General features: G+C 40.9%; 2 protein-coding genes across 2 annotated transcripts; both read left to right on the forward strand.

Annotated features, from left to right (window-relative positions):
• Positions 1-8,228: 8,228 nt before the first annotated feature.
• On the forward strand, positions 8,229-35,584 carry LOC118211338 (microtubule-associated protein futsch-like). Its single transcript, XM_035388487.1, has 16 exons — positions 8,229-8,331; positions 17,286-17,431; positions 17,879-17,989; positions 18,391-18,501; positions 19,942-20,052; positions 20,454-20,564; positions 20,850-20,960; positions 22,400-22,510; positions 22,970-23,080; positions 23,482-23,592; positions 25,033-25,143; positions 25,545-25,655; positions 25,941-26,051; positions 27,491-27,601; positions 27,945-28,055; positions 35,488-35,584. Exons 2-16 carry the CDS (start codon positions 17,373-17,375, stop codon positions 35,582-35,584), a joined length of 1,599 nt encoding a protein of 532 aa, XP_035244378.1. The 5' UTR covers positions 8,229-8,331; positions 17,286-17,372.
• Positions 31,093-34,073, forward strand: LOC118210813 (NLR family CARD domain-containing protein 3-like). Its single transcript, XM_035387262.1, has 2 exons — positions 31,093-31,407; positions 32,278-34,073. Exons 1-2 carry the CDS (start codon positions 31,110-31,112, stop codon positions 34,071-34,073), a joined length of 2,094 nt encoding a protein of 697 aa, XP_035243153.1. The 5' UTR covers positions 31,093-31,109.
• Positions 35,585-61,310: the final 25,726 nt, after the last annotated feature.

Raw genomic sequence — 61,310 nt, forward strand, 5'->3', positions numbered from 1 at the left:
TACATTCATGTTTTTCTTAGGGAGAACATTTTTCTTTTTTAAATGACCTCATACATATGATTTTGCATTTAAATTATAGTATTCATGATATTTACCTTGTTTTCCATCCATTTTAAATGGGTTTTCAGGTGTTTTCAATGGTACCAATGGCTTCAAATTAGATTTTAGGGCTCAAATTAGGGTTCAGCTTGCGTTAGGGTTAGGAAAACCGTAAGTCTGAGGGTTGAGGCAAGTATACGGTTGTGTTCAGCAGCTTGAAGAAAGGTTGGGACATGAGTTTTATTGATTTTGAATGAACCAAAAAAATTGTCTAGTAGCATGTGTACCCATTACCATACAAAATGTCTAATACATGCATGTTTTTCTTAGGGAGAACATTTTTGTTTTTTAAATGACCTCATACATATTATTTTGCATTTAAATTATTGTATTCATGATATTTACCTTGTTTTCCATCCATTTTAAATGGGTTTTCAGGTGTTTTCAATGGTACCAATGGCTTCAAATTAGATTTTAGGGCTCAAATTAGGGTTCAGCTAGGGTTAGGGTTTGGAAAACCGTAAGTCTGAGGGTTGAGGCAAGTTCACGGTTGTGTTCAGCAGCTTGAAGAAAGGTTGGGACATGAGTTTTATTGATTTTGAATGAAGAAAAAAAAATTGTCTAGTAGCATGTGTACCCATGACCATACAAAATGTCTAATACATGCAGGTTTTTCTTAGGGAGAACATTTTTCTTTTTTAAATGACCTCATACATATGATTTTGCATTTAAATTATAGTATTCATGCTATTTACCTTGTTTTCCATCCATTTTAAATGGGTTTTCAGGTGTTTTCAATGTTACCAATGGCTTCAAATTAGAGTTTAGGGCTCAAATTAGGGTTCAGCTAGGGTTAGGGTTAGGAAAACGATAAGTCTGAGGGTTGAAGCAAGTTCGCGTTTGTGTTCAGCAGCTTGAAGAAAGGTTGGGGCATGAGTTTTATTGATTTTAATGAAGCAAAAAAAATGTCTTATAGCATGTGTACCCATGACCATACAAAATGTCTAATACATGCATGTTTTTCTTAGGGAGAACATTTTTCTGTTTAAAATGACCTCATACATATGATTTTGCATTTAAATGATAGTATTCTTGAGATTTACCTTTTTTTCCATCCATTTTAAATGGGTTTTCAGGTGTTTTCAATGGTATAAATGACTTCAAATTAGAGTTAAGGGCTCAAATTAGGGTTCAGCTAGGGTTAGGGTTAGGAAAACGGTAAGTCTGAGGGTTGAGGCAAGTATACGGTAGTGTTCAGCAGCTTGAAGAAAGGTTGGTACATGAGTTTTATTGATTTTGAATGAACCAAAAAAAATGTCTAGTAGCATGTGTACCCATGACCATACAAAATGTCTAATACATGCATGTTTTTCTTAGGGAGAACATTTTGGTCTTTTAAATGACCTCATATATATGATTTTGCATTTAAATTATAGTATTCATGATATGTACCTTGTTTTCCATCCATTTTAAATGGGTTTTCAGGTGTTTTCAATGTTACCAATGGCTTCAAATTAGAGTTTAGGGCTCAAATTAGGGTTCAGCTAGGGTTAGGGTTAGGAAAACGATAAGTCTGAGGGTTGAAGCAAGTTCGCGGTTGTGTTCAGCAGCTTGAAGAAAGGTTGGGACATGAGTTTTATTGATTTTAATGAAGCAAAAAAAATGTCTTATAGCATGTGTACCCATGACCATACAAAATGTCTAATACATGCATGTTTTTCTTAGGGAGAACATTTTTCTGTTTAAAATGACCTCATACATATGATTTTGCATTTAAATGATAGTATTCTTGAGATTTACCTTGTTTTCCATCCATTTTAAATGGGTTTTCAGGTGTTTTCAATGGTATAAATGGCTTCAAATTAGAGTTAAGGGCTCAAATTAGGGTTCAGCTAGGGTTAGGGTTAGGAAAACGGTAAGTCTGAGAGTTAAGGCAAGTATACGGTTGTGTTCAGCAGCTTGAAGAAAGGTTGGTACATGAATTTTATTGATTTTGAATGAACCAAAAAAAATGTCTAGTAGCATGTGGACCCATGACCATACAAAATGTCTCATACATGCATGTTTTTCTTAGGGAGAACATTTTTGTCTTTTAAATGACCTCATATATATGATTTTGCATTTAAATTATAGTATTCTTGATATTTACCTTGTTTTCCATCCATTTTAAATGGGTTTTCAGGTGTTTTCAATGGTACCAATGGCTTCAAATGAGACTTTAGGGCTCAAATTAGGATTCAGGTAGGGTTAGGGTTAGGTAAACGGTAAGTCTGAGGGTTGAGGCAAGTTTACGGTTGTGTTCAGCAGCTTGAAGAAAGGTTGGGACATGAGTTTTATTGATTTTGAATGAAGAAAAAAAAAAGTCTAGTAGCATGTGTACCCATGACCATACAAAATGTCTAATACATGCATGTTTTTCTTAGGGAGAACATTTTTGTCTTTTAAATGACCTCATACATATGAGTTTGCATTTGAATTATAGTATTCTTGATATTTACCTTGTTTTCCATAGATTTTAAATGGGTTTTCAGGTGTTTTCAATTGTACCAATGGCTTCAAATTAGAGTTAAGGGCTCAAATTAGGGTTCAGCTAGAGTTAGGGTTAGGAAAACGGTAAGTCTGAGGGTTGAGGCAAGTTCACGGTTGTGTTCAGCAGCTTGAAGAAAGGTTGGTACATGAGTTTTATTGATTTTGAATGAAGCAAAAAAATTGTCTAGTATCATGTGTACCCTTGACCATACAAAATGTCTAATACATGCATCTTTTTCTTAGGGAGAACATTTTTGTTTTATAAATGACCTCATATATATTATTTTGCATTTAAATTATAGTATTCATGCTATTTACCTTGTTTTCCATCCATTTTAAATGGGTTTTCAGGTGTTTTCAATGGTATAAACTGCTTCAAATTAGAGTTAAGGGCTCAAATTAGGGTTCAGCTAGGGTTAGGGTTAGGAAAACGGTAAGTCTGAGGGTTGAGGCAAGTTTACGGTTGTGTTCAGCAGATTGAAGAAAGGTTGGGACATGAGTTTTATTGATTTTGAATGAACCAAAAAAAATGTCTACTAGCATGTGTACCCATGACCACACAAAATGTCTAATACATGCAGGTTTATCTTAGGGAGAACATTTTTCTTTTTTAAATGACCTCATACATATGATTTTGCATTTAAATTATAGTATTCATGCTATTTACCTTGTTTTCCATCCATTTTAAATGGGTTTTCAGGTGTTTTCAATGGTACCAATGGCTTCAAATTAGAGTTAAGGGCTCAAATTAGGGTTCAGCTAGGGTTAGGGTTAGGAAAACGGTAAGTCTGAGGGTTGAGGCAAGTTCACGGTTGTGTTCAGCAGCTTGAAGAAAGGTTGGGACATGAGTTTTATTGATTTTGAATGAAGCAAAAAAAATGTCTAGTAGCATGTGTACCCATGACCATACAAAATGTCTAATTCACGCATGTTTTTCTTAGGGAGAACATTTTTCTTTTTTAAATGACCTCATACATATGATTTTGCATTTGAATTATAGTATTCTTGAGATTTACCTTGTTTTCCATCCATTTTAAATTGCTTTTCAGGTGTTTTCAATGGTACCAATGGCTTCAAATTAGAGTTAAGGGCTCAAATTAGGGTTCAGCTAGGGTTAGGGTTAGGAAAACGGTAAGTCTGAGGGTTGAGGCAAGTTCACGGTTGTGTTCAGCAGCTTGAAGAAAGGTTGGGACATGAGTTTTATTGATTTTGAAAGAAGCAAAAAAAATTGTCTAGTAGCATGTGTACCCATGACCATACAAAATGTCTAATAATGTGTGTATGTGTGTGGGTGTGTGTTTGTGTGTGTGTTTGTGTGCCTGTGTGTGCATGTTATGCATGTGTGTGCGTGTGTGTATTGATGCACTGTGTATGTGCTCTGTGTGTACAATAAGAGCGAGCATCTTCATTGCGTCTACCAGTGCATTTCTTTGAAATTACACCCCCATCCTCATGCTAAGTGGAATTTAATAAAACCATTATGTGCCGTGGCAGGAGCTGGAAATGGTTGGGAGCATTGGAGTATTTATTTTTGCTATCAGACCTGTGGGCTGTACTGGAATACTGGAAACACAAAGTGGATGCATTCCGCCATCCGGTGGTCTTGTGACGCTACTACAAGGAACTGAACTGCTGAGGGTGAGACTCAAGGCAGCAGTTGGGAGTTTCTAAAACGTTGACTGCTTACTCCAATTCACTTTGTCTAATATAACATTTTTTCTAAAGATCTGAAACTGCACTAATATAGGAAATCAGGATGGGGGAAAATATTTTTCATGGCACTGTACATGAGGTAGACAGGTTTCCTTTAACAGGCTTTAATACAAGGGGCACCAGGGAGAGACACACTACACAGCCTGCAGAATAATTCTCAGAAGTTTGCTAATGCCACACACCAGTACGGAGTATATTATCTTAACAAAAACGAGCTCGTCTGAGTAACTTTTTCCCAGTTGTAATTACATCAAACACCCATGTGATAGAGCCAAAGCCATGACATGACCTTATGTTTAATCTCAAGGCTTTGCTTTTTCAATAAAAAAATCAGCTTTAGTACGATATCAAGCCTACACATTAATGGATTATTTTACTCTGCTTGGGAAAGAAAAAGAAACATTTACCACATTTCAGCTTGTGCGCATATATATTTTGAAATGGAGTAGGACAGAAAAGCTGTTTTTCATGCCAGAGGAAAACCTTTCATAAGTGGCTCTGACATGCAGTCATACAAGAGCCCAAGGGGGGCCGCTAGAGAGCAATGAAACACAGATCCCTGTCTGACTGAACCCTCCCGTACCCTGGGCAACACAGGCACCAATCGTGCATCGCCCTGTGGAGCTACCGGCCACAGTCGGCACTGGCACGGTCCGGATTCGACCCGAGGCTGTGAGGCTCATCCATGCACCTCAGCGTGGTGCCTTAACCGAATGAGCCATCCAGCAGCCCCAATCCTACTTTCAATAAAATTACACATTATCAGCATCCATAAGAAATGCTAACTTCCGTACAATATGGCAAATAATCACTGCATTGATAGGAACCACTCAAAGCAGGTACATGAGGCAGACAGGAAATCAGGAGGTCAGGTGACATTTTCCCACTGTAACAGACTTTAGTAGATTATGCACCAGGGAAATACCCACTACGCAGCAAGCAGAGGCATTCTCCAAAGACTCACTAAGTTGTCGCAGTCTTGATAGTAGTTTCTGAGCATCACACCTCAAAAGGTCACATCTAACAAGCATGGAGTCTCTGTCTGTGGTCAAACACGCATGTTACATCAGTAATTAGGCCTCACAGCACACAATAACAGCACAGTATAGTGCCTGGGACGGGGGCAGTATATCCCCATGGTGGGTGCCAGAGCTTTTTGGGTCCTCTCAGGAGTGCACTCGGGACGCCCTGAGCTGCATCCCATCCTCCCCGTAGCTCCCCATCGCTCTTCTCCCTCATCGCCATGGTAACTGGACGGAGTGTAGCACAGTAGGTAAAGAACTGGGCTTGTAACCGAAAGGTCGCAGGTTCGATTCCCGGGTAAGGACACTGCCGTTGTACCCTTGAGCAAGGTACTTATCCGAAATTGCTTCAGTATATATCCAGCTGTATAAATGGATACAATGTAAAATGCTATGTAAAAAGTTGTGTAAGTCGCTCTGGATAAGAGCGTCTGCTAAATGCCTGTAATGTAATGTAATGTAATGTAATGTAACTGGGAATGAGACTGGGACAAGACTGCAGGCCTAGGCAGAAGGGGCCAGGAGTGCATACGGAAATACAGAAACATACACTTCCCTTCACTACCTTAAGCCTCCAAGCAGCTGTACACTGCAGAACACACAGAACAGTCTGAAGTGCATTAATCACTGCAGGTTTCCTACTGAATCTACAGGAACTGAGGCGGTGCAGTGGAAGAATGGGCAGTGATTCACTATGTGCGCTCATAGACATGAAAACTGTTTTTCTGATTGATGAAAATTTAATTATTTGCAAAACATTATAGTTCAAAGTCATATCTGCTGCAATTATTAAGATGTAAGGATATCTGGGGAGTTCTGGAAATGACTGTTGAAAAAAATATTGTAGTTTCTTTATACAGCCACTAGATGGTGTAGAACTTCAGTTTCACACTGAGCTGTTTTGTCATGGGCGCTTCCTTGTTTGAACGGTAATGTAACGTTTTGTCCTTGGCAAAAATAACAGAATCTGCATAATAAGTATATTAAGCAGCAATAATCATTTTGCAGAGTTCTGAGAGCTAGCTTTCTAATAGTTTGTCACTAGATGGATTACAGGAGCTTTCTCTGGTCAGAGTATCACAGGCCTCAGTATGAAGTTTGGGTTTTTGTGTCATCAAATTGTCATTGTTGTATACATAAATGATTCCATGTTTCACTTGTGGGCAAGAACATGGACACTGATGTTTTTTATTCTGAAGGTACCTTTTATGTTGTGTAAAATTAGATTCAGTGTGGGCTTTTATCATATGTAGACATAATTCTATAATTATTTCTTTATTGGGAGTATGTGGTCACAATGACCATGACATTTGTCACTGAAATCAGGTTTCTGCGATCAGATTCAGAATGCAAAAATCACTGACTATTCAGTGGTGTGTAAGGGCATAGTGTAATATTAAATATTATGTATGGGGGTATGCATCTTTTACACCGCGCACTGTAAAATGTGTATCTTTTACGCTACATAGTCATCATCCCCCCCAACATCACAAAGATTTAAGGGCCACTGAATCATAACTGACTTCTCCTTGTATTCTTTCTCATTGAATCTGATCACAGAGGTCTGATTCTACAAGTTTAACTCTGCCCATTTTTACATAAATCAAATAATGGGCACAGATACACACCATGTACGATCATACAGTTACAGGCCAAATATGTACTCTTGGTTACAGCTCACTGATACCATGTCTGCTGATTTTTGTGCTCATTCTGCATCATTTTACCTGGCTGTATTTTAAACACCTTTTTGACAAATCACTGTTTTAATGCTGATGGATTTATCAAGTTGGAAACTGAGTTGATTATCCACTGAGGAAATATTTTATTACAAATGAACTGCAGCTGTTGTCACTCAATTCAGTTTGTATGGAGGTTACTCTGCTCCTGTTGGCTGGCATTGTGCACCAATACCATGGGCCCCTCTGTGGGAGAAAGGAGACTTACTATAGCAGCTGTGGACCAGAGCTCATATCTCAGCCCTGAAAATGTCCCGCCACAGCTCATTTTGGTTAGCTAGGAAGTGAATCTGTAAAGAGCAAATGCCATGGAAAATCAGCTCCTCGATTAAAAAAAATAAAAAATAAAAATAAAAATACTTCACAAACAACCGATATGATGAGAAACATACAAATAACCTTACAAAAACATCCAGACACAATAATTCCAAACCTTGCGCCTAAACTTATAAACAAAAAGAAACATATAAGAATCGGGATAACAAGTAGTGAAAACGGAAATTAATACAGAAACATTAGCACATACGACCATGATCATGAGGCAGTGATCACTGAGGGAGTGCGATGGATTTTTTTAATTTTATTTTTTATTCGCTGTCCCTTGCTCTATCTTGAAATAGGAAGATGTCTTAAGTTTTTACGGACATTCGTTATACTCAAACAGGTTTGTTAGTTTTGCTTACAGATACTATACTGGTATAGCAAGTAATATAATAGGCCTATAATATAATATTGGACTGGTGTACTTAAAGTCCCAAAAGAAAAATAATTCTCGAGTTGTTGCCCCGCTGAAAATTACAGCTTATATTTGTCGAAGCTGGTTTGCTATGTGTTACCCACACTTTTTACCTGTTCGCCAGCTGACCAGCCTATATAGTCAGCTAGTCCACCAGTTTGACCACCAGCTGAATCAACCAGTTTGACCAGCTTTACCCAGCCAGAGACCAGCTATGACCAGCTAAATGTGCTGAACACAGTTTAAACCATCACCAGCTTAGAATTCCAGATATTTACAAGCATGTAATGATTGTTTCTTTTGAATAACCAATTAAATATAATAATTGACGCACGCAGGCAAGACAAAAAGAAAAAATGCTTAATTCAGCCAAATAAAAAGGTCAAACTTTTTTAAAGTCCAAATGTGGAACTGAAAGTGTTCAAACTCAAACGCTATTTTACAGACGGGGAAGAACGAAGAGAGAGTAAAAGAATAAAACTGAAAAAAAAAGAACGGAGTAAGTAGTCCGTAATGGAGTGGGATGGAGAGAATATGAACTAAAGGTGAACAGGTGAGGGGAAGCTATAATCGCAATTAACACGCTTAATTCAGTAAAACGGAAAACTGACAAGAAAATATGCGAGGAGTAGGCTACTAGGCTATTATCAGGTTCCCCATTTGGGAGCAAAAACGAAAGTAATTTAATTTTTTTATTTTAAGTTTTACGTTTGAATAAACGGTTTACTAATGCATTTTTGTATAGCCTATTTCATGACAATATTTACCTCGCTGGACATGACGTACGTATTTGCAATCCCACTCGAACTAGATCGATCAGTGGTTCTTAACCTTGTTGGAGGCACCGAACCCCACCAGTTTCATATGCTCATTCACCGAACCCTTCTTTAGTAAAAAATAAAATATGACTGCAGACTAGACTGAGGGGTGGACCTCTGCGGCGGAGGCTCCACCGAACCCCTGAGACCGACTCACCGAACCCCTAAGGTTCGACCGAACCCAGGTTAAGAACCACTGATCTAGACGTACATCATAATAGCCTAATGATGTACGTCTCTTTAGATTGAAGCGTCTCCCAAATAAACGTAATGTAAAGTAAAATAATGAAATAATAACAAATAATTCTATGGTTTGGTTTGGATCTGCGGCGTCTTTGGATACAAGTAGCCTATGTTTCTCTGGACCTGTGTATATATGTTAAATGTAATTTAAGGGGATAATATGTTGTTTAAAAAACTTGAAACATGCGAAGTGAAGTTTATGTTGCCAAATGTTTTGTTATAATGTATGAAGCACAATGATGGGGATATTACCGGTAGTGTAGCTAGCTACGCCTTCAAACAACAAGAGATTAGCCTACATTCGCAACCAAAACATTGTAATGTAGCAGTCTAGTTCCGTGAAATGAGCGACAGTAAAACCGCAGATTCGTCGGAAATCGTTCAAAATAAAAGTCTGCCTGCGCGAAAGCGAGAAACGCGTATCTCAACGTTTATTTTCTAAACTAGCGACGTTTTGACATGTAAAAATACTCCGTTATAATTATAATGCCAATTACAAAGGCAGTGTATTTTTATAAAGCTTTCTTTATATTTCTGCCATGTTGATTCTTGGAAGTGCAGTAAGTCTAAATATGAAATACCACGATCTTCCTTTTTTTAGGAGAATATAAAACTGATTCCAGCATATTTGTCATAATTAATAGGTCATGTTACCACTGAGCTGTTCTAACAACTCTAGATGATAGCTTCCTGGCTAATTGTTATAGGATAAACTATGTGGCATGGGTTTGTTAGTACACAATAAAATGTCCAGTGCTAATTCAACTCTAAATAGATACCATTTGGACCCACATTCCAGAGTTAGACCAAAAGTTATCTGTCAACACTTGAATTAACAATGCACATTTACTGCATACAGCCTTTCACTAAATTGATATGATGACAAAGATATCAAATAAACATGATGAAAAATTTGATAGAAAATGTTGTAGTTCAACTAAACAGTGTATTCCTCTCTACTGCTAGTATAGGTCAATGGATCGTGTACATCAGGCTCTGCTACCTCCCCTGGACATGTTGTCTCAATGATACGGGGATGTTTTGAATACCTTGGACCCTCCACTCTTCAGATATGGTGTCACTTATATCAAATAAGCGTCATAGAAAATGTGGCTGGGGTTTGGATATGCAGTACATAGGCGAATTTCATTCAATTAAGTTCAAATTGCTTTCTGATACTATAACAGATAACATGCTCTGCTGCCTCCCGTGGACATGTTGTCTCAATGATATGGGGGTGTTTTGAATACCTTGGACCCTCCAATCTTCAGATATGGTGTCACTTATATCAAATGAGCGTCATAGAAAATGTGGCTGGGGTTTGAACATGCAGTACATAGGCGAATTTCATTCAATTACATTACATTACATTACAGGCATTTGGCAGACGCTCTTATCCAGAGCGACTTACAACAAAGTGTATAACCATAACCAGGAACAAGTATGACGAAACCCCTAGAGAGAAGTACCGGTCCAAGTGCAGGGACCAACCGCATAGTTCAACTTGGACCCTGATGGTTAAACTGATTAACACTAACAACGAGAACGGCAACAACGCAATCTATGGAAAAAATACAAGTAGTCGTTAAGACAGTTAATGCACCTAAGTCACCTACGAAACAGCTGCCTAGTTACAACCCTAAGCTTAGTCATTTACAGGGGGGAAGGGAGGGATGGGGAGAGGTGCAGCCTGAAGAGGTGAGTCTTCAGTCGTCGTTTGAAATGGGTCAGTGTCTCAGCTGTTCTGACCTCCACAGGGAGGTCATTCCACCATCGTGGGGCCAGAACAGACAGGAGATGTGTTCTGGAAGTGCAGGTGCGAAGAGGGGGAGGTGCTAGGCGTCCTGAGGTAGCAGAACGGAGGGATCTGGCTGGCATGTAGGGTTCGAATATCTTGTGGAGGTATGCTGGGGCTGATCCCTTGACTGCCTGGTATGCTAGGACCAATGTTCTAAATTTGATGCGAGCTATAACAGGCAGCCAGTGGAGGGTAGTGAGCAGGGGAGTTACGTAGGAGTGTCTGGGGAGGTTGAAGACCAGACGAGCCGCAGCATTCTGAATGAATTAATCAATTAAGTTCAAATTGCTTTCTGATACTATAACAGATAACATGCTCTGCTGCGTCCCCTGGACATGTTGTCTCAATGAAATGGGGGTGTTTTGAAAACCTTGGACCCTCCACTCTTCAGATATGGTGTCACTTATATCAAATAAGCGTCATAGAAAATGTGGCTGGGGTTTGAACATGCAGTACATAGACAAATTTCATTCAATTAAATCCCAATTGCCTTCTGATAGCATAACATATACAATGCACTGCTGCCTCCCCTGCCACCCCCATATCATTGAGACAACATGTCCAGGGGAGGCAGCAGCGCATTGTATATGTTATGCTATCAGAAGGCAATTGGGATTTAATTGAATGAAATTCGCCTACGTACTGCATGTTCAAACCTCAGCTCCATTTTCTATGATGCTTATTTGATATAAGTGACACCATATCTGAAGAGTGGAGGGTCTAAGGTATTCAAAACACCCCCATATCATTGAGACAACATGTCCAGGGGAGGCAGCAGCGCATTATATATGTCATGCGACCAGACTAGCTGTTGACACTGGAAAAGTTCTTTGGTAATAATAGAACAGCTCCGATTGAATCCAGATGGCCTGGCAAAATTGTAGCCGGTTAACTGAACGTGTAGATGGTACGTTATAATGCAGTGTATACATGCGGTGAACGGCGGGTAGATGTGGTGCAAAAGCAATAATTGAGAAGTAATAGACAATTATTAGTGAGGAAAAAGCAGGTTAAAGAAACTCGTTCCAAGCGGGACTTGAACCTATGACCCAATAATGCATAGACTGACATTGACCACTCAGCCACGAACAAACTAGCTGTTGAGACTGGAAATGTTTTAGAGTAAAAAGATATGTCGGATTTGCATGTGTATGTGTATTTTGATTGGCTTGTGTAGGTGAAGGATTGGCTAGTGTCGGTAAAATTTCCAATAGGGAGACATTTTGTTTGTGGGATAGGCGGCAGGAATAAGAAAAAGGAGGAAAAAACGCAAAATCCCCTTCGTTTAGGGCTTTATTGTGTGGACATGTGAAGTTGTTTATGAATTCTGTCTGTTGAAATGGAGTCAGAATGTACCTAAATTAATGTTTTTAAGGGCTGAGTGTCTGTGGCTGTTGTGGTTATTTCTGTGGGGAACCATGAAGAGTGCCAAACTCTTGGTGCTGTATAGGTATAGGGCATGCCCCCGCCAAGGCGTAACTTGGCAGGATGGCATATCTGCCATCCCAAATCATGGGTTTTTGGTGTGGTTCTAGTGTACTTTTACTCTAATCGCAGGCCCCCACATCCAAGAACTGCTTGTTTTCCACCCTCCGTTTACCTGGGAGTCACGTGTGAATGCAGTCTGGCACAAAGTAGCATAAATTGTTCTGTTAATTACCTGGGGAAAAGAAAACTAGGGCTGGATTTAAATTTGTGGTCCAAATTTGAGAATCCATGTTATAGAGTATTTGAGGACCTAATTCAGTTGCTTACCATAGGGGTGTCTGATGCACCCTAATATATATTCAAAGAAATATACATAAATAAATGAGGGAGTGAATGAAAACAATGAAAATGGGGAGGAAAGACAAAAAAAAAACAAATACAATTAATACCTGGTCAGACATAAGCATGATAGCTGGTTCTAATATTCATTTCACTTTAACAAATAGGGGTGTACGAGGAGGGGAACACGAATAAAATAACTAATGAAACACAGACACACACACACACACACATATATATATATATATATATATATATATATATATGCAGTTGCACTCAAAATTATTCAGCCCCTCTAATCCATACGATGTCTTTGTGATGTGAATAAAATTTCATGACAATGTATGAACTAAGGCCTTTGTAAACAGAAATACGTGTTTATTAGAACAAGTTCAAGTGATTTTGAAAACCTACAGCTGAGTTCACTATTTGTTATAAGGAAAAAATTCTCTCCAAAAAAATCAATGACCAAATTATTCAACCCCCAAATTCAGTACTTTCTGGAACATACTTTAGCTTTTACAACTTCCAATAAACGCTTCCTATAAGTGCTCACAAGCCTCTGACACCTCTCTTTTGGAATCTTGGCCCATTCTTTCTGTGCAAATGCTTCAAGTTCACCAATATTCTTTGGTTTTCGTGATGCCACTGCTTTCTTCAAATCCCACCAAAGATTTTCAATGGGATTTAAATCTGGGGACTGAGAAGGCCAGTCAAGGACATTCCAAGATCGTTCCCTGAACCAAGCTTTGGTTGACTTGGATGTATGCTTGGGATCATTGTCTTGCTGGAAAGTCCAATGATCACCAAGCTTCAGCTTATGCACTGAGGGCATCACATTCTTCTCCAGAATGGCCTGGTATTTCAAGGAATCCATGGTGCCAGTCACACGCTGAAAATTGCCAGTACCAGAAGCAGCAAGACACCCCCACAGAAGGACTGACCCACCTCCATACTTGACTGTGGGGATGGTGTTCTTCTTGTCATAAGCTGCACCTTTCTTGCGCCAGACATACCGCTTATCCATGGGTCTAAAAAATTTCCAGTTGTCTCGTCACTCCGTAAAATATTCTCCCAAAACTCCATAGACTTATCCAAATGATGTCTTGCATATTCAAGTCGATTCTTCATATGCTTACTGGTTAAGAGTGGAGTGCGGCGAGGTGTCCGGCCATGAAGGCCTTTCTTGTTCAATATCCTTCTTATCGTCTGTACTTATACTTTTGTTCCAGCTTTCAAAAGGTCATTCTGTAATCCTTTGGCAGTAATATGAGGTGTTTTCTCAGCAGTTCTTACGATGCGCCTGATACCAGTTGATGTAACTTTACTCTTCCTTCCACGTCCAGGTAGGTTTACTGCTATTCCATGACTTTTAAACTTCCTTATGATGCTGCCAATTGTGTCTCTTTGAACTTTCAATATCTTGGAGATCTTTTTGTATCCATTGCCTTTTTTATGCAGTGAAATAATTTCTTCTCTTAACTTTTGAGAGAGCTCCTTTGTCTTTGTCATGTTTGCTAGTCAGCTTCAAATTGATGTGAAGAAGTGCATCGGTGGGATTTATATGTTTATCACAGGGGAAGCAAACAGTATCTTTATGGGTTTCCTAAGGGCTTAAGTGTGTTTCCACAAAATTTAGTCACTCTACGGACCAGCAGATATTTTAAAAATATTGAATGGGGGTTGAATATTTATGATATGGCTGAAATACTAAATCTACATGCTACTTGGAAATATTAAAAAATACATTTTTATTTTGAATTTTAACAGAACACACAAGTGACATACATGTTGTTTTTTTAGTTTCAAGTCTCTCGAAAAGCATGCATTGAAAAATATTTACAGTTTCCACAGGGGTTGAATAATTTTGATTGCAACTGTATATATATATATTTGACATGAAGCTGATCTACACCAGAATGTATATAAGACATTAAGCTGATCTCAGACCTGAGGAACAGTGTCTTGCTCTTCCATGACTTGCTACTTCTCTGGAGTATAAAACTGAGGCAACACACACATAAAATCCATTTTTCATCAAAAGCAACAAACTCACAAATGAAGAAAAAAATGGTTGTTGACATTCAAAAATAAGGCAATGTGTCAAAAACTAACAAAGAAGGAAATATATGACTTAATACTGTGAGACCAAATATTAATAATTTTAAAACCACTGGAGTAGAGTTAAACCTGTCCAGTAGAGGGTGCTAGTGTATCTTGGCCCCGTGCACAGTGAGGTAGATGGTTCAGGGAGCAAAGAACAATCCAGTGGCCACAGTTGGAGAATTACAGAACTTGGTTGCATCAGGGGGTCACCAAGTTTCCAAATCTACAATTAATTGCTACATTAGATGCTCCAAAATTAGATGCTACCTCCATGTCTAAAGGCTATTTGGAGTGGTTTCAAGAAAAATGGTTTTACTGGGAGTAATCAACAGTTTCAAGAATCTAAATCGTCTCCTTCGTTTCATCTACTGTGGTCCGGAGAGATGACATTAGAGCTCTTTGGCCAAGCATAGCTGTTATTTCATTTGTGGCCTTGTTAGCTTGAACTAGTCTGCCCGTTCTCCTCTGATCTCTCTTTAGCAAGGTGTTTTTTGTTTATCACACCATTCTCTGTAAACTCTAGAGACTGTACTGCATGAAAATCCCAGGAGGGCGGCTGTTTCTGTGATGCTGGAACCAGCACATCTGGCACCATCCATCTGGCACAGTCAAAGTCGCTTAGATCACACATCTTGCCCATTCTAATAGGTATGGAGCTGGTCTTGTAACCTATAGGTCGCAGGTTCGATTCCCAGGTAGGACACTGCCGTTGTACCCTTGAGCTAGGTACCTAACCTGTATTGCTTCAGTATATATCCAGCTGCATGGATGCAATGTAAAATACTATGTAAATTAAAAACTTGTTTAAGTCGCCCTGGATAAGAGCGTCTGCTAAACGCCTGCGATGCAAAGTAAATGTTTTACTGGGAGTAATCAGTCAAACCCAAAAACTAGCATTTTCAAAATGACATTGTCTCATCTACTGTTAAATGAGATGACATCATTATGTAACCCTATTTTACTGTGTCCTTATGCTTTTCGTCCCTTCCACGAATAACCCTGACCGTAAAGTCTGCGTTGTGTTGTTTTATGTGTGGGTCTTGGTGGAAGAAAAGGAGTATAGGGAGAGATTGTATAAAACAAGTAGTTAAAGTCTAATAAACATATGGCAAGAAATAAAAGAATATAGCTAGTAAAACACTAAGTAGTAGCAAATACAATCAACATTTAATCCACAACAAAATTAGTTGTGCGCTTTATTCATTTTCAATAGCGAAATAAATAGCTACTAGTCACGCCAGTGCCATAAATAAAGATGAACACTGCATGCTTTATGTAAATCATTGACCGCAAATAATAACATGTAATGAACATTAAACATATTATCTTACATATTTCATGAACAAATTACATGGATGGGTAACATTAATCAAGGTATAAAACTGTTTTGAGCGCCCCCTGGTGGCAGCCCTATTTTAGTCCTCCACCATACAATTACATTACATTACAGTCATTTAGCAGACACTCTTATCCAGAGTGACTTACACAACTTTTACATTGCATCCATTTATACAGTCAGATATATACTGAAGCAATGCTGGTTAGGTACCTTGCTCAAGGATACAATTTTTTGTCAGTTTTTTGGCAGTTTTGTACCCTAGCATCAAACCTGTGATCATTAGGCTATAAGACTAGTTCCTTACCCATATACTACATTGTTCATTGCACCATTCTCTGTAAACTCTAGAGACTGAATTGCACGAAGATCCCAGGAGGGCAGCTGTTTCTGTGGTGGTGGAACCACTACGTCTGGTACTGACAGTCATGCCACAGTCAAAGTCACTTAGATCACACATCTTGTCCATTACAATATTTGCTCAAACAAAAAACTAAACATCTTCACTATGTCTGCATACTTTATATATTGAGTTGCAGCAACATGATTTGCTGTTTGGTGGAGTAGGCTATTTGCATTAATGAGCGGGTGTACATAATAAAGTGGCCGGTATATAATACAAAGGATATGGGTCTGGTGTTGATTTAGGGGTGTGTATACAGAAACAGGCCTCATGTATACTGGTAAATACAGCGGTGGATCTTTAATGTTACGGGGCTGTTCTGCTTCCACTGATCCTTGGGCCCTTGTTAAAAACAACAGCATCATGAACTCTACCCAGGTACCAGGACATTTTAGCCAGAAACCTGGTTGCCTCTGCCAGCAGACTGAAAGCCACTAGTGGATCTTCCAGCGAAACAGTGACCTCAAGCACACGTTACTATTCACAAATAAATGATTAATTAACCACATAAGCCACATTTTGCAATGGGTACAGTCTCCAGACTTGAACTCCTTTGGAAACCTGCAGTTTTAATTGAACAGGACAGTTCTTTAGCAAAGATGAAAAGAAATTAAGAATCTGGATGGAGATCCTTCCCAATGTGTTCTCCAGTCTTATAAGATGTTATTCATAAAGACTCAGTGCCATTATCCTTGCAAGGGGAGGGTGAACAAAGTTCTGAATAAGGGGTGGAGGGGGCAATAATTGTGACACTTATTTTCTGGAAATAAATGTATAATTTGAGAAATGTGCAATTTTGACCGATTCCATTGAATTCCATTGAATCGTTAACAAAAAATATTTATCAAGTTGTACAATCAATATAGAGCTAACCATTTACATTTATGTAATACAGTTGCTGTATAGAACATGTTTAGGGCCTATTTAAATTCTTGATTGCTTCCTGTGAACACTGTGGCGTGTTGTATATGCGTCTCTCTGTATATTAGTGTGTCTATATGTGTGTTCAGTGTGTTCTCATTTTGTGTGTTTACAGGTTGGCTAGTTTGGGATAGAACCCACATGTGGTGTAAACTGGTCTGATGTGTTCCAGTCTCCTGAGATAGGGGGCGCTGTTTCTAAAATGAGTCACTCAGGAGAGCCAGACACCAAAGGAGGAACCCTCAGCACTAAAAGAAAGAGGTATGAATGCACAAATCAGATATTTAATGTGATGTGAGTTAGAGCTGCAGTAAGAGGATGAGTTTAACTGGAAGCTCTGTCTCTATGTGCTGTGAGTTAGAGCTGCAATAAGTGGATGAGTTTAACTGGAAGCTCTGTCTCCATGTGCTGTGAGTTAGAGCTGCAGTAAGAGGATGAGTTTAACTGAAAGCTCTGTCTCCATGTTCGGTGAGTTAGCGCTGCAGTAAGTGGATGAGTTTAACTGTAAGCTCTGTCTCCATGTGCTGCGAGTTAGAGCTGCAGTAAGAGAATGAGTTTAACTGGAAGCTCTGTCTCCATGTTCTGTGAGTTAGTGCTGCAGTAAGCGGATGAGTTTAACTGAAAGCTCTGTCTCCATGTTCGGTGAGTTACAGCTGCAGTAAGTGGATGAGTTTAACTGTAAGCTCTGTCTCCATGATTTGATCACAGGGTCCAGGAGGAAAGAGCAGGGTCACCTGTACCCAGCTGTCTGTCTGTGAAGAGTGATGATTCAATGAGGAGGATAATCAACTTCAGAGAAGAGTTTCCAGCTGATTCAAGGTAATTACACAGGTTCATACTGACACTACTGTTTAATTCTACTTCAATCTGGCTGGTATCGTTCACGTGTAGGTGGGGGTATTATGTCACTTTCAGACGTGCAGTGAGTTAGAGCTGCAGTAAGAGGATGAGTTTAACTGAAAGCTCTGTCTCCATGTGCTGTGAGTTAGAGCTGCAGTAAGAGGATGAGTTTAACTGGAAGCTCTGTCTCCGTGTTCTGTGAGTTAGCGCTGCAGTAAGCGGATGAGTTTAACTGAAAGCTCTGTCTCCATGTTCGGTGAGTTAGAGCTGCAGTAAGTGGATGAGTTTAACTGTAAGCTCTGTCTCCATGTGCTGTGAGTTAGAGCTGCAGTAAGAGGATGAGTTTACCTGGAAGCTCTGTCTCCATGTTCTATTCACAGGGTTCAGGTTGAAAGAGCAGGGTCACCTGTACCCAGCTGTGTGTCTCTGAAGAGTGATGATTCAATGAGGAGGATAATCAACTTCAGAGAAGAGTTTCCAGGTGATTCAAGGTGAATAAACAGGTTCATATTGATACTACTGTTTAATTAAACCTAAATCCGACTGGCTAATTTTTGGTGTACGTTGGGTGCTCCATGTCATATTCATGTGTATGTGGGTGTGTCATGTCACATTCAGGTGTAGATAGTATGGTACACTATGTGCAGGTGTACGTTGGTGTATTATGTCACATTCAGGTGCAGGTTTGGTTTATGATGTCGTTTTCAGGTGCTGGTGTGTGTATTTTGTCATATTCACGTATTGATAGTGTATGATATCACTTTCAGGTGCAGATGGGTATATTATGTCACATTTCAATGTAGGTGGGTGTATTATGTCACATTCCGGTGTAGGTGGGTGTATTATGTCACATTTCGATGTAGGTAGGTGTATTATGTCACATTCAAGTGTCAGTGAGTGTAATATGTCACATTCTGATGTAGGTGGGTGTATTATGTCACATTCAGGTGTAGGTGTTGTATACCGTGTTGGCTCACTGATGTTTAGATGGTGTTTTTTCTTGTTAAATTTCTGCAATAATTGACCCTGGATCCATTACCTGCATTATCAGAGTTAAACTTCCCCTCCCTCCATTCCTCACTCTGTCCCTATATTCTAGCTGTTAACACAGCTCAGACAGGAGTGGCTTCATATTTTATGTGAATTAATCAACAAGGAGCGAACTGCAACCACATTTTATGCAATTAAGGACAACACACGCATATTAAAATACTTACATGGATATGTAAATACATATTTTTGGTTTGGCGGTGAATGGATCTGCTTTAGATATTAGTGCACGCACTAACTTTGTCTAACAGGGAGTACTATACATCTCCCCTACTAAACAGGAAGAATACCAGTAAACCCCCCAGTATGTAAAAGCAGATCCAAACAACAGGTGATGATGGGGTGGTGGAGGGTGAGTGCAGTTGTGAGCAGCAGCAGTGATGCAGGCAATAGCATCGCAGGCAAGCAGCAGCACTGAGTGGTCTGACTGGTGGTTTAAAAAGGCACTCCATTGGTGATGCGTGCCTGCGATTGGATGTGTAAGAGAAGAGTGTTCTTTGTTTGCAATTGGATGATTGTTGAAACGCGTGAGTATGTGGTTAATGGAGCCGACCGATTGGTCAGCTGCAATTTTTGAGTTTCCTGACAGAACTTGCTTTGCGCATTCTGTGCGCAACGTTAATTCGTTTCTAACTCTAATGTGTGTTCAAGAGAGAAACTTTGCAAATGGTACAATACATAATGTGTAAAACACTTCCTTCTGGATAGAGCTGCTGTAAGAGGATGAGTTTAACTGGATGCCCTGTCTCTATGTGCTGTGAGTTAGAGCTGCAGTAAGAGGATGAGTTTAACTGGAAGTTCTGTCTCCATGTACTGTGAGTTAGTGCTTCAGTAAGAGAATGAGTTTAACTGGAAGCTCTGTCTCCATGATTTGATCACAGGGTCCAGGAGGAAAGAGCAGGGTCACCTGTACCCAGCTGTCTGTCTATGAAGAGTGATGATTCAATGAGGAGGATAATCAACTTCAGAGAAGAGTTTCCAGCTGATTCAAGGTAATTACACAGGTTCATACTGACACTACTGTTTAATTCTACTTCAATCTGGCTGGTATCGTTCACGTGTAGGTGGGGGTATTATGTCGCTTTCAGACGTGCAGTGAGTTAGAGCTGCAGTAAGAGGATGAGTTTAACTGAAAGCTCTGTCTCCATGTTCGGTGAGTTAGAGCTGCAGTAAGTGGATGAGTTTAACTGTAAGCTCTGTCTCCATGTGCTGTGAGTTAGAGCTGCTGTAAGAGGATGAGTTTAACTGGATGCCCTGTTTCTATGTGCTGTGAGTTAGAGCTGCAGTAAGAGGATGAGTTTAACTGGAAGTTCTGTCTCCATGTACTGTGAGTTAGAGCTTCAGTAAGAGAATGAGTTTAACTGGAAGCTCTGTCTCCATGATTTGATCACAGGGTCCAGGAGGAAAGAGCAGGGTCACCTGTACCCAGCTGTCTGTCTATGAAGAGTGATGATTCAATGAGGAGGATAATCAACTTCAGAGAAGAGTTTCCAGCTGATTCAAGGTAATTACACAGGTTCATACTGACACTACTGTTTAATTTTACTTCAATCTGGCTGGTATCGTTCACGTGTAGGTGGGGGTATTATGTCACTTTCAGATGTGCAGTGAGTTAGAGCTGCAGTAAGAGGATGAGTTTAACTGTAAGCTCTGTCTCTATGTGCTGTGAGTTAGAGCTGCAGTAAGAGGATGAGTTTAACTGGAAGTTCTGTCTCCATGTACTGTGAGTTAGAGCTTCAGTAAGAGAATGAGTTTAACTGGAAGCTCTGTCTCCATGATTTGATCACAGGGTCCAGGAGGAAAGAGCAGGGTCACCTGTACCCAGCTGTCTGTCTATGAAGAGTGATGATTCAATGAGGAGGATAATCAACTTCAGAGAAGAGTTTCCAGGTGATTCAAGGTGAATAAACAGATTCAGATTGATACTACTGTTTAATTAAACCTAAATCTGACTGGCTAATTTTTGGTGTACGTTGGGTGCTCCATGTCATATTCATGTGTATGTGGGTGTGTCATGTCACATTCAGGTGTAGATAGTATGGTACACTATGTGCAGGTGTACGTTGGTGTATTATGTCGCATTCAGGTGCAGGTTTGGTTTATGATGTCGTTTTCCGGTGCTGGTGGGTGTATTTTGTCATATTCAGGTATTGATAGTGTATGATATCACTTTCAGGTGCAGATAGGTATATCATGTCACATTTCGATGTAGGTGGGTGTATTATGTCACATTCCAGTGTAGGTGGGTGTATTATGTCACATTCCGGTGTAGGTGGGTGTATTATGTCACATTCCGATGTAGGTGGGTGTATTATGTCACATTCCGGTGTAGGTAGGTGTATTATGCCACATTCAAGTGTCAGTGAGTGTATTATGTCACATTCCGATGTAGGTGGGTGTATTATGTCACATTCAGGTGTAGGTGTTGTATACCGTGTTGGCTCACTGATGTTTTGATGGTGTTTTTTCTTGTTAAATTTCTGCAATAAATGACCCTGGATCCATTTCCTGCAGTATCAGAGTTAAACTTCCCCTCCCTCCATTCCTCACTCTGTCCCTATATTCTAGCTGTTAACACAGCTCAGACAGGAGTGGCTTCATATTTTCTGTGAATTAATCAACAAGGAGCAAACTGCAACCACGTTCTATGCTGTTAAGGACAACACAGGTATTAAAATACTTAGATGGATATGTAAATACATATTTTTGGTTTGGCGATGAATGGATATGCTTCAGATATTAGTGCACGCACTAACTTTGTCTAACAGGGAGTACTATACATCTCCCCTACTAAACAGGAAGAATACCAGTAAACCCCCCAGTATGTAGAAGCAGATCCAAACAACAGGTGATGATGGGGTGGTGGAGGGTGAGTGCAGTTCTGAGCAGCAGCAGTGAAGCAGGCAAAAGCAGCGCAGGCAAGCAGCAGCACTGAGAGGTCTGACTGGTGGTTTAAAAAGGCGCTCCATTGGTGATGCGTGCCTGTGATTGGATGTGTAAGAGAAGAGTGTTGTGTGTATGCAATTGGATGATTGTTGAAACGCGTGAGTATGTGGTTAATGGAGCCGACCGATTGGTCAGCTGCAATTTTTGAGTTTCCTGACAGAACTTGCTTTGCGCATTCTGTGCGCAACGTTCATTCGTTTCTAACTCTGATGTGTGTTCAAGAGAGAATCTTTGCAAATGGTTCAGTACACAATGTGTAAACAGATTCTTCTGGAGAGAGCTGCTGTAAGAGGATGAGTTTAACTGGAAGTTCTGTCTCCATGTGCTGTGAGTTAGAGCTTCAGTAAGAGAATGAGTTTAACTGGAAGCTCTGTCTCCATGATTTGATCACAGGGTCCAGGAGGAAAGAGCAGGGTCACCTGTACCCAGCTGTCTGTCTATGAAGAGTGATGATTCAATGAGGAGGATAATCAATTTCAGAGAAGAGTTTCCAGCTGATTCAAGGTAATTACACAGGTTCATACTGACACTACTGTTTAATTCTACTTCAATCTGGCTGGTATCGTTCACGTGTAGGTGGGGGTATTATGTCACTTTCAGACGTGCAGTGAGTTAGAGCTTCAGTAAGAGGATGAGTTTAACTGGAAGCTCTGTCTCCATGTTCTGTGAGTTAGTGCTGCAGTAAGAGGATGAGTTTAACTGGAAGCTCTGTCTCCATGTTCGGTGAGTTAGAGCTGCAGTAAGTGGATGAGTTTAACTGTAAGCTCTGTCTCCATGTGCTGTGAGTTAGAGCTGCTGTAAGAGGATGAGTTTAACTGGATGCCCTGTTTCTATGTGCTGTGAGTTAGAGCTGCAGTAAGAGGATGAGTTTAACTGGAAGTTCTGTCTCCATGTACTGTGAGTTAGAGCTTCAGTAAGAGAATGAGTTTAACTGGAAGCTCTGTCTCCATGATTTGATCACAGGGTCCAGGAGGAAAGAGCAGGGTCACCTGTACCCAGCTGTCTGTCTATGAAGAGTGATGATTCAATGAGGAGGATAATCAACTTCAGAGAAGAGTTTCCAGCTGATTCAAGGTAATTACACAGGTTCATACTGACACTACTGTTTAATTCTACTTCAATCTGGCTGGTATCGTTCACGTGTAGGTGGGGGTATTATGTCACTTTCAGACGTGCAGTGAGTTAGAGCTGCAGTAAGAGGATGAGTTTAACTGAAAGCTCTGTCTCCATGTGCTGTGAGTTAGAGCTGCAGTAAGAGGATGAGTTTAACTGGAAGCTCTGTCTCCGTGTTCTGTGAGTTAGCGCTGCAGTAAGCGGATGAGTTTAACTGAAAGCTCTGTCTCCATGTTCGGTGAGTTAGAGCTGCAGTAAGTGGATGAGTTTAACTGTAAGCTCTGTCTCCATGTGCTGTGAGTTAGAGCTGCAGTAAGAGGATGAGTTTACCTGGAAGCTCTGTCTCCATGTTCTATTCACAGGGTTCAGGTTGAAAGAGCAGGGTCACCTGTACCCAGCTGTGTGTCTCTGAAGAGTGATGATTCAATGAGGAGGATAATCAACTTCAGAGAAGAGTTTCCAGGTGATTCAAGGTGAATAAACAGGTTCATATTGATACTACTGTTTAATTAAACCTAAATCCGACTGGCTAATTTTTGGTGTACGTTGGGTGCTCCATGTCATATTCATGTGTATGTGGGTGTGTCATGTCACATTCAGGTGTAGATAGTATGGTACACTATGTGCAGGTGTACGTTGGTGTATTATGTCGCATTCAGGTGCAGGTTTGGTTTATGATGTCGTTTTCAGGTGCTGGTGTGTGTATTTTGTCATATTCACGTATTGATAGTGTATGATATCACTTTCAGGTGCAGATGGGTATATTATGTCACATTTCAATGTAGGTGGGTGTATTATGTCACATTCCGGTGTAGGTGGGTGTATTATGTCACATTTCGATGTAGGTAGGTGTATTATGTCACATTCAAGTGTCAGTGAGTGTAATATGTCACATTCTGATGTAGGTGGGTGTATTATGTCACATTCAGGTGTAGGTGTTGTATACCGTGTTGGCTCACTGATGTTTAGATGGTGTTTTTTCTTGTTAAATTTCTGCAATAATTGACCCTGGATCCATTACCTGCATTATCAGAGTTAAACTTCCCCTCCCTCCATTCCTCACTCTGTCCCTATATTCTAGCTGTTAACACAGCTCAGACAGGAGTGGCTTCATATTTTATGTGAATTAATCAACAAGGAGCGAACTGCAACCACATTTTATGCAATTAAGGACAACACACGCATATTAAAATACTTACATGGATATGTAAATACATATTTTTGGTTTGGCGGTGAATGGATCTGCTTTAGATATTAGTGCACGCACTAACTTTGTCTAACAGGGAGTACTATACATCTCCCCTACTAAACAGGAAGAATACCAGTAAACCCCCCAGTATGTAAAAGCAGATCCAAACAACAGGTGATGATGGGGTGGTGGAGGGTGAGTGCAGTTGTGAGCAGCAGCAGTGATGCAGGCAATAGCATCGCAGGCAAGCAGCAGCACTGAGTGGTCTGACTGGTGGTTTAAAAAGGCACTCCATTGGTGATGCGTGCCTGCGATTGGATGTGTAAGAGAAGAGTGTTCTTTGTTTGCAATTGGATGATTGTTGAAACGCGTGAGTATGTGGTTAATGGAGCCGACCGATTGGTCAGCTGCAATTTTTGAGTTTCCTGACAGAACTTGCTTTGCGCATTCTGTGCGCAACGTTAATTCGTTTCTAACTCTAATGTGTGTTCAAGAGAGAAACTTTGCAAATGGTACAATACATAATGTGTAAAACACTTCCTTCTGGATAGAGCTGCTGTAAGAGGATGAGTTTAACTGGATGCCCTGTCTCTATGTGCTGTGAGTTAGAGCTGCAGTAAGAGGATGAGTTTAACTGGAAGTTCTGTCTCCATGTACTGTGAGTTAGTGCTTCAGTAAGAGAATGAGTTTAACTGGAAGCTCTGTCTCCATGATTTGATCACAGGGTCCAGGAGGAAAGAGCAGGGTCACCTGTACCCAGCTGTCTGTCTATGAAGAGTGATGATTCAATGAGGAGGATAATCAACTTCAGAGAAGAGTTTCCAGCTGATTCAAGGTAATTACACAGGTTCATACTGACACTACTGTTTAATTCTACTTCAATCTGGCTGGTATCGTTCACGTGTAGGTGGGGGTATTATGTCGCTTTCAGACGTGCAGTGAGTTAGAGCTGCAGTAAGAGGATGAGTTTAACTGAAAGCTCTGTCTCCATGTTCGGTGAGTTAGAGCTGCAGTAAGTGGATGAGTTTAACTGTAAGCTCTGTCTCCATGTGCTGTGAGTTAGAGCTGCTGTAAGAGGATGAGTTTAACTGGATGCCCTGTTTCTATGTGCTGTGAGTTAGAGCTGCAGTAAGAGGATGAGTTTAACTGGAAGTTCTGTCTCCATGTACTGTGAGTTAGAGCTTCAGTAAGAGAATGAGTTTAACTGGAAGCTCTGTCTCCATGATTTGATCACAGGGTCCAGGAGGAAAGAGCAGGGTCACCTGTACCCAGCTGTCTGTCTATGAAGAGTGATGATTCAATGAGGAGGATAATCAACTTCAGAGAAGAGTTTCCAGCTGATTCAAGGTAATTACACAGGTTCATACTGACACTACTGTTTAATTTTACTTCAATCTGGCTGGTATCGTTCACGTGTAGGTGGGGGTATTATGTCACTTTCAGATGTGCAGTGAGTTAGAGCTGCAGTAAGAGGATGAGTTTAACTGTAAGCTCTGTCTCTATGTGCTGTGAGTTAGAGCTGCAGTAAGAGGATGAGTTTAACTGGAAGTTCTGTCTCCATGTACTGTGAGTTAGAGCTTCAGTAAGAGAATGAGTTTAACTGGAAGCTCTGTCTCCATGATTTGATCACAGGGTCCAGGAGGAAAGAGCAGGGTCACCTGTACCCAGCTGTCTGTCTATGAAGAGTGATGATTCAATGAGGAGGATAATCAACTTCAGAGAAGAGTTTCCAGGTGATTCAAGGTGAATAAACAGATTCAGATTGATACTACTGTTTAATTAAACCTAAATCTGACTGGCTAATTTTTGGTGTACGTTGGGTGCTCCATGTCATATTCATGTGTATGTGGGTGTGTCATGTCACATTCAGGTGTAGATAGTATGGTACACTATGTGCAGGTGTACGTTGGTGTATTATGTCGCATTCAGGTGCAGGTTTGGTTTATGATGTCGTTTTCCGGTGCTGGTGGGTGTATTTTGTCATATTCAGGTATTGATAGTGTATGATATCACTTTCAGGTGCAGATAGGTATATCATGTCACATTTCGATGTAGGTGGGTGTATTATGTCACATTCCAGTGTAGGTGGGTGTATTATGTCACATTCCGGTGTAGGTGGGTGTATTATGTCACATTCCGATGTAGGTGGGTGTATTATGTCACATTCCGGTGTAGGTAGGTGTATTATGCCACATTCAAGTGTCAGTGAGTGTATTATGTCACATTCCGATGTAGGTGGGTGTATTATGTCACATTCAGGTGTAGGTGTTGTATACCGTGTTGGCTCACTGATGTTTTGATGGTGTTTTTTCTTGTTAAATTTCTGCAATAAATGACCCTGGATCCATTTCCTGCAGTATCAGAGTTAAACTTCCCCTCCCTCCATTCCTCACTCTGTCCCTATATTCTAGCTGTTAACACAGCTCAGACAGGAGTGGCTTCATATTTTCTGTGAATTAATCAACAAGGAGCAAACTGCAACCACGTTCTATGCTGTTAAGGACAACACAGGTATTAAAATACTTAGATGGATATGTAAATACATATTTTTGGTTTGGCGATGAATGGATATGCTTCAGATATTAGTGCACGCACTAACTTTGTCTAACAGGGAGTACTATACATCTCCCCTACTAAACAGGAAGAATACCAGTAAACCCCCCAGTATGTAGAAGCAGATCCAAACAACAGGTGATGATGGGGTGGTGGAGGGTGAGTGCAGTTCTGAGCAGCAGCAGTGAAGCAGGCAAAAGCAGCGCAGGCAAGCAGCAGCACTGAGAGGTCTGACTGGTGGTTTAAAAAGGCGCTCCATTGGTGATGCGTGCCTGTGATTGGATGTGTAAGAGAAGAGTGTTGTGTGTATGCAATTGGATGATTGTTGAAACGCGTGAGTATGTGGTTAATGGAGCCGACCGATTGGTCAGCTGCAATTTTTGAGTTTCCTGACAGAACTTGCTTTGCGCATTCTGTGCGCAACGTTCATTCGTTTCTAACTCTGATGTGTGTTCAAGAGAGAATCTTTGCAAATGGTTCAGTACACAATGTGTAAACAGATTCTTCTGGAGAGAGCTGCTGTAAGAGGATGAGTTTAACTGGAAGTTCTGTCTCCATGTGCTGTGAGTTAGAGCTTCAGTAAGAGAATGAGTTTAACTGGAAGCTCTGTCTCCATGATTTGATCACAGGGTCCAGGAGGAAAGAGCAGGGTCACCTGTACCCAGCTGTCTGTCTATGAAGAGTGATGATTCAATGAGGAGGATAATCAATTTCAGAGAAGAGTTTCCAGCTGATTCAAGGTAATTACACAGGTTCATACTGACACTACTGTTTAATTCTACTTCAATCTGGCTGGTATCGTTCACGTGTAGGTGGGGGTATTATGTCACTTTCAGACGTGCAGTGAGTTAGAGCTTCAGTAAGAGGATGAGTTTAACTGGAAGCTCTGTCTCCATGTTCTGTGAGTTAGTGCTGCAGTAAGAGGATGAGTTTAACTGGAAGCTCTGTCTCCATGTTCGGTGAGTTAGCGCTGCAGTAAGTGGATGAGTTTAACTGTAAGCTCTGTCTCCATGTTCTGTGAGTTAGAGCTTCAGTAAGATGATTAGTTTAACTGGAAGCTCTGTCTCCATGTTCTGTTCACAGGATTCAGGTAGAAAGAGCAGGGTCACCTGTACCCAGCTGTGTGTCTATGAAGAGTGATGATTCAATGAGGAGGATACTTAACTTCAGAGAAGAGTTTCCAGGTGATTCAAGGTAAATGAACAGGTTCATTTTGATACTACTGTTTAATTAAACCTAAATCTGACTGGCTAATTTTTGGTGTACGTTTTGTGCTCCATGTCATATTCATGTGTACGTTGGTGTATTGTCACATTCAGGTGCAGGTTTGGTTTTTGATGTCGTTTTCAGGTGCTGGTGGGTGTATTTTGTCATATTCATGTATTGATAGTGTATGATATCGCTTTCAGGTGCAGATGGGTATATTATGTCACATTTCGGTGTAGGTGGGTGTATTATGTCACATTCCGGTGTAGGTAGGTGTATTATGTCACATTCCGATGTAGGTTGGTGTATTATGTCACATTCCGGTGTAGGTAGGTGTATTATGTCACATTCAAGTGTCAGTGAGTGTATTATGTCACATTCCGATGTAGGTGGGTGTATTATGTCACATTCAGGTGTAGGTGTGGTATACCGTGTTGGCTCACTGATGTTTAGATGGTGTTTTTTCTTGTTAAATTTCTGCAATAAATGACCCTGGATCCATTTCCTGCAGTATCAGAGTTAAACTTCCCCTCCCTCCATTCCTCGCTCTGTCCCTATATTCTAGCTGTTAAGACTGCTCAGACAGGAGTGGCTTCATATTTCATGTGAATTAATCAACAAGGAGTGAACTGCAACCACATTTTATGCTATTAAGGACAACACGGGTATTAAAATACTTACATGGATATGTAAATGCATTTTTGGTTTGGCGATGAATGGATCTGCTTTAGATATTAGTGCACGCACTAACTTTGTCTAACAGGGAGTACTATACATCTCCCCTACTAAACAGGAAGAATACCAGTAAACCCCCCAGTATGTAGAAGCAGATCCAAACAACAGGTGATGATGGGGTGGTGGAGGGTGAGTGCAGTTGTGAGCAGCAGCAGTGAAGCAGGCAAAAGCAGCGCAGGCAAGCAGCAGCACTGAGAGGTCTGATTGGTGGTTTAAAAAGGTGCTCCATTGGTGATGTGTGCCTGTGATTGGATGTGTAAGAGAAGAATGTCGTGTGTATGCAATTGGATGATTGTGGAAACGCGTGAGTATGAGGTTAATGGAGCCGTCCGATTGGTCAGCTGCAATTTTTGAGTTTCCTGACAGAACTTGCTTTGTGCATTCTGTGCGCAACGTTCATTAGTTTCTAACTCTGATGTGTGTTCAAGAGAGAAACTGCGCAAATGGTTCAGTAGACAATGTGTAAACAGATTCTTCTGGATAGAGCTGCTGTAAGAGGATGAGTTTAACTGGAAGTTCTGTCTCCATGCGCTGTGAGTTAGAGCTGCAGAGAGGTGATGGGTTTAAACTGAAGCTCTGTCTCCATGTGGTGTGAGTTAGAGCTGCAGTAAGAGGATGAGTTTAACTGGAAGCTCTGTCTCCATGTGCTGTGCGTTCGAGCTGCAGTAAGAGGATGAGTTTAACTGGATGCTCTGTCTCTCTGTGCTGTGAGGTAGAGCTGCAGTAAGCGGATGAGTTTAACTGGAAGCTCTGTCTCTCTGTGCTGTGAGTTAGAGCTGCAGTAAGCGGATGAGTTTAACTAGAAGCTCTGTCTCCATGATTTGATCACAGGGTCCAGCTGTCACTGGAGTACGGCTCTTTTGAAGAGAATGGTTCAGATAAATTATCTTCCGCAAAAAAGGTATGAGATCTTTTTTTCTAGTTTTTAATGGCTTATGTCTTTCTTTGTGCAGTACATTTATATGAGTATGTATAATGCCTATTTTATATGGTGCAAGGGTAATGTTTACAAGTGCCTAACATTGCCCTTAACATTAATAACATATTGCACCTTTTTTGTATTATTCATGACCATTCAAAGTGGAATATCATATGAACACAATAAACCAGCTTTTACTTAAACATTTAAGAAATGTAATAAAAAATGCTCTATTTTAATGATCTTAGCGCATAGTAAAGCACGTGGCACACATATATTTAGGTTGTGTCCAAACCCACTGATACTGGTTTAACAGTGGATTATTTGAGCGCAATGTAAGGCACAGGGTTCTAATGGGCTGAACTGACTGCCTTAATTTCTAGGTGTGTCTTGGGCATAAACATGTTATAAACCAGTCAGCATATCATCTGCCATTCCCTCTAATAGCCACATGCACTTGCACCTTGGTGGATTGATAATATAATGGTGGATTTAAAAAGACAGATTTTCCTCTGTCATAAAAGACCTGTTTCTATGCGAGTCCATTAAAATTCGGAGATCTAAATAAAACAACCATCATGCACAGTGAATCCCGCAGACCATATTTGAAAATAAATCATAAAAAGGTGATTTAAAATGTCGAAATAAATGCAGTATTCGCTGGGCAATGTTGTGGATTTTTTCAATCAATTAAATCATTCTGTCTGCTTGGCTGGCTATAGATGAAACTGCTCTTCTGCCAGCTGATTCCTCCTCGCCCGTGCTGCTGGGGTATCTCGGTTCATTAATATGCATCAGCACGTTCAGTTCACCATCACCCCTTCTAAAGTCCTGTAATGTGTCCTTGTTTATGTCTGACACATCCATGACTTTGGCAATGTTATGCAACACACAACACGCCACAAAGAATATTCAGGCCTTCTGAGGGCTGTACTGTAATGTTCCACCTGACTTATGCTAACATCTGAAGTGTATTTTCAGCATTCCAAACGTTCTCTCTATTGGGCTACAGTACATGTTTTTGTGAGTTTTCGACTGAATGACTATTCACACACACTATTATATTATCTTCAGCTGTGTCTTTATCGGACAGCCATTGTCCCCTAACAGCCACCCCTCCAGGAGGGGGATTCCCCTAGAAGACTGCAGGAATGACAGAGTTGGCCAATATAGAGGAGTCATGTCTTTATCCAGGATAATTTACAGATGCATGTGTAACCTTACATGTAGCATCGTAAAAATTCAATGTTATGGTTCATGAATTATGGCCCATTTTGTTTGTCGTGTTAATTTATTATTATGATACAGCACACCTCTTCATGTATTTATTTCACACTGATACAGCACACCTCTTCATGTGTTCATTTCAGTCTCTCCTGCTCACTCTGATGAAGCTGAAGAAGGATGAGAAGTTGAAACTGTTTCAGAGCCATCTGAGTCAGGATTGCCCGGAATGCTGTCTTGACGATCAGTTTATGAAGTTCATTAATGAATTGTTTGACAGTCATGAAGTTGATGATTACCCAGAATGCATTGAGAGAGAGCAGGAGGATCCTGAGGCTGTGTGCATAGTTGAGAAGTTGCTGGAGACCTGTGGCAGTGAGGGGTTTCTGAAGATCACACTCCACATCCTGAGGAACATGAAGCAGAAGGATCTCGCTGATTCACTGGAAAGAGGTGAGCACAGTAAGAGCTTTCTCTCATTGCTACTGTGTGTCAACTAGAATTTTGATATGAGTTTAGATAGCAAATCTAACAGTGATCAATGTTCTGATTTACAGCATCTACACTTTCATAATACTGTTTTACATTGACAATATTTCATACTGTAAATAAAAGGCCAAAAATAACATTTATTCATTTTACATTTAAATTTATTAACATATTGCCTCAAGCAGTTATTACAGGCACAAGGAAATGAACAAGATTAAATATCCCTGAGGGGGGTTTAAAGGCAGAATCTTATGCTCAAAAACCAATAACTAGACCACTGTCCCATCAGACGTACTGCCCTGAGTTTTGTATCCCGGAATCAAACTCAGCAATCAGTATAAAAGTATCACATTATAAGGGCCTCTTGGTGTCTCACGCTGTAAAGAAGCTCGTTCCAAAAGCAAAAGCATGACCCTGCAACAGGGTTTCCTTGTCAGAGGCAGTTGGTTGGGAACTCGGAATCGAAAAAGCGCTCCTTTTCATCATAATGAAAAAAATACCCATTAGTGTTAATTCGGTCGAAAACGATTATAGCGAGAGTGACAGTGACACTGATGCTGCTGTCAGCAAGAAATTCTATTTCAATGATGGAAGGTATGTAATACTGTGAGAGAGGTGTGTAATGCTGTGTGAGGTGTGTAACACACTGTGAGAGAGGTGTGTAATGCTGTGTTAGGTGTGTAACATACTGTTATAAGCATATAACACTGATGTGTGTGAAATATTGTGGAGACAGAATGCATTAATACTTTTTTTTGGCCGTTTTTTCTTAAACATTTCCCACTCAATAACAGATTTTATCACATTTTTTAAATTATTATTTCTCGTATTTCCTCTCTTCAGATGAGTCCATAAAAAGAGCCCAGCAGGCACTGAAAACTCATCTGAAGAAGAAGTTTGAATGCATATTTGACGTTTTAGCAAAGCAGAGCCAGCCAACCGTCCTCAATGAGATCCACACAGAGCTCTACATCACAGAGGGGGGAAGTGGAGAGGTCAATAATGAACATGAAGTCAGACAGATTGAGACAGCATCCAAGAGACAAACCACAAAGGAGACTGCAATCCTCTGCAAGGATATCTTTAAGTCTTTACCTGGACAAGGGAAACCTATCAGAACTGTGCTTACAAAGGGCATCGCTGGCATTGGGAAAACTGTCTCTGTGCAGAAGTTCATTCTGGACTGGGCAGAAGGAAAAGCCAATCAGGACATTGATTTCATCTTCACTCTTCCTTTCCGAGATCTGAACTTGAAGAAGGACAGAGAATTCAGTCTGATGCAGCTTCTGCAGCACTACTTTCCACAGCTGAAAGAGATCAAAAGTTTTGAAGGTGATGAAGTCAAAGTTGTATTTATCTTTGATGGACTGGATGAGTGTCGACTTCCTCTAAATTTCCAAAGTAATAAGTACTGCTCCAATATAACAGAGTCATCATCAGTGGATGTGCTGCTGAGCAACCTCATTAAGGGGAATCTGCTTCCCTCTGCTCTCCTCTGGATTACCTCCCGACCAGCAGCAGCCAATCAGATCCCTCCTGAGTGCGTCCACCAGGTGACAGAGGTACGAGGGTTCAATGACCCGCAGAAAGAGGAGTACTTTAGGAAGAAAATCAGAGATGAGAACCAGGCCAGCAGAATTATCTCACACATTAAGTCATCCAGGAGCCTCTACATCATGTGTCACATACCAGTCTTCTGCTGGATTTCTGCTACTGTTCTGGAGACAGTGTTGGGTAAAACAGAGAGTGGAGATCTGCCCAAAACTCTGACTGAAATGTACACACACTTTCTGCTCATTCAGACTAATGTGAAGAATCAGAAATATCATGGCACTGATGAGACAGACACAAAGAAGATGTCAGCATTAGATACAGAAATCATCCTGAAACTGGGGAAGCTGGCTTTTCTACAGCTGGAAAAGGGCAATCTGATATTCTATGAAGAGGACCTGAAAGAGAGTGGCATTGATGTCAGTGAAGCTTCAGTGTACTCTGAGGTGTGCACAGAGATCTTTAAGGAGGAGTGTGGGTTGCACCAGGAGAAGGTCTACTGCTTTGTGCATCTGAGCATTCAGGAGTATCTGGCTGCCTTGTTTGTATTGCAGTCATGTGTAAATGAGAACAGAAATGTACTCAGAGCAGAAGAATCAAAACCTCACAGTGACAGAGTGCAGCTGTCTGAGTTACACAGGAGCGCAGTGGATCAGGCCTTAGAGAGTAAGAATGGACACCTGGACCTTTTCCTCCGATTCCTTCTCGGCCTCTCTCTGCAGTCCATTCAGTCTCTCTTAGGAGGACTACTGACAGAGACAGAAAGCAGATCAGAGAGCATTAAGAAAACAGTCCAGTACATTAAGGAGAGGATCAGAGAGGAATCTTCAGCAGAGAGGATCACCTATCTGTTCCGCTGTCTCAATGAACTGAATGACAACTCTCTCGTGCAGGAAATCCAGAATTCCCTGAGATCAGGAAAACTTTCTGATAAAGAGCTGGAACCAGACCAATGTTCAGCTCTGGCCTTTGTGTTACTGATGTCGGAGGAGATCCTGGATGAGTTTAACTTGAAGACATACAACACATCAGCAGCAGGTCATCAGAGACTGCTACCAGTAGTCAGGCACTGCAGGAAGGCCATGTGAGTATTATGTCATTAATAATGTAGATGATTGACCACATATTTTCCCACTTTTTAAATCTGGTCAGAATAAAGTGCAATAAAATTGCCAGGCAACAGAAAATTTGGTTAAAAAACGATTTATGAATCAAGATGTTTTAACTCGTGCCCTCATTTAATGTCTTTTTTCCAGAACATAAGCAGCATCAAATGCAAAACCTCAGCACTTACCATATATTTTATTTAGTTTACTATTACTATTTACTGATTTGATACATTTACAAATTATTTGCAAAGACAGCAGTTGTGAAATAAATAAGGAGTTTATTGATATCAGAGTAATCTGATGGATCAACCTTTGTCAGAACATACAATTCATGCAGATTAAAATGAAGAGAAGCTATAATAAGTTACAGTATTAAGAAAGGTGCCCTATTTTGGTGATAGCACAGGCACAAACACACCTGGAATTGCTTGTCATATTTTTCACTTTCACCAGGGTTGTTAGTTTTATGGTCTGCGGTTAATCTGCTTGTGTCAACGTGGGTTTGTTGGTGCAATCGGGGATGTGCCAATAGAAACATTCGGCACTGTGTTAGTTTGGTGTTGAATAATGCGTTTGCAGTTAAACCAACCCATACCAGGTTTTAACTCTATAGTTATAATGGCTATTTTGCCATTATAACTGTACCACACATGTGAATCCATAAACACATAACACAGATACAAGAAATATTTTGTTTATTTCAATTAACTATTTTAAAGAAAAGTTATTCAGTCCAATGCTGGCTATTTAGGCAGTGGAGTTAATTGTGTAAGCTACTTGAATGAGACAGGTGGGAGACCGGCTTTACACCCCTCAGATAGTGTTTACAGTGAGCCCAGAATGCACTGTAAACTTGCTTTTAATCACGTGTTTGGCTAGGCTAGGTCAATGACTAAGTGAACTTTTAGAATGTTTAAAATGCATTTTAGAATTTTGGATTGATTGGGTGGTACATCACTGTACAGCCCTCAGAAAGTCAGTGCATTCTTTGTGGTGTGCTGTGTTCTACACTACATAGCCATATGCCATGGATGTGACATAGACCTCATAGAGGACACATTACAGGACTTTCATACAGAGAGAAGCAAAGTCGCATGTGACGATCGCTACAGAGATTACAGAGCACAGAGTGCACAAGAGAGCAGGGACTGGTTGGCTGTGGAGTTTCACTCCTACCACACCTACCTATGATTTGCACAGTTCTATTTCTTATTGATGCATGGCTAATACATAAGCATATAGTAAGACTAAACAAAGTAAATGATTGGCTGTGTCTAGTAATATAGCATGAATACTGAATAAGCACATGGTGACCTTTTAGTCTTAAGTGTTACATAAACAAGCTTTAAATCAGATATAATAGTTTGGTATTTTATCGATCGGTTGCTTTCAGAGTCCTGGGCATCATGGCATCACAGCCGGTTCCTCCCTGGCAGGATGGCAGGGGGAGGATAAGGAGGAAAGCCAAGCTCACCAGTTTTAACTTCTAGAAGTGTATAAGACCGAGAGAAAGAAAACGCATACACACAGACACACACACAAACGCATGTACATGCATTGTTTTTAACTTCAGGTGTAGGTGGGTGTATTATGGCATGTTCCAATGTAGGTGGGTGTATTATGTCACATTCCGGTGTAGGTGGGTGTGTTATGTCACATTCAGGTGTAGGTAGGAGTTTTATGTCACATTCAGGTGTAGGTGAGTATATTATGGTGTGTTCAGGTGTAGGTGTGGCATACCATGTTGGCTCACAGCTGTTATGATGGTGTTTTTTCTTGTTAAATTTCTGCAATAAATGACCCTGGATCCATTACCTGCAGTATCAGAGTTAAACTTCCCCTCCCTCCATTCCTCACTCTGTCTGTATATTCTAGCTGTTAACAGACAGGAGTGGCTTCATATTTCATGTGAATTAATCAACAAGGAGCGAACTGCAACCACATTTTATGCAGTTAAGGACAACACACGTATGAAAATACTTACATGGATATGTAAATACATATTTTTGGTTTGGCAGTGTCATAAGGTTGATAGAACTTAGTTGAGTTATTAAATTTAAGTTGGTTTATTTTATTATTTCAAATTTAATTATTAGGGGGTCACCATCAGCTACCCTCTTAATGGCACAGCACTCTGAATACTGAACCCAGAATAACTGGAGATCACCCTTTATCAACCTCAACACTTAAAATTGTTTAGAGGGAATTTACCCTCTGCACTTATTAATTCAAATGTCTCTATTTGGCTTCGTTGGTGGATCATTCCATCAGCATGAGAAAGGAACCACAAACACACATATACAAAAATATAAGCTTTAATGACAAATAATTGTTATTGTAAGTTAAGCAGTTTGTTGTAATATGGGATAGGATACTGGCACAGTATAGCACGATACAATTCAGTACATATAATGTAGAATGTAGTGACGAGTCAGACGTTGCAGTATTAATAATATGGTTCATAAGTGAAACGCTCTCTCAACAAGGTTCCTGGGTACCTCTAAACAGAAACTCACTATGAACTAATACCATTTTACGCACGTAGCCTATGATTAGTGTGAGACAGACAACAATTGGGATGGCAGGTGTGCCATCCCGCCAAGTTACGCCTTGGCGGGGGCATGCCCCATACCTATACAGCACTGAGAGTTTGGCACTTTTCAGGGTTCCCCACAGAAATAACCACAACAGCCACAGACATTCAGCCCTTAAAAACATTCAATTCTGTACATTCTGACCCCATTTCAACAGACAGATTTCATAAACAAATTCACATGTCCACACAATAAAGTCCCAAACTAAGGAAATTTTGTGTTTTCTCCTTCTTCTCTTTCTTCTTCTTCTTCTCATTCTTATTTTTCCTGCCGCCTGTCCCACTAACAACATGTCTCCCCATTGGACATTTTACCGACACTAGCCAAATCTTCACCTACACGACCCAATCAAAAACTCGCATACACACGCAAAATACCCATACCTTTTTACTCTGAAACATTTCCAGGTTAAACAGCTAGCCTGCCTGTGGCCTAGTGGGCAAGGTTACAGTCTTGGGAACATGGGGTCTGTAAACACCTCACAGCTAGACCAATGAGGGTTTGTAGCTGGAGGGGAAGCTATCGCGTGTTCTCCCTTGGCTGGTGTGATTCAAAACCGGAGATGTTAGTTATTTTCCTCTGTTCGTAAGAACAGGGCACAATTATAATTAAGAATGCAATGGTTCCGTTGCCACGGGTTAGATATGAAGGCGCTGCTTCATATCCCGCTTAAAACTGGCCTGAAACGGATCAGTAGCATTCAGGTTACTCTCCGTTCGTAAACGGGGCTATGCTGTCATCAGAGATATATCCGATCTGTCACCGGACTGTCAATATCCTAATGGGAGCATCAGAAAATTCACAAATGCACAACAGATATATCCATGACCACAGCAAGAAAGCGTAACAGTTACTATGTTTTACTCTCGTGTTAATCTGACTCCATTTTACATGATAATTTAAAATGTGGCTTTAACTATACGTGGAACTTGGGAGTGATTACACTCGACTCTATCTTGTGCCATCATTCCTCAATATATGCTCCCGGGTTTAGCATTATTGTTAAATCTCAGTTCGGTGAAGAATCCAGAGGGTAGGAGGCTGACCACCATAATACATGCCTTCCATGCCTGGCTTACATGGATAGTGCATAGACAGTTATGAGCCCAGGACGGTGCGTATCTATCGGGCTCCTTCAGGCGAATTTGACAAGAACCGGCGTACTACGCCCATGGGTTCTCTTAAGCCAAAACACCAGAACCAATACCACCAATCCCTTAACAGGCAGATCGTGGTCACCTATCTAACTTGAAGACCCCACTAAAGACGTTTACTGTACTAGACCCCTGATCAGTAGGTCCTAGTCATAATTGCCCCCCTGAGTATTTAAAAGGAATTTCGGCTGAAAAGAAGATCAAATGGATTAGAGTCATGAAGACCACGCAAGTTAAAATCAGAAGAATTTATTTAACAGGCAGGTAGGTTATTATCTTCAATTCCAAATCAATTATAAGTGTTAAAAACATAAATACAGAGTAAAAGAGTTCTTACCCAGCCTGTTTAGCTACACACAGAACACAGAGTATGCGCAGTGCGGGAAGTCGATTGCGATCTTTCCTGTCTGTCTACACACAGCGCACATAGTATGTGCACGGTGGGAAGTCGATTACGATCTTTCCCGATTGCTTTGTCTCCCTTCCTTTTAAGCCAAATCCCGCGTTTGGTCTAGGCATTACCATAAATTAACCTGGCCGAATCATAAATCTCGAATTCCGGCCCCCACCATTTGGAGGCGGTTGTTAAAACAATTGGTGGGGAAATGGGGAAAAGGAGATGATTACCAGAGAGGACATTCCATTGTGTTAGTTTTTTCCTGATTGAAACTATGTTTTTTCAAATTCTATTTGGTATCAAACATATTTCATTCAATGGGTTGAATTATGGAGAACATGTACATATCAAACATGCCAAGTGGATGTAATATTATGGTGCAGTTGTCATGAAAATACCATTTTGTTTAACCATTGTACATGCAATCCATGTTATTATTACATAAGGCATAATACAATAATACAATGAAAACATGTGCATGGTTTATAAGGTTTTCCGGGATTTGTAAATAAGATATACAGATGGTTTATAGTCCAGATCCAGAAAAGAAATACAAAGTGTAATATCCGAGGGGCCCAAATGAGGGCACTGTGGTACTGTCCCGCGCAGTTGCCCCCACCAGGTGCCGGTCGTTTCACCCTTTACGACCCCAAAACACCCACACCCACAACCACAGACATAAGCCGCGTTTCCACCGCAGGAACTATACCCCGGAACTAGGAACCTTTTGAGGAACTCAGTGCGTTTCCACCGCAGGAACTAGGGTCTAAATTTAGTTCTGGGGGCTTTGTTTTACCCCCCAAAACGTTCCTGCTCGGGGGGTAGTACTTTCCGAAAGTACAGGAACCTTTTGGGTGGAGCTTGCAGCGCTGAACATTTCTGATTGGTCGAGTACTCGTAGCATTTGTGTTGTATTTATTTTCCGCCATTACCCGCCATGTTTGAAAATATGCAGCGGCAAACCAATTTATTTTCATAATAACTTCAAATCAAACTTGTATGTTATGCGGCGCAGTAGCCTACTTCTTGGTTATAACGTCTTGGAATTATAACGTGTGCTCTTCTGTTCTTTTCTTGCTTTAGTATTCGTTTTATAAAATGCCTGGGACAGCATATTACGTAGGCTACCAAAACATTCAAACGGATTAATTCGGTTGCTGAATATTTTCTTCCGGATTTTCTTTGTTAGCCCGTTGTAATTGACTCAAAACGTTTGATACAGTTATGTGAGGTATGCGGTAGTTCTGCATAATTAACATTGGTGATACAGTACAAGCAAACTGGAAATCACCTTCCGCACTTTTTATCCGGGTAAAATAACAGGTTAATTCTAGTAATCTTACCTTTAGCTTTTTCAGACTGCCGTAATTTTACTCAATTTTACTGCCATTTTTCAATTCCACGAAAAGACCAGGAAGACTATGGACTCATTTATGGTGCATGGTTCGCATCTGGAGGGCACACTTCGCTGCTCGGCTAGCAGTAACTTCGAAGGAAAGCAAACGGTGGCTGTACCACTACTAATTTACATTTTCACGCAAGTCCGAGTTTTCGTTCTATTCTTGTCATTTTGCGATTAGCCTATATGGAATTGACGACGAGAAAGTAATAAAACAGCAAATTGTTTACAACGTGTGCATGTTTTCTGCTGTTAATGAATGTGAGAGGATATATGAAAATCAATAAATACAAAAGTAACCATATATAGTCATTGTTGGTAACCCGTTGTATATAAGTGGAATAAACCCCTCCGGGCTGTCCCGGTTATTAGAAAATAATGTAGGCTACTTCGGTGGTAGTATGGGGTTACAGAAGAAATCATATGACAGATGGACCGACGACAACGTCAGTGGGCTAATTTGCCTAATCTTCGCGGTACTTTAGACCCCGGTGGAAACACAGACAACCATTGGCTGAAGGAACCTTTTAGTTCCTGGTAAAGTAGTTCCTGGGACTGAAAGTTCCGGGTAATTTTGGTGGAAACGCGGCTAAAGAGACTAGTTCCCCTTATCTTGGTTGTGTCCAGGTGGTAACATTCCAGAGAGCCAAATGGCCTGCCCATTCAGAGGAAGTCCGAGTGACTTATTGTTTTACCACAAGGCTCTCGGGTCCTTTGAAGTACACGCTGCGTCCCAGCATGCTGGCTCGTTCAAATGTCAGCCTTTTCTGGGTCCCAGTTTGACTTCCCTCTTACAGGTCGTAGGTTCAAGCCCAGCTAGGAACACGTTTCTTTAACCTGCTTTTACCCTCACTAATAATTGTCTACTATTTCTCAATTATTGCTTTTGCACCATATCTACCCGCCGTTCACCGAACGTATACCGAACTGAACTGCATTATGACGTACTGTCTGCACATTCAGTTATTAACCGGCTACAATATTGCAAAGCCATATGGATTCAACGGGAGCTCTTCTGTGCCTACTGGCCTGTGTTCTTCTTTAAAACCACGGACAGGTTTGCTAATGATATTTCACGCATTGCATAGCTATGTCACGATGCTGCACTAACAAAGTCACAGACTGGTAAACCTCCGGTTGAAGGACTGAATCCCGCCTCGCCCTCAGGCAGATAGTTTCCTCTTTTACACTAACGTTTTCTTAACCTTATATTTGCTTTACCAAAACTCACTCACGGCCACCCATATGCATTTCATGGCGGCAAATGTATTCCTTTTATTAACCACTGTGCCATTTCTACTAACTATTTCTTCACTTGGCTACCGTACAAAACCTTCTTATCAGCAAACGCCACGTTTCTACATTCATGTTACCTCACTCTGTTCTCTATCTAGCCACATACAAACAATTACTACGTACGTACGTTCTGCAACTCCACATTAAAACATTACATTTAAAATCATGGCTCACTCTTAATTATAACTACTACTGAACATGAAAAAAAGCACATCAGTGCAATAGTTTACACATGTTACTTAACCCTCCACTTCAACGACTAATGTCTTATACAGACTGTTAAATATACCATTCGATAAGGAAACTAAGCGCGTTCATGGCCACTTAATTTACTTCGCACTATAGTCTGTGATCATGTCAACCTTCACCTACATGCCCATTCTGCTAAAAACATATTGTTTTAGGAGAAAAATTTCATAATTTCTCCTAATTTATCTCACACTGTTGTTATTTTCTCATATGCAAATCCTGCTGGGACATATGCGTCTGCTCCTATTCTCCACTATCAAGTTTTCCGGTTCTAGCTTAGCAAAACAGCGAAGAGGATTCCTGCCTGCAGATAAGCCTATCAAAATGCCTTATAAACCTTACAAACACTAAAAGTTCATCTCCACGAAATAACAGACAACGGAGCAGGACAGAAGGCTACACAAGTTGCGACCTAGGGAGCTCTAATTTTACGAGCTTGCTGATTCTTTTGTCAATCAAGGCTCGTTGGATGGCCGTGAGTACATACACTGGCCATATTTCACCTGCGTTTCTCATGCGTTTATGCTTACGCCACCGCACCCTTTGTCACAGCCACTGTTTTACATATATAGCAAACCGAAACTGCTAAAGTGTACACGCTCATCAGACTGTACAACTTCACACAAGGATAGCCATAATCCACAACCGTTTCTTACAGGGTCACTTCGCATTTCTCACTCTCATAATAAAATGCTTTGCAAAAAGAAATGATATCTACAAACAATATAGGCTATCTTGCCTCACCGAAATTAAATAAGATGTATTCCAAAGCAATGCTACCCAATATTTCCTCAATTCTTTCAAATCACTTGGCCCTATGTGTATAAGCATGGAGTACATGGACAGGCCAAACATGTGTGTGGATGGCTTTCTCAAAGTCAAGATTGATTGAACTTCGATTTATGGCGTTACTTACGAGTTGGAGTGTGGAGAGGAGAGGAAGAGAGGAAAGAGGGAGGAGGGAGGAGGAAGTGATCCCCGAGACTCAGCTGAGGCAGCACGCGCTAAGTTCAAAGCCGGAAAATGCAGCTTGGGACAGGCCAGCTTGATCGGCGACACCGGACTCCCAACACGAGCCCGTCAGTACTTCAAGGCGTAGACACACGGTTCCAAAGCGGTGCGAACACTCTTAAGTCCAAAGGTACAGCGATCCAGGGTTATTCGGACACCAAGGCCAGGATAGCTTCCTAAAAATCAACATGAACCACGGCTCGGGTACGGAGGAAAAAAGGAAAAATTAGAAAAAGATAAAAAGAGGAGAGGCAGCCTTGGTGGTCATTGACTTAAAAACCTGGTCGGGATAGAGCGGTCTGAGCTGTCATTGGCTGTTTGGAGGGCACACCTTCGTATCACGTCCGCCTTTCCCATTGTGGGCGGGTTTCAATAACTTTGGTAAATGAAATTCAATTTTGATCTAGTTGGATAATTATTTAGCAATGCAAGAAAGGTGGATATACTTTGTACCCCAACCTTCGTTGTGAGTATTAAAATATACCCATACCAAACATGATTGCTTTTGGTTCAGGTTACAAGAAGATGAATAATTATTTCTAAGTCGTGCAGGCTAACGAACTCAGAAACGCGATATTGTAATATTCTAATAGCCTGCACTCACTTTGAGTTTTTCAGACCTGTTGGGTATTGTAATTGTATTTGTTAATTCTTCAACTAGACTTTCCTCCATTCGCTGGTGTGAATGAAGCGGCCTTGAAATACTGACGGTGCCCGCTAGTCGCCGGTGGTGGTGTATAGGGATACGCAGTAGTTATGTAGGCGCTGAGTTGACACAGTCCAGAGATATCACACCGTGGGGGTTCATACCACGAGCGTGGTTAACAGCGAATGAACATTCCTTACTATGCCTCCACTACGTGCAAGGAGGTTGTTAATCCCCCCCAGTGTCATCTATAGCTTTGATCTTAGAATTATGGGTATCTGGCATGAGGGGTCTGGCGATCCTGAAGGGAAGTGGAAGATAGTGTTGGAATGTTGAAAGTAACAGACGCAGGCTCATTTGGGAGCTTATGCAGAAATAAAGCATTTGAGCCCTCAGAGAGAGGACTGCAGTGAAACAATTTACAACTGTCCTACAGCGGTGAATGGATCTGCTTTAGACATTAGTGCGCGCACTAACTTAGTCTAAAAGGGAGTACTATACATCTCCCCTACTAAACAGGAACATTACCAGTAAACCCCCCAGTATGTAGAAGCAAATCCAAACAACAGGTGATGATGGGGAGGTGGAGGGTGAGTGCAGTTCTGAGCAGCAGCAGTGAAGCAGGCAAAAGCAGCGCAGGCAAGCAGCAGCACTGTGAGGTCTGATTTGTGGGTTAAAAAGGCGCTCCATTGGTGATGTGTGCCTGTGATTGGATGGGTAAGAGAAAAGTGTTGTATGTATGCAATTGGATGATTGTGGAAACGCGTGAGTATGAGTTTAATGGAGCCGACCGATTGGTCAGCTGCAATTTTTGAGTTTCCTGACAGAACTTGCTTTGCGCATTCTGTTAGTTTCTAACTCTGATGTGTGTACAAGAGAGAAACTGCGCAAATGGTTCAGTACACAATGTGTAAACAGATTCTTCTGGATAGAGCTGCTGTAAGAGGATGAGTTTAACTGGAAGCTCAGTCTCCATGTGCCGTGAGTTAGAGCTGCAGTGAGAGTATGAATTTAACTGGAAGCTCAGTCTCCATGTGCTGTGAGTTAGAGCTGCAGTAAGATGATTAGTTTAACTGGAAGCTCTGTCTCTATGTGCTGTAGGTTAGAGCTGCAGTGAGAGAATGAGTTTAACTGGAAGCTCAGTCTCCATGTGCCGTGAGTTAGAGCTGCAGTGAGAATATGAGTTTAACTGGAAGCTCAGTCTCCATGTGCTGTGAGTTAGAGCTGCAGTAAGATGATTAGTTTAACTGGAAGCTCAGTCTCCATGTGCCGTGAGTTAGAGCTGCAGTGAGAATATGAGTTTAACTGGAAGCTCAGTCTCCATGTGCCGTGAGTTAGAGCTGCAGTGAGAATATGAGTTTAACTGGAAGCTCTGTCTCCATGCGCTATGAGTTACAGCTGTAGTGTGTGGAAGTATGGGTTTTCTTCATTCTTTTAATGTTTTTACATTTCTTCTTATTAAAGATTGTACTGATCAAGAATATATTTAAATGTATGTGATTATGGGATGATCTCTGAAGAACAATAGGTAGGCTATTCTGTGTTATGTCTATTTGTAACTATGGAAAGACAGTGGTCTCCTTGTACACTGATGCATACTATCTAGAGAATCTTTGAACCCCAGTTGCAGGAGGGAAAATTGTAAACATTTACTTAGTGGAATTTTGTAAGTAACTTCTGGTGGGAAACAGTCTTGTGCAGAAGACCTTTGAGTTGTAAGAGAAGAGAAAGGATACTGATCTAGAAAGAACTGATTTGCTATATCTAGTAAATGTATAGATTATATTCTATTAAAATGAATGAATGAAAATCAAAGTAATCACGGCAACAGTAATGATATAAACATAGTTTGTTAGAACATGGTGGTGTGTATATGAGTCAATATTTCAGTTGGATTACAGCATGTAGTGAATGCATGTAAAGTGCATGTACTTTGAAACTGGAAGATGGAACAATTGTTAACCATGAGGACAAATACTTGTTATTCAAGTCATGCATATACATTTCTTTGTAAGTGTGTGCAGTGAAATATCTGTCATTGATTAAAATGGAAGATTATATAATAGTTATTGTTAAACTAACTTATGAAACATATGTTTGACCTAGGCTGGGATTGGTTATTTTAAAGGGAAGATGCATCAGGGTAGGAGGAGATCTGGTTGTATAAAAAGGATGTAAAAACATAATGCGAAGAAGCTCTCTATGTATCTTTATGGTACTAGAGACCTCCCGTAAGCCTACGTACATGAAAAGGATTATTGATTAAAGAGAATAAAAAGGTTATTAGAAGAAATCATAAGTTCTAGTGTTTATTCTTGCATCACCGACTCACCCACCGAACCTAAGAAGGGGTTTTCCTCCACAAGTGAGAGGATGAGTTTAACTGGAAGCTCTGTCTCCATGTGCTGTGAGTTAGAGCTGCAGTGAGAGTATGAGTTTAACTGGAAGCTCAGTCTCCATGTGCCGTGAGTTAGAGCTGCAGTAAGATGATTAGTTTAACTGGAAGCTCTGTCTCCATGTGCCGTGAGTTAGAGCTTCAGTGAGAGTATGAGTTTAACTGGAAGCTCTGTCTCGATGTTTTGGTCACAGGTTCCAGCAGTCACTGGAGTACAGCTCTTTTGATGAGAAGAGTTCAGATAAATTATCTTCTGCGATAAAGGTATGAGATCTTTTTTTCTAGTTTGTAATGGGTTATGTGTTTTCTTTGTGCAGTAAATTTATTTGGTATATATAATGCCTTTATAATACAGTGCAAGGGTAATGTTTAGAAGTTCCTAACATTGCCCTTAACATTAATAACATATTGCACCTTTTTTATATTATTCATGATCATCAAAAGTGGAATATCATATGAACACAATAAACCAGCTTTTTACTTAAACATTTAAAAAATGTAATCTAAAATGATCTATTTTAATGATCTTAGCGCATAGTAAAGCACGTGGCACACATATATTTAGGTTGTGTCCAAACCCACTTATACTGGTTTAACAGTGGATTATTTGAGCGCAACGTAAGGCACAGGGTTCCAATGGGCTGAACTTACCGCCTTAATTTAAAGGTGTGTCTTGGGCATAAACAAGTTATAAACCGGTCAGCATATCATCTCCCATTCCCTCTAATAGCCACCTGCACTTGCACCTTTGTGGATTGATAATATAATGGTGGATTTAAAAATACTTAGAAAAGACAGATTTACCTCTGTCATAAAAGACCTGTTTCTGCGCGAGTCCATAAGAATTTGGAGATCTAAAAAAAACAACCATCATGCGCAGTGAACCACGCAGACCATATTTGAAAATAAATCATAAATAGGTGATTTAAAATGCTGAAATAAATGCAGTATTCGCTGGGCAATGTTGTGGATTTTTTCAATCAAATAAACCATTATGTCTGCTTATGGGGCGACATAGCTCAGGAGGTAAGAGCGATTGTCTGGCAGTCGGAGGGTTGCCGGTTCAAACCCCGCCCTGGGCATGTCGAAGTGTCCTTGAGCAAGACACCTAACCCCCAACTGCTAACTGCTCTGGCGAATGAGAGGCATCAATTGTAAAGCGCTTTGGATAAAAGCGCTATATAAATGCAGTCCATTTACCATTTACCATGCTTGGCTGGCTATAGATGAAGCTGCTCTTCTGCCAGCTGATTCCTCCTCGCCCGTGCTGCTGGGGTATCTCGGCACCATCACGCCTTCTAAGTTCCTGTAATGTGTCCTTGTTTATGTCTGACATATCCATGACTTTGGCAACGTTATGCAACACACAACACGCCACAAAGAATATTCAGGCCTTCTGAGGGCTGTATTGTAATGGTCCACCTGACATATGCTAACATCTGGAGTGTATTTTCAGCATTCCAAACGTCCTCTCTATTGGGCTACAGTACATGTTTTTGTGAGTTTTCGACTGAATGACTGTTCACACACTATTATATTATCTTCAGCCGTGTCTTTAAAGGATAGCCATTGTCCCCTAACAGCCACCCCTCCAGGAGGGCGATTCCCCTAGAAGACTGCAGGAATGAGAGTTGGCCAATATAAATGAGTCATGTCTTTGTCCAGGATAATTCTCGGATGCATGTGTAACCTTACACATAGCATCGTAAAAATTCTCTGTTATGGTTCTTGAATTATGGCCTTTTTTATTTGTTGTGTTAATTTATTATTGTGATACAGCACACCTCTTCATGTATTTATTTCACACTGATACAGCACACCTCTTCCTGTGTTTATTTCAGTCTCTCCTGCTCACTCTGATGAAGCTGAAGAAGGATGAGAAGTTGAAACTGTTTCAGAGCCATCTGAGTCAGGATTGCCCGGAATGCTGTCTTGACGATCAGTTTATGAAGTTTATTAATGAATTGTTCAACAGTCGTGAAGTTGATGATTACCCAGAATGCATTGAGAGGGAGCAGGAGGATCCTGAGGCTGTGTGCATAGCTGAGAAGTTGCTGGAGACCTGTGGCAGTGAGGGGTTTCTGAAGATCACACTCCACATCTTGAGGAAGATGAAGCAGAAGGAGCTCGCTGAGCACAGTAAGAGCTTTCTCTCATTGCTACTGTGTGTCGATTAGAATTTTGATATGAGGTTAGATAGCAAATCTAACAGTGATCAATGTTCTGATTTACAGCATCTACACTTTCATAATACTGTTTTACATTGACAATATTTCATACTGTAAATAAAAGGCCAAAAATAACATTTATTCATTTTACATTTAAATTTATTAACATATTGCCTCAAGCAGTTATTACTGGGACAAGGAAATGAACAAGATTAAATGTCCCTGAGGGGGGTTTAAAGGCAGAATCTTGTGCTCAAAAACCAGTAACTAGACCACTGTCCCATCAGACACACTGCCCTGAGTTTGTATCCCAGAATCAATCTCAGCAATCAGTATAAAAGTATTACATTATAAGGGCCTCTTGGTGTCTCACGCTGTAAAGAAGCTCGTTCCAAAAGCAAAAGCATGACCCTGCAACGGGGTTTCCTTGTTGGAGGCAGTTGGTTGGGAACTCGGAATCGATAAAGCGCTCCTTTTCATCATAATGAAAAAAATACCCATTAGTGTTATTTCGGTCGAAAACGATTATAGCGAGAGTTACAGTGACACTGATGCTGCTGTCAGCAAGAAATTCTATTTCAATGATGGAAGGTATGTAATACTGTGAGAGAGGTGTGTTACACACTGTGAGAGAGGTGTGTAATGCTGTGTTAGGTGTGTAACATACTGTAATAAACACTGATATGTGTGAAATATTGTGAAGACAGAATGCATTAATACTTTTATTGGCTGTTTTTTCTTAAAATCTGTTATTGAATGAAAAATGTTTATCACATTTTTAAAAATATTATTTCTCATATTTCCCCTCTTCAGATGAATCCATAAAAAGAGCCCAGCAGGCACTGAAAACTCATCTGAAGAGGAAGTTTGAATGCCTATTTGAAGGTTTAGCAAAGCAGATGCACCCAACCCTCCTCAATGAGATCTATACAGAGCTCTACATCACAGAGGGGGGAAGTGGGGAGGTCAATGATGAACACGAAGTCAGACCGATTGAGACAGCATCCAAGAGACAAACCACACAGGAGACTGCAATCCTCTGCAATGACATCTTTAAGCCTTTGCCTGGACAAGAGAAACCTATCAAAACTGTGCTTACAAAGGGCATTGCTGGCACTGGGAAAACTGTCTCTGTGCAGAAGTTCATTCTGGACTGGGCAGAAGGAAAAGCCAATCAGGACATTGATTTCATCTTCACTCTTCCTTTCCGAGATCTGAACTTGAAGAAGGACAGAGAATTCAGTCTGATGCAGCTTCTGCAGCACTACTTTCCACAGCTGAAAGAGATCAAAAGTGTTGATGGTGAAGTCAACACCTTCAAAGTCAAAGTTGTATTTATCTTTGATGGACTGGATGAGTGTCGACTTCCTCTAAATTTCCAAAGTGATAAGTACTGCTCCGATATAACAGAGTCATCATCAGTGGATGTGCTGCTGACCAACCTCATTAAGGGGAATCTGCTTCCCTCTGCTCTCCTCTGGATCACCTCTCGACCAGCAGCAGCCAATCAGATCCCTCCTGAGTGCGTCCACCAGGTGACAGAGGTACGAGGGTTCAGTGACCCTCAGAAAGAGGAGTACTTCAGGAAGAAAATCAGAGATGAAAACCAGGCCAGCAGAATTATCTCACACATAAAGTCATCCAGGAGCCTCTACGTCATGTGTCACATACCAGTCTTCTGCTGGATTTCTGCTACTGTTCTGGAGACAATGTTGGGAAATACAGAGAGTGGAGATCTGCCCAAAACTCTGACTGAAATGTACACACACTTTCTGCTCATTCAGACTAAGGTGAAGAATCAGAAATATCATGGCACTGATGAGACAGACACAAAGAAGATGTCAGCATCAGATACAGAAATCATCCTGAAACTGGGGCAGCTGGCTTTTGTACAGATGGAAAAGGGCAATCTGATATTCTATGAAGAGGACCTGAGAGAGAGTGGCATTGATGTCAGTGAAGCTTCAGTGTACTCTGGGGTGTGCACAGAGATCTTTAAGGAGGAGTGTGGGTTGGGTCAGGAGAAGGTCTACTGCTTTGTGCATCTGAGCATTCAGGAGTATCTGGCTGCCTTGTTTGTATTGCAGTCATGTGTAAATGAGAACAGAAATGTACTCAGAGCAGAAGAATCAAAACCTCACAGTGACAGAGTGCAGCTGTCTGAGTTACACAGGAGTGCAGTGGATCAGGCCTTAGAGAGTAAGAATGGACACCTGGACCTTTTCCTCCGATTCCTTCTCGGCCTCTCTCTGCACTCCATTCAGACTCTCTTAGGAGGACTACTGACAGAGACAGAAAGCAGATCAGAGAACATTAAGAAAACAGTCCAGTACATTAAGGAGAGAATCAGAGAGGAATCTTCAGCAGAGAGGATCACCTATCTGTTCCGCTGTCTCAATGAACTGAATGACAACTCTCTAGTGCAGGAAATCCAGAATTCCCTGAGATCAGGAGAACTTTCTGATAAAGAGCTGGAACCAGACCAATGTTCAGCTCTGGCCTTTGTGTTACTGATGTCGGAGGAGATCCTGGATGAGTTTAACTTGAAGACATACAACACATCAGCAGCAGGTCATCAGAGACTGCTACCAGTAGTCAGGCACTGCAGGAAGGCCATGTGAGTATTATGTCATTAATAATGTAGATGATTGACCACATATTTTCCCACTTTTTAATTCTGGTCAGAATAAAGTGCAATAAAATTGCCGGGCAACAGAAAATTTGGTTAAAAAACGATTTATGAATCAAGATGTTTTAACTTGTGCCCTCATTTAATGTCTTATTTCCAGAACATAAGCAGCATCAAATGCAAAACCTCAGCACTTACCATATATTTTATTTAATTTACTATTACTATTTACTGATTTGATACATTTACTAATTATTTGCAAAGATAGCAATTGTGAAATAAATAAGGAGTTTATTGATATCAGAGTAATCTGATGGATCAACCTTTGTCAGAACATACAATTCATGCAGATTAAAATGAAGAGAAGCTATATTAAGTTACAGTATTAAGAAAAGGTGCCCTATTTTGGTGATTGCACAGGCACAAACACACCTGGAATTGCTTGTCATATTTTTCACTTTCACCAGGGTTGTTAGTTTTATGGTCTGTGGTTAATCTGCTTGTGTCAACATGGGTTTGTTGGTGCAATCGGGGACGTGCCAATAGAAACATTCGGCACTGTGTTAGTTTGGTGTTGAATAATGCGTCTGCAGTTAAACCAACCCATACCAGGTTTTAACTCGTGCTATTTTGCCATTATAACTGTGCCACACATGTAAATCCATAAACACATAACACAGATACATGAAATATTTTGTTTATTTCAATTAACTATTTTAAAGAAAAGTTATTCAGTCCAATGCTGGCTATTTAGGCAGTGGAGTTAATTGTGTAAGCTACTTGAATGATACAGGTGGGAGACCGGCTTTACACCCCTCAGATAGTGTTTACAGTGAGCCCAGAATGCACTGTAAACTTGCTTTTAATCATGTGTTTGGCTAGGCTAGGTCAATGACTGAGTGGGCTTTTGGAATGTTTAAAATGCATGGCAGGGGGAGGATAAGGAGGAAAGCCAAGCTCACCAGTTTGGTCTTCTAGAAGTGTATAAGACAGAGAGAAAGAAAACGCATACACAGACACACACACACAAACGCACGTACATGCATTGTTTTTAACTTCAGGTGTAGGTGGGTGTATTATGTCACATTCCAATGTAGGTGGGTGTATTATGTCACATTCCGGTGTAGGTGGGTGTGTTATGTCACATTCAGGTTTAGGTGAGTATATTATGGTGTGTTCAGGTGTAGGTGTGGCATACCATGTTGGCTCACAGCTGTTATGATGGTGTTTTTTCTTGTTAAATTTCTGCAATAAATGACCCTGGATCCATTACCTGCAGTATCAGAGTTAAAGTTCCCCTCCCTCCATTCCTCACTCTGTCTGTATATTCTAGCTGTTAAAACAGCTCAGACAGGAGTGGCTTCATATTTCATGTGAATTAATCAACAAGGAGCGAACTGCAACCACATTTTATGCAGTTAAGGACAACACACGTATGAAAATACTTACATGGATATGTAAATACATATTTTTGGTTTGGCGGTGTCATAAGGTTAATAGAACTTAGTTGAGTTATTACATTTAAGTTGATTTATTTTATTATTTCAAATTTAATTATTAGGGGGTCACCCTCAGCTACCCTGTTAATGGCACAGCACTCTGAATACTGAACCCAGAATAACTGGAGATCACCCTTTATCAACCTCAACACTTAAAATTATTTAGAGGGAATTTACCCTCTGCACTTATTAATTCAAATGTCACTATTTGGCTTCGTTGGTGGATCATTCCATCAGCATGAGAGAGGAACCACAAACACACATATACAAAAATATAAGCTTTAATGACAAATAATTGTTATTGTAAGTTAAGCAGTTTGTTGTAATATGGGATAGGATACTGGCACAGTATAGCACAATACAATTCAGTACATATAATGTAGAATGTAGTGACGAGTCAGACGTTGCAGTATTAATAATATGGTTCATAAGTGAAACGCTCTCTCAACAAGGTTACTGGGTACCGCTAAACAGAAACTCACTATGAACTAATACCATTTTACGCACGTAGCCTATGATTAGTGTGAGACAGACAACAATTGGAATGGCAGGTATGCCATCCCGCCAAGTTACGCCTTGGCGGGGGCATGCCCCATACCTATACAGCACTGAGAGTTTGGCACTTTTCAGGGTTCCCCACAGAAATAACCACAACAGCCACAGACATTCAGCCCTTAAATACATTCAATTCTGTACATTCTGACCCCATTTCAACAGACAGATTTCATAAACAACTTCACATGTCCACGCAATAAAGTCCCACACTAAGGGGATTTCGCGTTTTCTCCTTCTTCTTCTCATTCTTATTTTTCCTGCCGCCTATCCCACTAACAACATGTCTCCCCATTGGACATTTTACCGACACCAGCCAAATCTTCACCTACACGACCCAATCAAAAACTTGCATACACACGCAAAATACCCATACCTTTTTACTCTGAAACATTTCCAGGTTAAACAGCTAGCCTGCCTGTGGCCTAGTGGGCAAGGTTACAGTCTTGGGAACATGGGGTCGTAGGTTCAAGCCCAGCTAGGAACACGTTTCTTTAACCTGCTTTTACCCTCACTAATAATTGTCTACTACTTCTCAATTATTGCTTTTGCACCATATCTACCCGCCATTCACCGAACGTATACCGAACTGAACTGCATTATGACGTACCGTCTGCACGTTCCGTTATTAACCAGCTACAATATTGCAAAGCCATATGGATTCAACGGGAGCTCTTCTGTGCTTACTGGCCTGTGTTCTTTAAAACCACGGACAGGTTTGCTAATGATATTTAACACATTGCATAGCTATGTCACGGTGCTGCACTAACAAAGTCACAGAAACAGACTGGTAAACTTCCGGTTGAAGGATTGAATCCCGCCTCGCCCTCAGGCAGATAGTTTCCTCTTTTACACTAATGTTTTCTTACGCTTATATTTGCTTTACCAAAACTCACTCACGGCCACCCATATGCATTTCATGGCGGCAAATGTATTCCTTTTATTAAAAAGTTACACCAGTTCAGCACTGTGCCATTTCTGCTAACTTGTTCTTCACTTGGCTACCGTACAAAACTTTCTTATCAGCAAACGCCACGTTTCTACATTCATGTTACCTCGCCCTATTCTCTATCTAGCCACATACAAACAATTACTACGTACGTACGTTCTGCAACTCCGCATTAAAACATTACATTTAAAATCATGACTCACTCATAATTATAACTACTACTGAACATGACAAAAGCACATCAGTGCAATAGATTACACATGTTACTTAACCCTCCACTTCAACGATGAATGTGTTATACAGACTGTTATATATGCCGTTCGATAAGGAAACTAAGCGCGTTCATGGTCACTTCATTTACTTGGCACTATAGTTTGTGATCATGTCAACCTTCACCTACATGCCCATTCTGCTAAAAACATATTGTTTCAACTACGCAATTTCATAATTTCTCCTAATTTATCTCACACTGTTGTTATTTTCTCATATGCAAAGCCTGCTGGGACATATGCGTCTGCTCCTATTCTCCACTATCTTTTTTCCGGTTCTAGCTTAGCAAAACAGCGAAGAGGATTCCTACCTGCAGATAAGCCTATCAAAATGCCTTATAAACCTTACAAACACTAAAACTGCATCTCCACGAAATAACAGACAACGGAGCAGGACAGAAGGCTACACAAGTTGCGACCTAGGGAGCTCTAATTTTACGAGCTTGCTGATTCTTTTGTCAATCAAGGCTTGTTGGATGGCCGTGAGTACATACACTGGCCATATTTCACCTGCGTTTCTCATCCGTTTATGCTTACGCCACCGCACCCTTTGTCACAGCCACTGTTTTACATATATAGCAAACCGAAACTGCTAAACTGTATACGCTCATCAGACTGTACAACTTCACACAAGGATAGCCATAATCCACAACCTTTTCTTACAGGGTCACTTCGCATTTCTCACTCTCATAATAAATCGCTTTGCAAAAAGAAATGATATCTACAAACAATATAGACTATCTTGCCTCACCGAAATTAAATAAGATGTATTCCAAAGCAATGCTACCCAATATTTCCTCAATTCTTTCAAGTCACTTGGCCCTGTGTGTATAAGCATGCAGTACATGGACAGGCCAAACATGTGTGTGGATGGCTTTCTCAAAGTCAAGATTGATTGAACTTTGATTTATGGCGTTACTTACGAGTTGGAGTGTGGAGAGGAGAGAAAGAGAGGAAAGAGGGAGGAGGAAGTGATCCCGAGACTCAGCTGAGGCAGCACGCGCTAAGTTCAAAGCTGGAAAATGCAGCTTGGGACAGGCCAGCTTGATCGGCGACACCGGACTCCCAACACGAGCCCGTCAGTACTTCAAGGCGTAGACACACGGTTCCAAAGCGGTGCGAACACTCTTAAGTCCAAAGGTACAGCGATCCAGGGTTATTCGGCGGGGACACCGAGGCTAGGATAGCTTCCTAAAAATCAACATGAACCACGGCTCGGGTACGGAGGAAAAAAGGAAAAATTAGAAAAAGATAAAAAGAGGAGAGGAGAGGTGGCCTCGGTGGTCATTGACTTAAAAACCTGGTCGGGATAGAGCGGTCTGAGCTGTCATTGGCTGTTTGGAGGGCACACCACACGTCCGCCTTTCCCATTGTGGGTCGGGTTTCAATAACTTTGGTAATTGAAATTCAATTTTGATCTAGTTGGATAATTATTTAGCAATGCAAGAAAGGTGGATATACTTTGTACCCCGACCTTCGTTGTGAGTATTAAAATATACCCATACCAAACATGATTGCTTTTGGTTCAGGTTACGAGAAGATGAAGAATTATTTCTAAGTCGTGCAGGCTAGCGAACTCAGAAACGCGATACTGTAATATTCTAATAGCCTGCACTCACTTTGGGTTTTTCAGACCTGTTGGGTATTGTAATTGTATTTGTTAATTCTTCAACTAGACTTTCCTCCATTCGCTGGTGTGAATGAAGCGGCCTTGAAATACTGACGATGCCCGCTAGTCGCCGGTGGTGCTGTATAGGGATACGCAGCAGTTATGTAGGCGCTGAGTTGACGCAGTCCAGAGATATCACACCGTGGGGGTTCATACCACGAGCGTGGTTAACAGCGAATGAACATTCCTTACTATGCCTCCACTACGTGCAAGGAGGTTGTTAATCCCCCCCAGTGTCATCTATAGCTTTGATCTTAGAATCATGGGTATCTGCCATGAGGGGTCTGGCGATCCTGAAGGGAAGTGGAAGATAGTGTTGGAATGTTGAAAGTAACAGACGCAGGCTCATTTGGGAGCTTATGCAGAAATAAAGCATTTGAGCCCTCAGAGAGAGGACTGCAGTGAAACAACTTACAACTGTCCTACAGCGGTGAATGGATCTGCTTTAGACATTAGTGCACGCACTAACTTTGTCTAACAGGGAGTACTATACATCTCCCCTACTAAACAGGAACATTACCAGTAAACCCCTCAGTATGTAGAAGCAAATCCAAACAACAGGTGATGATGGGGTGGTGGAGGGTGAGTGCAGTTCTGAGCAGCAGCAGTGAAGCAGGCAAAAGCAGCGCAGGCAAGCAGCAGCACTGAGAGGTCTGATTGGTGGTTTAAAAAGGTGCTCCATTGGTGATGTGTGCCTGTGATTGGATGGGTAAGAGAAGAGTGTTGCGTGTATGCAATTGGATGATTGTGGAAACGTGTGAGTATGAGGTTAATGGAGCCGACTGATTGGTCAGCTGCAATTTTTGTGTTTCCTGACAGAACTTGCTTTGCGCATTCTGTTCGTTTCTAACTCTGATGTGTGTACAAGAGAGAAACTGCGCAAATGGTTCAGTACACAATGTGTGAACTGATTCTTCTGGATAGAGCTGCTGTAAGAGGATGAGTTTAACTGGAAGCCCTGTCTCCATGTGCTGTGAGTTAGAGCTGCAGTAAGATGATTAGTTTAACTGGAAGCTCTGTCTCGATGTTTTGTTCACAGGATCCAGCAGTCACTGGGGTACAGCTCTTTTGATGAGAAGAATTCAGATAAATTATCTTCCGCAATAAAGGTATGAGATCTTTTTTTCTAGTTTTTAATGGGTTATGTGTTTTCTTTGTGCAGTAAATTTATTTGGTATATATAATGCCTTTATAATACAGTGCAAGGGTAATGTTTACAAGTTTCTAACATTAAACTTGACATTAATAACTTATTGCCCCTTTTTTATATTGATGATTTATATTCATGATCATCAAAAGTGGAATATCATATGAACACAATAAACCAGCTTTTTACTTAAACATTTAAAAAATGTAATTAAAAAAGCTCTATTTTAATGATCCTAGCGCATAGTACAGCACGTGGCACACATATATTTAGGTTGTGTCCAAACCCTCTTATACTGGTTTAACAGTGGATTATTTGAGCGCAATGTAAGGCACAGGGTTCCAATGGGCTGAATTTACTGCCTTAATTTATAGGTGTGTCTTGGGCATAAACATGTTATAAACCAGTCAGCATATCATCTCCCATTCCCTCTAATAGCCACCTGCACTTGCACCTTGGTGGATTGATAATATAATGGTGGATTTAAAAAGACTTAGAAAAGACAGATTTACCTCTGTCATAAAAGACCTTTTTCTGTGCGAGTCCATTAAAATTTGGAGATCTAAAAAAAACAACCGTCATGCACAGTGAATCCCGCAGACCATATTTGAAAATAAATCATAAAAAGGTGATTTAAAATGTCGAAATAAATGCAGTATTCGCTGGGCAATGTTGTGGATTTTTTCAATCAAATAAACCATTCTGTCTGCTTGGCTGGCTATAGATGAAGCTGCTCTTCTGCCAGCTGATTCCTCCTCGCTCGTGCTGCTGGGGTATCTCGGTTCATTAATATGCATCAGCACATTCAGTTCACCATCACGCCTTCTAAAGTCCTGTAATGTGTCCTTGTTTATGTCTGACACATCCATGACTTTGGAAACGTTATGCAACACACAACACGCCACAAAGAATATTCAGGCCTTCTGAGGGCTGTATTGTAATGTTCCACCTGACTTATGCTAACATCTGAAGTGTATTTTCAGCATTCCAAACGTCCTTTCTATTGGGCTACAGTACATGTTTATGTGAGTTTTCGACTGAATGACTATTCACACACACACTATTATATTATCTTCAGCTGTGTCTTTATCGGACAGCCATTGTCCCCTAACAGCCACCCCTCCAGGAGGGGGATTCTCCTAGAAGACTGCAGGAATGACGGAGTTGGCCATTATAGAGGAGTCATGTCTTTATCCAGGATAATTTACGGATGCATGTGTAACCTTACATGTAGCATCGTAAAAATTCAATGTTATGGTTCATGAATTATGGCCCATTTTATTTGTTGTGTTAATTTATTATTGTGATACAGCACACCTCTTCATGTATTTATTTCACACTGATACAGCACACCTCTTCCTGTGTTTATTTCAGCCTCTCCTGCTCACTCTGATGAAGCTGAAGAAGGATGAGAAGTTGAAACTGTTTCAGAGCCATCTGAGTCAGGATTGCCCGGAATGCTGTCTTGACGATCAGTTTATGAAGTTTATTAATGAATTGTTCGACAGTCGTGAAGTTGATGATTACCCTGAATGCATTGAGAGAGAGCAGGAGGATCCTGAGGGTGTGTGCATAGTTAAGAAGTTGCTGGAGACCTGTGGCAGTGAGGGGTTTCTGAAGATCACACTCCACATCCTGAGGAAGATGAAGCAGAAGGAGCTCGCTGAGCACAGTAAGAGCTTTCTCTCATTGCTACTGTGTGTCAATTAGAATTTTGATATGAGTTTAGATAGCAAATCTAACAGTGATCAATGTTCTGATTTACAGCATCTACACTTTCATAATACTGTTTTACATTGACAATATTTCATACTGTAAATAAAAGGCCAAAAATAACATTTATTCATTTTACATTTAAATTTATTAACATATTGCCTCAAGCAGTTATTACAGGCACAAGGAAATGGACAAGATTAAATGTCCCTAAGGGGGGTTTAAAGGCAGAATCTTGTGCTCAAAAACCAGTAACTAGACCACTGTCCCATCAGACACACTGCCCTGAGTTTGTATCCCCGAATCAAACTCAGCAATCAGTATAAAAGTATCACATTATAAGGGCCTCTTGGTGTCTCATGCTGTAAAGAAGCTCATTCCAAAAGCAAAAGCATGACCCTGCAACGGGGTGTCCTTGTCGGAGGCAATTGGTTGGGAACTCGGAATCGAAAAAGCGCTCCTTTTCATCATAATGAAAAAAATACCCATTGGTGTTAATTTGGTCGAAAACGATTATAGCGAGAGTGACAGTGACACTGATGCTGCTGTCAGCAAGAAATTCTATTTCAATGATGGAAGGTATGTAATACTGTGAGGGAGGTGTGTAATGCTGTGTGAGAGGTGTGTAACACACTGAGAGAGGTGTGTAATGCTGTGTTAGGTGTGTAACATACTGTTATAAGCATATAACACTGATATGTGTGAAATATTGTGAAGACAGAATCCATTAATACTTTTATTGGCTGTTTTTTCTTAAAATCTGTTATTGAGTGGGAAATGTGTATCACATTTTTTAAATTATTTTTTCTCATATTTCCTCTCTTCAGATGAGTCCATAAAAAGAGCCCAGCAGACACTGAAAACTCATCTGAAGAAGCAGTTTGAATGCATATTTGAAGGTTTAGCAAAGCAAACAACCCTCCTCAATGAGATCTATACAGAGCTCTACATCACAGAGGGAGGAAGTGGGGAGGTCAATAGTGAACACGAAGTCCGACAGATTCAGACAGCATCCAAGAGACAAACCACACAGGAGACTGCAATCCTCTGCAATGACATCTTTAGGCCTTCACCTGGACAAGGGAAACCTATCAGAACTGTGCTTACAAAGGGCATCGCTGGCATTGGGAAAACTGTCTCTGTGCAGAAGTTCATTCTGGACTGGGCAGAAGGAAAAGCCAATCAGGACATTGATTTCATCTTCACTCTTCCTTTCCGAGATCTGAACTTGAAGAAGGACAGAGAATTCAGTCTGATGCAGCTTCTGCAGCACTACTTTCCACAGCTGAAAGAGATCAAAAGTGTTGATGGTGAAGTCAACACCTTCAAAGTCAGTTATAATAAAGTTGTATTTATCTTTGATGGACTGGATGAGTGTCGACTTCCTCTAAATTTTCAAGGTCGTACGTACTGCTCCGATATAACAGAGTCATCATCAGTGGATGTGCTGCTGACCAACCTCATTAAGGGGAATCTGCTTCCCTCTGCTCTCCTCTGGATCACCTCCCGACCAGCAGCAGCCAATCAGATCCCTCCTGAGTGCATCCACCAGGTGACAGAGGTACGAGGGTTCAATGACCCGCAGAAAGAGGAGTACTTCAGGAAGAAAATCAGAGATGAGAACCAGGCCAGCAGAATTATCTCACACATGAAGTCATCCAGGAGCCTCTACATCATGTGTCACATACCAGTCTTCTGCTGGATTTCTGCTACTGTTCTGGAGACAATGTTGGGTAAAACAGAGAGTGGAGATCTGCCCAAAACTCTGACTGAAATGTACACACACTTTCTGCTCATTCAGACTAAGGTGAAGAATCAGAAATATCATGGCACTGATGAGACAGACACAAAGAAGGTGTCAGCATCAGATACAGAAATCATCCTGAAACTGGGGCAGCTGGCTTTTCTACAGATGGAAAAGGGCAATCTGATATTCTATGAAGAGGACCTGAAAGAGAGTGGCATTGATGTCAGTGAAGCTTCAGTGTACTCTGGGGTGTGCACAGAGATCTTTAAGGAGGAGTGTGGGTTGCACCAGGAGAAGGTCTACTGCTTTGTGCATCTGAGCATTCAGGAGTATCTGGCTGCCTTGTTTGTATTGCAATCATGTGTAAATGAGAACAGAAATGTACTCAGAGCAGAAGAATCAAAACCTCACAGTGACAGAGTGCAGCTGTCTGAGTTACACAGGAGTGCAGTGGATCAGGCCTTAGAGAGTAAGAATGGACACCTGGACCTTTTCCTCCGATTCCTTCTCGGCCTCTCTCTGGACTCCATTCAGACTCTCTTAGGAGGACTACTGACAGAGACAGGAAGCAGATCAGAGAGCATTAAGAAAACAGTCCAGTACATTAAGGACAGGATCAGAGAGGAATCTTCAGCAGAGAGGATCATCAATCTGTTCCACTGTCTCAATGAACTGAATGACAACTCTCTAGTGCAGGAAATCCAGAATTCCCTGAGATCAGGAAAACTTTCTGATAAAGAGCTGGAACCAGACCAATGTTCAGCTCTGGCCTTTGTGTTACTGATGTCGGAGGAGATCCTGGATGAGTTTGACTTGAAGACATACAACACATCAGCAGAAGGTCATCAGAGACTGCTACCAGTAGTCAGGAACTGCAGGAAGGCCATGTGAGTATTATGTGTAATGTGCCTGTGCTTGCGGTGGTGCTGCCACTGGGTGGCGGCAGAGGACATTCTCCTCGCTCTCTCATTCCCTGCTAATTGCTGATTCGGGCCACCTGGAGTCTACCCTTTATAGGGACCTCACTCCCTCTGCTCGGTGCTCTTGCATTTTACAAGCAGCCGGTAACGCTCTGGGTATTTTGAGTGCTAGATGTGACTTACTCGATGGCTATCTGGTACGGGAGCTAAATACTTAGCAACCGGGGCACTTGAGAGTTGTTACTTTTCATAGAAGGATATTGTGGATAGAGTTATCTCCAGCAAGTCTCAGGCTTGAGCTGACAGATCTTACTTACCTAGGCGTTTGTTGTTTTTGGTTCTCAGTCAAGAGACTTTCGTCCTGTTTTTGAGGATTGCCTTTTGTTTGGCCTTTTGCCAGGGTTTATTCCCCTTTTCCCTTTCTCCTACTTCGCTTAGTGGTCGACTGCTGTTCGCAGTCAGCTTTTAGACTCCCTGTTGATTTATTGTCCGCTTCTGACGTTGCTCGCCAGCCCCAACCTTACATTATGTCATTAATAATGTAGATGATTGACCACATATTTTCCCACTTTTTAATTCTGGTCAGAATAAAGTGCAATAAAATTGCCTGGCAACAGAAAATTTGGTTAAAAAACGATTTATGAATCAAGATGTTTTAACTTGTGCCCTCATTTAATGTCTTATTTCCAGAACATAAGCAGCATCAAATGCAAAACCTCAGCACTTACCATATATTTTATTTTATTTAGCTAGTATTACTATTTACTGATTTGATACATTTACAAATTATTTTCAAAGATAGCAATTGTGAAA

Source organism: Anguilla anguilla, chromosome 13 (assembly GCF_013347855.1).
Source record: "Anguilla anguilla isolate fAngAng1 chromosome 13, fAngAng1.pri, whole genome shotgun sequence".
NCBI classification, from domain to species: domain Eukaryota; kingdom Metazoa; phylum Chordata; class Actinopteri; order Anguilliformes; family Anguillidae; genus Anguilla; species Anguilla anguilla.

Coding starts and splice junctions, on each gene's coding strand:
- LOC118211338 (XM_035388487.1), top strand. CDS start 17,373: ATGAGTCACTCAGGAGAGCCAGACACCAAAGGAGGAACCCTCAGCACT. Junction 23,593..25,032: donor GAGTTTCCAGGTGATTCAAG/GTGAATAAACAG, acceptor ATTTGATCACAG/GGTCCAGGAGGAAAGAGCAG. Junction 27,602..27,944: donor GAGTTTCCAGCTGATTCAAG/GTAATTACACAG, acceptor TTCTGTTCACAG/GATTCAGGTAGAAAGAGCAG.
- LOC118210813 (XM_035387262.1), top strand. CDS start 31,110: ATGAAGCTGAAGAAGGATGAGAAGTTGAAACTGTTTCAGAGCCATCTG. Junction 31,408..32,277: donor ACTGGAAAGAGGTGAGCACA/GTAAGAGCTTTC, acceptor TCCTCTCTTCAG/ATGAGTCCATAAAAAGAGCC.